Source organism: Lotus japonicus, chromosome 5 (assembly GCF_012489685.1).
Source record: "Lotus japonicus ecotype B-129 chromosome 5, LjGifu_v1.2".
NCBI classification, from domain to species: domain Eukaryota; kingdom Viridiplantae; phylum Streptophyta; class Magnoliopsida; order Fabales; family Fabaceae; genus Lotus; species Lotus japonicus.
Window position 1 is genome coordinate 50,382,292 of NC_080045.1, and position 72,089 is coordinate 50,454,380.

At 34.5% G+C, this 72,089-nt stretch overlaps 4 protein-coding genes across 7 annotated transcripts; 3 read left to right on the top strand and 1 right to left on the bottom strand.

The window, feature by feature from the left end:
• Window positions 1-10,454: 10,454 nt before the first annotated feature.
• Window positions 10,455-16,185, top strand: LOC130720778 (zinc finger CCCH domain-containing protein ZFN-like). 2 transcript variants are annotated; one of them, XM_057571473.1, is made up of 7 exons: window positions 10,455-10,599; window positions 11,765-11,922; window positions 12,449-12,511; window positions 13,261-13,380; window positions 13,667-13,954; window positions 14,203-14,511; window positions 15,561-16,185. In XM_057571473.1, the coding sequence occupies exons 1-7, from the start codon at window positions 10,551-10,553 to the stop codon at window positions 15,840-15,842; spliced, it is 1,269 nt and encodes a 422-aa protein (XP_057427456.1). In that variant the 5' UTR covers window positions 10,455-10,550; the 3' UTR covers window positions 15,843-16,185. The 2 variants fall into 2 exon arrangements, with proteins under 2 accessions (XP_057427456.1, XP_057427457.1); XM_057571474.1 differs by lacking the exon at window positions 10,455-10,599 and adding an exon at window positions 11,203-11,431.
• A 3,339-nt stretch (window positions 16,186-19,524) lies between these two features.
• On the bottom strand, window positions 19,525-30,332 carry LOC130718886 (uncharacterized). Of its 2 annotated transcripts, none has more exons than XM_057569516.1 (14): window positions 30,139-30,332; window positions 29,701-29,823; window positions 29,411-29,467; window positions 29,186-29,308; window positions 28,748-28,831; window positions 28,529-28,653; window positions 28,328-28,429; window positions 27,974-28,090; window positions 21,999-22,067; window positions 21,838-21,904; window positions 21,683-21,736; window positions 21,310-21,408; window positions 21,138-21,170; window positions 19,525-20,031 (listed from the first exon to the last, which is right to left on the bottom strand). In XM_057569516.1, exons 1-14 carry the CDS (start codon window positions 30,166-30,168, stop codon window positions 19,936-19,938), a joined length of 1,179 nt encoding a protein of 392 aa, XP_057425499.1. In that variant the 5' UTR covers window positions 30,169-30,332; the 3' UTR covers window positions 19,525-19,935. The 2 variants fall into 2 exon arrangements, with proteins under 2 accessions (XP_057425499.1, XP_057425501.1); XM_057569518.1 differs by having other exon boundaries at window positions 21,319-21,408; window positions 30,139-30,329.
• A 17,165-nt stretch (window positions 30,333-47,497) lies between these two features.
• LOC130718514 (ubiquitin carboxyl-terminal hydrolase 2-like) lies at window positions 47,498-50,693 on the top strand. 2 transcript variants are annotated; one of them, XM_057569114.1, is made up of 6 exons: window positions 47,498-47,657; window positions 47,854-47,923; window positions 48,071-48,117; window positions 49,341-49,387; window positions 49,503-49,605; window positions 49,688-50,693. In XM_057569114.1, exons 2-6 carry the CDS (start codon window positions 47,893-47,895, stop codon window positions 50,459-50,461), a joined length of 1,002 nt encoding a protein of 333 aa, XP_057425097.1. In that variant the 5' UTR covers window positions 47,498-47,657; window positions 47,854-47,892; the 3' UTR covers window positions 50,462-50,693. The 2 variants fall into 2 exon arrangements, with proteins under 2 accessions (XP_057425097.1, XP_057425096.1); XM_057569113.1 differs by having other exon boundaries at window positions 47,870-47,923.
• Window positions 50,694-52,636: 1,943 nt separating this feature from the next.
• Window positions 52,637-66,794, top strand: LOC130717401 (uncharacterized). Its single transcript, XM_057567621.1, has 21 exons — window positions 52,637-53,006; window positions 53,174-53,272; window positions 53,372-53,523; window positions 53,736-53,808; window positions 53,892-54,014; window positions 54,454-54,562; window positions 56,054-56,133; window positions 56,290-56,371; window positions 57,148-57,287; window positions 57,378-57,488; window positions 57,597-57,713; window positions 57,843-57,932; window positions 59,936-59,989; window positions 60,280-60,354; window positions 60,464-60,539; window positions 60,640-60,739; window positions 61,118-61,187; window positions 62,602-62,675; window positions 63,140-63,249; window positions 65,521-65,784; window positions 66,111-66,794. The coding sequence occupies exons 1-21, from the start codon at window positions 52,881-52,883 to the stop codon at window positions 66,377-66,379; spliced, it is 2,394 nt and encodes a 797-aa protein (XP_057423604.1). The 5' UTR covers window positions 52,637-52,880; the 3' UTR covers window positions 66,380-66,794.
• Window positions 66,795-72,089: the final 5,295 nt, after the last annotated feature.

The window sequence follows — 72,089 nt, forward strand, 5'->3', positions numbered from 1 at the left end:
TATAGTTATCTTAGTTCCTTTAAGATGTAATAAGTCAAATGTTGAAAACACATGTGTCTTTTATAGTTCCATAAAAAATCATATTGACACCTTAATTTCACACATCTAGAGAAAGATAAGAGAAGAGAGAGAAATGAGAGGTGTGATCAATGATTTAATAGAAAAAGAAAAAAGAGATAGCAAAATGAATGGATCTGAATGAAAGAGAAAATAACATATGCATGTATTGCAACCTTGAGTCTTGTAACCACACCAATCTGAATTGGTTTTTTCTCCTACAAATTTGGAAGTTCGTGATATGAAGGAATTTTCAAGAATCTATCTATAGACACCAAAACCAACAAGAGAAAGATGAGGGGTTGAACGAGGATTCACATCTTTGAAGTGAAATTAAATGAGTAAGAGATTAATATGAAGAAAAAAACAAGAGACGTGAGAAGTGTAATAAATGATGGAATTAGTAAATAAGGGAGATGTATATAACTAAAATGTGAGAGTTAAATGGTAGGTATGAAAATGTATTTGGATGCGATTTAAATCTATATAATTAACAAAGAAGAAAAATTATCAACTCATGCTCATTCAATCTCCACCTTTATGAGAGAGGTAGTAATTATATAATAAAAAAGAGAGAAGTGTGAGAGATGTTTTTTTGGGTACAATAATGCAGAAATAAAAAGAAAAAATGGGTGAAAATGTGATGGAAAATAATGTAAGTGGGAACTAGAGGAGGACAGTCCAATTCAGTTTGGATCTTGATGGGCCGTGTGCAGCGATGGCTTTCATAGAACGTCAAAGGTTTAGGTGCAGGAGAGAAACGACGATCAAGTCGAAAGGCTATCACAAAAGAAAAAGTGGAGTTATGCTTCCTACAGGAGTCTAAGTTAGGGATGGAGAAAGACAATTTAGGAGAAGATTGATTCAGGCTCTTAATTTTGCGCGTGAGCTTGTTCCAGCAGTTGGATCCTCAGGTGGGTTAATTTCATGTTGGGACCCTTCGGCTATCTGTGTAGAAGAGGTGATTAAAGAATAAAGAGTTTAATTATATTCTTATAAGCACTAGAATCCCGCCATTAAACTGTCTTGTTGTTTTGGTAAATATTTATTATCCTAACTCTGAAAGTGAAAGGAAAACTCTGTTGGAAGGTCTATCTGTGGTTCTGTTATCGAGAGGTGGTGCATTTTGTGTAGGGGGGGGGGGGGGGATTTAACGGAACCTTAAATTTGGGTGAAAGAAAAGGGGGAGTTGATGAAACAGATACAAACCTGTGCAATTTTATCGAAAGTCTGAATCTCATTGATTTCCCGTTGGCTAATAGGGAATTCATTTGGTTTAGTTCAAGGGGGGGGGGGGGTATGTACAGCAGATTTGATTGTCCCTTAAGAGAAGATTTGGTTCATGAAGTTGAAGGAGTAAATCATAGCACTACTCACTGGGGCTTATCGGATCATAGGCAAATACCGAAGCGGATGCATTGGAAAAGGGGGGGCTCTATTAAACTTAGACCTCTTTATTATTTGAGTAGCTCTGCTGGTGTCTATTAAGTGTGCTGTGCTGCCCCCTTTGATTTGTTCTCGTGTGATGACAGTGTCAGTGACTTTTTGACAATGAGAATAAGGTACAGGGATTTTTTGGTTCACTTGGAGGAGAACCTCTGGTGGCTTTATGTCAAAGTGATGGTCTCATTATTTCAGATTGTCAATTGGTGGTTAAAGAAAGACTCTACCCGGTGGCTGTCTTATTATGTTGGTTTTTGTACATGTTTGTTCACTTATTCTACTTTTGTTCTGATTGTAGTCTAATTGCGTTGGGAGGTCTTTGGTCTAGCCTTGGTATTATGGATCTTTTGGTTGGGGCTTTTGCTGAGTACTCTTTTTTCCCTCAAGGGGTTTTTCCACTGGGTTTTAAATTGAGGGGTTTTAATGAGGCTCTGCATTAGCTTTCTGGTTTTAATGAGGCTCTTCAATGTGGGTTGTTTCTAATCTTGTACTGTTCGTTTCTTTTTATCCTCATGAGAGGATTGTTCTCATGGCTTTTCCTATTAATATAATCCTTTAGTTCTCAAAAAAAAAAATTGAAACAATTCAAAAACCCAGGATTTGAATTGATGTCATTTCATCGAATCCTCCTAATTTGCATTGATTTATCAGAAAGAAGCTACAACACTTAAATTTTGCACCTATTGTGCATGCAATAAATCTAAACACATAATGAATAAATCAATTAAGGATTCCACATAACTACAACTAAATTTTCCATTTAAGAAGGGAAATAGAAACCATGAAGAAGAAATTTAAAATACCGGCAAGAAATGTGAAGAAATATATAGAGATTGAAAACTCATAACCATATATAGTTTGAAATTTTAGTCAGAACTGAAAATAATAATAATTAACAGTACAACACTCCTTGAAGAAACTATTAAATGAAAGTCAATAGAATTTTTAAATAAAAAGTAGCAAAGATAAATTTGCATGCTCAGTTTATAAATGAAAGGTAATAATGTTGATGGTGGTGGAGCACTGAGTGAAGCAATTGCATCATATGCACTCATACACATACCCCATTCATCATATATCATTGCCATCCTCCTTCAAGTTGATAAATGGAATTTGGCTTGTGGTTGAAGACCCAACATTCATATGATCATTACTGAATTTTTGACCCAAAGTTAGTCTCAGAAAATCATTGTCGTCTTTGGGATTTGCTTCAAGGCTTGGAATATTGGCATTCCTAGGTATGGCAATAGTCTCCAACGAATTACCAGCTTCGAGAAATTCATCAGCATCAAGCGAGAAATCTACATGTTTTCCCAAGGGCACCTCATGATTATGTTTGCCCTCGTAACTAGTGACCACATATTTCAAATTGTGTCGATCCCTTTCAACTTTTTTCATAACAGGACACCCAACATTTGTGCACCTATAGTAGCACCTGGAGTAGACCCATGAAAATATGTTCAAAATGTATGGAATGAGTGATTTCAATATCATACTCTACAAGCTAATCAGCCCTAATGTGACAACTTTAATGGACAATATACATAAGGTATAATAGTATGAAGAATGAATTGACCATGAATGAATGAATGTACTCAAAACAAAGATAAAAGAAATCAAGAGAACCTAAATGGATTTCAATAATTAGATTGAATGTTATCAAACTATATTTTAATCCTAAAATCAATAACAAAGACATATTTTGGAAAATAAATTTCAAGTTAATAATAATTATAGAAGTCTAATAGCTTACAACTTTAGAGTTTGATAAATCGATAATTAAAATTTCACACATTCAGAAAAACAAAAAGATTCATTATAAAAACAACAAAAAAAGTCCATAAGAATTTTGAAAACACCCAACTCAAGTAGATCAAAATGCATACAATAAAATAGGAAAAAAGATGGCTTCTTGCATTATATAACAAATTATAAATAAATATTACTACTACAACTGCACTTTGCTAAACTAAATCTGCAAAGTAATTTTGTTCCATGTATAATATGTATAGCAGTCATACACTTAACCTATGGGCTAAGCATGTCTATCCTGGTCAACATATTTAAATAACAATTTTCATAGCCAAATCACAACATTATTGACCCACTCAAAAGCTAAAGATGAATAACTTTAGATGCTAATTTTACACATTATTACCATTTTCTACAATTAATCCACTAAGTAATATAATTTTTGTGATTGATCATTTCAGCTTGATTGAAAAAATCATGTCGCCATAATACTGTATATCATAATGCATCTGCACAAATCATTGTTTAAAAAAATGGAAATTAAGATGAGTACCTAGGCTTTAGATTCCCTTTGATAGATTTCTGTCCATACTTACGCCAACGATAACCATCATCAAGCACGTCTGCTACACTCTCAACTTGGACCACTGCTTTTGGTAGCATACGGTTCCTACTCGTAAACCGTTTTTTGTAATAATCAAAATCCAAATCAAAAATCAACCTGCAGCAATAGAAAATATATAAATGAACAACAAAAATATAACTTTTACTTTATTTTATTGTATTTTGACTACTAGTCACGGTGGTCGATTCGAGAGCTACATGCTTAATTTCGGCTAAGCAAATCTTGTATATAAAAAAAGCAGACACTGAGAGAGTTGACCCCCACAAAATGTGGATAGTTTTGAATTGAACAATATAGCCTCCTATGGAAGATATTTGATTAAAAAACATATCAATCTATTAAAGTATACACTAACAAAAGCAACCTTTTTGAATTAGATTTTAAAGCTGAACCAGCAACAGTCACTTCAGAAGGTGAGATGCTTCCTTGAGTGGATCCATTTCCGTTTTGTTTACCTCCTAACTGAATATATTCAGTGATTGGCCAGCCTTCATCAACTTTTGCACCGTCTTCCTCATAACAATACATTGGCATTTTGCCTTTGTTAGTATCATGAGTTACCAAGTTAGCTTGCTTCCCATCATTGTGTTGTTCATGACTATCTTTTGTAGCATATCCTCCAGGAGGAGCTAATGGTGTTTGAATTAGATCCTCACCCATTGAAATGTTTCTATCAGCAGCAGAAACCTAATAAATTAAAAGTTTAATAAATTAATTAGCACATGCTTTCTTGGTGAATAATAAGTTGGATCGAAAGATTTCACACATTAGTTGAACGATATCTGAGAAAAATATACATTTATAGATCCAAATGAGATAACTAATGCAAGTTCAGTAGAAGCCTAATTGGGCATTTGTTTAAATTTAACATCATTTTAAGTTGTAACCATCCATATTCGTTACAATAACAACTACATATTCCAATGAGTAATTGATTAAATAGGGGCTTTTGAATCCTCTACTACTTTTACAGTAAATAAAATAAATTAATATTTAAAATATTTTGAAAAAAAATATGTTTAAGAAATCTTAGCCTCTGAAAATGAAAAATGACAACCAGGATTTTTCAGGATAAAACTTGACTGGAGAAAATCTATTTTAAGTAAAAGTCTTTTGTTAATTCTTCAGAGTTTGTATTGATCAATTGTTGCAAAGTAGGTAGCAAAGTTGAGATTTATCAAAAAGTATTACCTTTGACACCTAAGTTTCAATCCGCACAGAGAAAAATTTAAAAATAAAACAGATACATATGATGGGTGGTGTGATACGTATGAAAAGGAGTGAGGGGCGGAAAAATGTTAAAGTAAATATTTTAAAACTGGATTTTATCACTAGTATAGAATATAAGGGTTTTGATACATTCACACACACTTTTTCTTTTGTCTTATTATATTTTACATCTCTCTTCTTTTAATGCCACATCATCTTTCATATATTGAATTCTCTCTGTGTATTTTATCTCCATAGTTATTAAACTAAACTGATTGACCAACTTTGTTGAGGTATAAAGTCAATGGGTCAGTTAGTGATTGAACCTCATTTGGTTAAATAAGATATATTGAATAAAATAAATAGTATTATACATAAAAAGTAAATAATATAATATAATTTACTTAATATATAAATATTAAAATTTATTGTCAAAAACAATTATTAACATTTACATATACTAATTTATAGTAGAAAATAAAATAACGTATAAAGTAGTTATAGGTCTTAATATATTACAAATTTATAATTTGACAATCTAGGTAATATATTTATTTATTTATATTTAAATATAAAAATATATTTATACACATTAATAAATTTCAAAATTTATAAAAAAATTCACATATTTTATTTAAAAGTATTTATTAAAATATTTAAGAAAAACTTAAAAAAAAAATCACAATTCCATTTTAGAATTAACGCTTATTTATTACTAATAACTATAATACTTTTTTTTTTGTCAAAAATGTTTTGTTGTTTAAAATAATAAATGTCCACACTACGTATATTTTGGGCTTTTGGCCCATGTGATTATGAAACCCTAATTTAATATTCTACATTGCACTACCCTAGGAATTAGTAAACATTGTGCCGCACGAGCTTCTCCTCACATCAGGTTGTACTTTCTTTTTCTTTGAAAGATAAACTTGTTTTTCTTGTTTGTTTTTGTAACTCTCTTCCATTTGTTTTTTTTTTTCTTTGTTATCATCGATCAATGGATGTGGGGTACTGATAAATGGTCACTAGAGAAAAAGAGATTCGTATGGAGCGGCTAGCTAAGACATATCGTCGGCGTGTACACCGAGTTTCAATAAATCGACTAGTTTATCTATTCTCACTAGTTTACATATGGTTCCATGATCTAATATCAGATAAAACTTGCATACACATCCTTTATAAAAGACAAGATCAGTCATATGTCTGGGTTTTGGTTTGGTAGGCCGATCCAATCTAAGTTCGATAACACTACTTATCTCTCGCTAGATTTTGGTTGAATTGGGTTAAATTTTTTCTTTTACACTCAATTTCACCCACATCCAAAAAAAGATCATAATTGAAGAGAGATAAATGAAACATATGATAGATTATGTGATAAGAAAAAAAAGATAAAGTGAGTGAGATATATCAAAATCTATAGCATAAAGAGTAAATTTGAAACATGAAGAGAAATCAGTACCTGAGAATTAAAAGGCAATCCATTTATCAGAGAAGCATGAGGGTCTTCATTTAGGTCAAAATCCCTTCTCTCACCTTCATCCTCAGAATTTGAAATTAAGATGTATTTGTTAATATCCTCCCTGACGCTAGACATTGGCAGGTTCTTCGGCGAGGTGAAACCAACAAAGCTTCCACTCTAGGTTTAATTCAGAATGAGAGAGGAAATGATTATGAACCTCATCTCACCCCGGTCTCATTTAAAAGGAATAACACAACTATTGGCAATCGTAGTATAGCTACCAAAAGGGTAAAAAAGGAAAAATGAGTCATACTTATGCAAGTTGTCACTAGGCCTGTCCAGATTTTTTTGGGCCGACCGAACCCGTCCGGCCCGCTGCCAAAAAAGGGCCTCGCGGGTGGGCCGGTTCGGGTCGCGGGTTCGCGGGTGAAAAAAACCGGTCTCTAATGGTTTGGTTCGGTCGAGTTCGGTTTAACCTCTGAGCCGACCGAACCGACCGAACCAACTCTTTTAAAAAATAAAAAACTTTTCAGCCCAGCCCAATCCCACTAACCCTAACCCTATTGACAAAAAAAAAACCTAACCTTAGCCATATAAATATGCTCTCACTTCTGATTCACTCATCACTCTCTCACTCCAGCCGCCGCCACCTCTCTCACCTCTCTCACTCCAACAGCCACCACCTCACAAGCCTCAACCCTCAGCCGCCACCACCACCTCTCAAGCTTCAACCCTCAACCGCCACCTTCTCTTCCTCTCCAGCCGCCACCACCTCACAAGCTTCAACCCTCAACCGCCGCCACCTCTCAAGCCTCAACCCTAGCCTCCAACGATCGTGTTCCATTAGCCACAATCCGCACCTCCTCCTTTTCTGCGGTGGAGAAAGCGATCTCCGGTGAAGACCTTCGACGTCGACGGTGAAGATTGCTAGAGCGAGGACATGCAGCACCACCACGATGAAGATCTTCATCGATTTCTTATTTCTTCATAAATTGTCTCTGAAGATTGTATATTTTTATGTATTTTTTGAGGTATATATTGTTCATTTGTCATGGAAGTAAAATTTTATGTTTCTGGTGGATGTTATATTCTCTAAATTTCCTGGAACTCCTCCTCTCTTTTTTGTGATTTTTTTTTCTGGATCTGCAACCGTGAAAACCGACTGAGGTAACCGACTACCCGACGAAACCGAACCCGACAAATCCGATGCTGCTCGGCGGTCGGCGACGGGCTAGATTTTGGTGTAATTTCACCCGTCCAAAACTGGGGTTCGGGCCCAAACCCGCCCGAACCCGTCCGGTGGACACCCCTAGTTGTCACCTCGTGTAGCAAAATCAGTAGTATAAAGAATGTAGGTTAATGATAATCAATACCAAAAAAGTCATATAAATTTAAGGTTCCATATTGTATTATTATTTATAATAAAAAATCACACAAAATGTACACTAGAGCTAATAAAAAAATATAGACAAAGGATATTTTTTAGTTTTTCAAGGTTATTCTCATGTTAAAGTATAAAGTAGTTTATATTTTTTATAATATTTTATTTTAAATATATCATCCTAGTTAAAGTACAATATATTCAATAACAGTTTAGCTTATAATTTTCAAATATTTATTGTTAAATATATCATCCCAGTTAAAGTAAAATATATTAAATAATAGTTTAGCTTATAATTTTCAAATATTTATTGTTAAATATATCATCCCAATACTCATACCATTAATGATGGCTTTGTTTGCATGCATCCTGCATTACCTCAGGAAATGGCTAAATTCGATTGTCTCCTTCCCTCAGTTCATTTTTTTAATTTCAGAATATCCAGCGTAATTAATTTTAAAATAAAAAATAATATTATAATTAAATAATGAAAATTATTTAGATACAATGTAATATGTAAGTTTATGTAATTTTGACTACACGCAATAAATCTCTTTTTTTTCTCCTTTGAAAAACAACAATAAAGTAAAAAGAAACTAAGCAACACCAAGGGAGAGTCTCTCAACAGGTGGAAAGAGCTGTCAATATGGGTTCCAACCCGCGGGCCAGCTCGACGGGTTGGGTTGGTTAAATTTCAGGTCGGAAAGAACCTGGGTTAGTGTAACCCGGCTCGTTTAACCCGCGGGTTAGACGGGCCAACCCGCGGGTCAAGCGAGCCAACCCGTTGGGTTAGAGTCATCTTTTATTTAAAAATTGTTTTATTTGTCTTTAATTTCAGGTTTGTTTTATGGATTATTTTTAGATAGAAAAATAGAAATTTTCATTTCTTTAAATTTGAGTCGATTTTTTGTGTTTTATTTATTGTTATTCTATTATTTATCTCATTTTAAATGTGACAGTAAAATAATTGTGTTCTCAAAACCTGTAAACTAATTTTTTTTCTATAATTCAAATGTGAGATAAAAATAATTGCGTTAAAAAACCCCTTTCTTATGAGTTGGTACCAATTTCTGTAAGTATTTTTTTGAAATTATTTTTTTATAACATTTTAAACATTTTCTAATCAAATTTCTCTATTTTTTTTATTTCACTCAACCCGCGAGCTAGCCCGGCAACCCGCGAGCTCGTAGCGAGCCGGGTTGGGTTCATATTTTCCTGACTCGTTAAGACCCCGGGTTGACACAACTCAACTCATTTTTAACCCAACCCATACAGGCTGACCCATATGGGCCGGACTGGCCCATATTGACAGCTCCATGGAACTTCCAAAATGGTAGTTCGTAAACAGAAAAGCGAATACTCAAACGCGCAAGCCAACCCATATCTGAATTGCGTTCACAATGAATCATATTCTGCCCAATATTTATGAATTAGCTACTTTATTTTATTTAAAAAATGTAGAAGTCTAAACGGATAGAATTGTTAAAAATGAAAAAATAATAATTAAAATCTAAACATGAATGGGAAAATAATTAAAATAAAAAATGATAAAAAGACATTAAAAAGTAACATTCCATAATCTCACACAAGGATATTTATTCTCGTTTTCTTTTTCCTTTTAGAAATCTAGCGTCAAAAGATAGTTGTAAAGATTTATTTACACTATTTTTCCTTTCACCTCATTTCTAATAACTTGATCTTCATATTTTTACATTAATTTTTTATTACATCATCTATCATATCAGTTATTTATCTCTTTTATTTTTTTATTTCATTTTTATGTAAGTAGAGATTAAATGTGAATTATTCATTGCTCTACCCATGCAAGAGGCCTCATAGCTTGTGGTTTGAGTTTGGCGGCAGCATTGATGATTGAACACCACTGGTAAAATAAAAGTAGCGCGTGTGCGTGTGGGACTGAGAGAGAGCATAGAAAGAAAGCACATTCTATTTTTTTTCTCTAAAAGCTTCAAAAATAAAGAATAGAATATTGGTTTAATAATTAAAAATTGGTGACAGAAGGGAGGAAACAGAGAAGTCAAAAAAACAAATAAAAAAAATGTTGGTAAGTCTCTTTTAATACTTCTCAATTTTCAACGCGCTCTCATTTATTAGTTCAAACTCATACTTAATCTACTTAAAAAATATATCCCCTTCAAATTTAATGAACTCAGATTGAATTTTAAGTAATCAACCGACACTTTTTTATTGATTTGTTGGAACTCATGCATGCTGAGTCCACTAAAAAATGTATAACAATGGAACTTAGATGAATTTCAAACGATCAATAATATTCTTTCATTTATTAGTTGAAATTCATGCATGCAAAGTCCCACTAAAAATTGTATTAAATTTAAAGGAACTCATATAAATTTTAACCGACCAATAATAAGGGAGTGTTTGAAAGATAGTGCTAAAGTGAGCGTGAGTATCACTTCTCAAAAAATAATAAGAGATTTTGGAAAGAAAGAAAAAAGAAAAATAAAAGAAAAGAGAAAGTGTGGGCGTACGTACGTACGTGTGGAAAGGTTAAAGGTAAGAGGATGGTTGGTTTGTGGAGAGGAGAAGTTTGTGTGTGAAATTCTCATGAATGGAGCACATCTTCCCTGCTTCTTCTTCTTCTCATGGATTTCGATGCCGCTCTTCCAATCTCCCATGCGGCCCTCACTCCAGGTTCTTCATCTTCTTCCTTTTCCTTCATCCATCACAATCTCTTCCTTTCTTTTATGCCAAGCTTCCATCAATCAACTCATTTATTCATTCATTTATAATCATCATAATCATTGTCCTTGTTTTCCAAATATGCATTGATTCAACTGTTGCTTGCCTTATGGGACCAGAAATTATTCAATGACCATACATACACCTAAGAACCAGGACATGTGACTTTTCAATTCTGCTATTTCATACAAAAAACCATTATTTTGGATCAAAAAATAATTTTTTTCGTTCTTGTTATTCCTGCATCCTGAGATAGATACTATTTTTTAATAAAAAAATTGTTTTTTCCCCATAATTTAAGCTCACATTATTTTCTTAATTATAGGTGTAGAATTTTAGTTACTTTCATGTGTATCTGGATAAACTTTTATTGAACAACATTAATCAATGTGTTCTTCATGGCAATATTAATCAGTTGTTCTTAGAAATCTGGCTAGGCTTAATCCAAAAGCTTGCTCAGGGACAAGATGGCTCGACAAACTTATTTGATCATATTTATAGTCAATGTGGGACCTCTCAACACACGCTCACACTGATGCTCGGCATATGGAGTAGGAAGTTTGAAGGACTTGAAAATGTGACCCAACAAATGGATCTAGTATTGTTAGAGTTATGTCTAACTCTGACCAAAAAAACTAGCTCCAATGTGGGAACTATGAACAACATTTTGATACTTCATCCTTAGCTTCCAGTTTTCCAAAGCACCAGCTGCAAACCACACAAGATTTTTCTTCTGAGAAGTCGTAGGGCCATTGCATTCAGATAGAACAGAAACATTAACTAGGTTCTCTCAATAATCCTGGCGAAAAAATTTACATTCAAGAAACTCAGAATTTTCACTAGGTTCTCTCAAGGTCCTGCTAACTACGATCATAATTTTCTGCGCATGCTTGACTTGGAGCAGTCTATTCTTCCATTTATCAGATGCACATTCATGAACCAATGTCTGTATTGCCTTGAGGGGGAAATAAACCACAAATTGAATCACAGATTTTGTATATTTTGATGATATTATTGAACTTGTGTTACTCCGTTCACTCATTTCTGAGTCTATATTATACTGGTTTGGATTGTGCGACTTTTGAAAACTTGGCTGACTCATGTGATGTTATTTCAGATTCACTTTGGATGATGAAATTGAGGTCAAGTGAAGCAATGGAATCTGGGCCTTATCCGCAGCGTCCCGGGGAGCCAGATTGTTCATATTACATCAGAACAGGCCTTTGCAGATTTGGTGCTACATGTCGGTTTAATCATCCCCCTAACAGGAAGCTGGTATAAGCTGTGATGCATTTGTATAAATTGTGTTCATAAATTTATAATGAATCTTCAAATTAGATATTGTTGACAGTACACTTGATCCACAATTCTCCTTGTTCTTAGATGGATTCATTTTGAAGCATTACTGTGTTAGCAATGCAAGTCGAAACTATTTGCTATTGTCTTAATGTCTTCTAATATTCTCCATCCAACAAATGTCCTTTGTTAGTTTGTTGACTGTGTTCCTATTCAAAAACAAGCATTTCTATTCATTCTACTGGATCTTGACAGTATTTTAGTACACAAAGAAAGATGTGCATATACACCAGGGAATATATCACTTTTTTCCTCCATGATGCATCACTCATAATTAGCTTTGAGTGCACAACATTTTTTTTTCCTTTCTGTTAGCAGGTGTATAGCACATATTCTATGCATGCTCTTTTCACATGAGTAAATTGGATGTAGATGACTTTTATGTTATCACTCTATTACGTGGAAAATATAAATACCTGATAAGTTTTACTGTGAATACCATCAGGTTATTGCCACTGCAAGGATGATGGGCGAGTTCCCAGAAAGAATAGGGCAACCAGAATGTCAGGCATGTACTAGTTTCTATATGCATGCATAAGGTGCACATTGCTTATTTATGCATATGATCTGGGAATCTACTCTTTTTAAGGTGGTGTTTAACAATTTCTCAAAATTGCAGTTGTCTTTGTAGGGATAATTACTGGTGTTTAACAGCTTCTTGCGTTTTGATGACCTAGTTATTTAGAAAGTCTAAAATGTTAGTAAAATTGGATGTTTTAAACATAGTGATGAGGGGACATAAGGGGGAAGGGACAAACTGTCTCCTTGTGTTGCAAACCATCTGTTTTATATCCTCGTGTATGTGGAATTGTTGATTTGGATCTTAAAAGTGATTTATTTTAGGTAGAAAGTTATAGAATCTATGTTGAATTATATAATATAATTGACTTGGCCTCAACTTTGAGGCAGTTGGTTTTCTATCAGACTAAAAACCAGTTAAACAATTTACAAGTTAAGGTGGATTAAAAATAAAATCTTGTCCTTATTTGTCTTAAGAGCTGACTTTCTACATATTTATTGTTGTAATTCTTGATTTAAGCATTGATTTCATCATGAACTCTAGGCTACAAAAGAACAGGAAATGACTTCATGCCAAATTATAAATGCTTGTTTTGGTTGTAATTTGTGATCTTTTAATTAACATAGACGTTAACAATCAACCTAATACTGTCAAGTACTAACTTATATCTAGACTTCAAATCTATGTAATCTATATTTTAAACATTAACCATAACAATTTTTTTTTCTGCTTTCCAGTACTATCTGAAGACAGGAACTTGCAAATTTGGAGCAACATGCAAATTTCATCATCCTAGAGACCAAGCTGGGATTGCTGGAAGAGTTGCCTTAAATATTTTAGGCTATCCTCTCCGCCCTGTTAGTTTTTAGCAGTCCCTTCTCTTTTATTTATAAGTAGCTAGGTACAAGTAAGATAGGAGTTTCTCTTGAATTTGTGGCTCATTAATATATCATTGCTTATTTGGTACCACATGAGACCTGAAATAAGTTCATAGATTGCTCCTGTACCAAAATTTGGCATTCTTGCATTATATCTAACACTGACACCTGAACCTTTTATAGACATTTTGTTTGATTTCAGGTATTGTTGATATTAATAGTCTTATGACTTACTATGTATTTTCATTGTTTCCTGCTTCTGCAGAACGAATCAGAATGCACATATTATTTGAGAACAGGACAATGCAAATTCGGGAACACTTGCAAATTCAACCATCCCCAACCAAGTAATATGATGCTTTCATTACGAGGTTCTCCAGTTTATTCTGCAGTCCATTCTCCTACTACACTTGGTCAGCAGTCATATACAGGAGGAATTACAAATTGGCCGAGGGCATCTTATGTTCATAGTCCACGCTGGCAAGGCCCTTCAAGTTATACACCTTTAATTCTACCTCAGGGGATGGTTTCAGTGCCTGGATGGTCCTACAGTGTAAGCTCATCCATTCTTTCTGTCTTTCTTAGAGATCATAAACAGGAAATAGGAAGACTGTGTTATTCTATCATTGTGGCTGATTATTAGGTACACTATCATCATATTTGTTTTTTAACAGAATACATTGGTGATCAATCCTTTAACTTTCAGTAATAATGCAACATAGCATGTTAGAACCCGCCTGTTTTGCTAAAACCTTCCATTGTGAGATGTGTCGACGTCCTGATGGAATATTTATTCTTCAGGGTCATATGGGATCAATCTCTACTTCAGACAGTCCACAGCAATCAATGGGAAATGATCAAGGTGAACTAGAAAATGCCGGATCTCATGGAGCATATTCTCAATTCCGTGCTGGAACTATTCCTGTAGGGTATTATGCGTTGCAGAGGGAGAGCATATTTCCTGAGAGACCTGGTCAGCCTGAATGTCAATTCTATATGAAGACAGGAGATTGCAAGTTTGGTGCAGTCTGTCGGTTCCACCACCCACGTGATAGACAAATTCCAGCTCCTGATTGTATCTTGAGTCCCCTAGGCCTTCCTTTACGTCCTGTGAGTTCTTGCTTATGGAGTTCTATTAACCAAGTTGGATTTTCACAGGCTTAGATTTATTATGCCTGAATTTTTACTAATTATAGTTCTATAGGTTTTGAGTTTGGTAAGGATTAGAACAAGAACTAGTTTTCTTAATTTTTTCTTTGATTTATTTGATTTGTCACTCTAGTATTCTTTCATTGTCTCTTATTTGTATCCTCTCCCCTTTTCTGCTAACATAGCCTTGTCATTTTCAAAGAGACAGACACAACAGAGCAGAGGAACTGCATAAATGTTGGTCCCTGAGTTTAGGCTGTTGTGTCTATCTCTCCTAATGACATAATCATGTTAAGAGCTAACATTAGAAACAATATTTACACTTCAAGTAACTATGCTAGTAATATGCTATTGTAACCTGAACTTTTTTCCGGTGTTGAATGTTGATGATCTTTTTCTTCCCCACTTTTCTAGAGTTGGGATAATAGCGCATTTTAGAAGTTTTCATCAGTCACCACAGAATAACTAGGTACTATCAAGTCAAGAATATGTAACTAGCAACTATGAATTAGTGTGATTATTCACATTTCTTTAGTGACGTGGTGTGGAAGTAAAACTCCGTAAACTGAGTATCCAAATCACTCTATTTGGGATTAAATTTTATCAGGAAGTAGCATGTCCTAGTTCCAAGATGCATTCTTGAAATGGATTAATCATAGTACATAGTGAAAAATGAATTGTGCATAAGTGATTACACTGATGCTTGAATCCCTAATATGTCTACACAGAAGAATTGTACTTTTTAAGTGTAACCATAAATTGAAGCCAACTTACATTGGAATAGTTTGAGGCAGGTATGAAATTTAGACATTAGAGATGATGAAGATAACGTAATCAGTTTCAGTTTTTTTAGAACTTCCCTTGTTATATAATCTAAATCAAATTATGTTATGCGTATCTAGTAACTGGAGAAAATATGAAAATATCTGTGCTGTTACTCTATTCATGATTGTTTTGTCTTGTAATGGACTTAGTACAAGCTGATGGAGGCAGTGTTCTATTTTCTGCAGGGAGAGCCTTTGTGTGTCTTTTATTCACGCTATGGCATATGCAAATTTGGCCCAAGTTGCAAATTTGACCACCCAATGGGAGTATTCACGTATAATATATCTGCACCGCCTTCAGCGGATGCTCCTGGCAGGCGTCTGTTAGGATCTTCATCGGGAACGGCTGCATTAAATTTATCATCAGGAGGACTTGTTGAGTCAAGCTCAGCAAAGCCAAGGAGGCTTTCAGTATCAGAGGCTAGACAGATTCCTTCTGATGATGATGACATTGATGATGATAGATGATTTCTCTATGAAAGGGTCTTTTGCCTTTCACAATTTTATTTTTTTGAGGGGAGAAATGAGTAATCTGTAAATTGATTTTCCCATTGCTGGAGATGTACAGAGGTCATGTCAGGTTGATTCTGTCAGTGTGAAATTAAATGCAGTTGACAGATTCAATTGTTCTGGATTTCATGTTTCCAGAGTATTGTATAATTTAAGGAAATATTGTTACATTTGGTCAAACACAATGTGAACAATCTCTCTTTCCTTCCTGCCTTCCTGCCTTTCGAATTAACTCTTCCCATTGTGTAAAATATCTCTTTTTTGGAAATGAGCAATAACCAAATTCTACTTCCTTTGTGAATATTTATGCTATCTCTGCATATGTATTATCAATTTTTTTTTACTTTAATGCTCTTATCCATTCTAACCACAATTTAATAGAAGTCCCATGAAGCCAACCGTGATTTTGTACATCTGTATAAAGAAACAATTGCTTGGATCAGTTGATGTAATTTTGATCTGTATTTGCTGTTTTCTCCTGATTTATGCATGGTGTCTTAGCAATTTTCCTTAATAGAGTTTGTTTTGCAGAAGTTGATGGGTAGAAAGTATTGTGAATGTTGGAGGAAGTGGAAGCAGGATCATTTTGATGCACCTCTTTACAGTTGTCAAAGTTCAATGCAAATGAGACTTTTGTTCTGCAGAGAGTGGTCTATGGTTCAGGCTACAAATTGCATAGTCCAATTAAAACTGTGTGGTGGGCTTTTCTGCTTGGAATTCAATTCACATGCAACAAATTACAGTCTGAAATTTAATCTTTAATGGAGGCTATAGGAAAGCATTTCTGTCACTGAAAATAAGATGCATTGTTCATCTTATGAGAAACTTGGGCAGGTACTGATTAGATTCTTTCTTTCATAGTTTTCTGATTGATAGATAACTAATAACATTCTATTGAGAGTTGATTGTGCTAGCTTGTAGTGTATTGAAAAGCAGAATTTGTCATCCTTGATAGAGTTACGGTTGCTTCAGAATAGTTGTATTTTGCACTTGGTCAGTCATGCCAGGTGGGTAGAGGAAGGAGTGGCTTCATTAGTTTCAGCATGTCTTTACTTTAATGCCTCTATTTTGTGGTTGTGGGGCAATCATATCTGAATCAATTTTGCAGTTGAGTAGTTTTTGTAAAGTAAACCATCATTTTGATCTAGGAAAGTGAAAGATGTCAAATTGGTCTATCCCTGGAAAATGGAAATGAAAGTGTCCCTCAAAGATTAAGAAAGCAATCAATTTAGTCCTTTTCATATACTAAATTGATGTTGTTAAAGAACATTGATTCTTTTTTTCATCTCCCGGGATGAAAAATATGATATACATATTTCAAGAACTGCAGTGACCGACTCGATATCTTTCATATCAAAATGGTGTTGAACTCAAATTTTGAACGGATTGTGTCGAGAGTCGAGACATAAGTAATCAAAGTTCAAGAGAATATAAAAATAACTTCAGTATGAGTTTTGATGTCTTTCTAATTATGATTTTTATGTTCCTTGAAGTATTGATTCTGTCTTATATACATTATATTCACCAAAGAATTGCTAAGTAGTTGCTGAATTAATAAGTGGTTGTAGGTCAGATGTGACTTGAGTGCTTGACGTGAAATGTACAAATGCGACCTCAGAGATGTTTCCAAGCAAGTACTGACAAAGACACACAAGTGGATGAAGTTGTGGTGAAAGAACCAGGTTAAGATGATAGAAACTTCTGTATAGCCGACAATCTATGTGGCAAACAATGGCCGTTACTAGTCAAAATGAAAGTGAAAGCAAATCTAAACTAAAACTATCCACACACACACACACACAAAAAGATTGTATGATAAAGTAAAGAGAAAAGTGAAAGAGAGAAAAACGCAATCGTGATATCTATTTGTTTTTTTATATATTACCTATGTAATTAACATCATTTGATCATATTATCAAATGTTCACTAAGTGAATGTTCATAAAGTGAACCTAAGAGAAAATTCAAAATCTAGTCTTTTTGGTATTAAAGTGAACATAACCTTTCCTGCTGCAGTTTGCCCCTGTATACATTGGTAACCTTAGACTATTGCATAACAGCCCAAACCACGTGGTTGCAGGTGTCGGGTATTGGGGAAGTGTGCTTTGACCTATTCAATATTACAAAATATTTAAACTACAACCGCCCTTTAGCAGCCGACGTGATTAGGTCATCTATGTTGGAGCATATCATCCATGAAGAAGAGGTTGCCCATAATGAGGTTTGGTCCCATGTGGTGAAGAGGTTGTCTGTGATGAGGAGGTCATGAGTTGTGAAGAGGTTGTCCCTGATGACGGAGGTTGCCCATGATGACACAGGTCTCACATTACAGTTCACAAGCCCCTCAAGACACCAAACCCTAAGCATTGAAACGAAGTGTGTCTTTTTGAGCTGCATCAACCTACGTTTCTCTGGCATCGCCTGATCAGTCCATCAAACATACTTTGTTTTTAGAAAGTAAAATGATGTATTATTCACAACTTTGAAAACAAAGCTAAAAAGGAGACATAATAGGCAATGGTGATTAGTAGCAACAAAAAGCTAATCACCCACAGTGAAGGACGGTCCCCAAAGAAAAGAAAAAACCCATAAACCTAAACACCATACACGAAACCCACAACCAACCAGAAACAAGGGAATCTACCTAAGTGTCACTTTAATTTGTATGTTTCTTTACCATTCCAATTTTAATATGAATGGTTTATTTATCTTTTTAATCATGGTTCTTCAGTTATCCAAATAAGTGAGCATGTTATTCATTTTTACTTGTTGACTTAAATAATGAGTACTACTGAATGTACCACCGGTAGCTCCTGAGCCTAATGGGTTACCGACCCTTTTCTTTCAGAAGTTCTGGTCTGTTATTGGGGATGACATATCTAGGGTGGTACTTGGTGTGTTGAATAAGGGAGAAGACTCGCAGAGACTTAATGAAACTTTTATGTCTTATTTCTAAAGTGGAAAAGGCCTAAGCATATGAGTTTCAACCTTGTGTAATGTTATTTTCAAAATCATCACAAAAACAGTGGACAAAAGATTTGAAGCTTTTCTTACCTATTATTGTGAGGCTTTTTCAAATGTTTTTGTTCCTGAAAGGCCTTTTTAAAGTGTTTTTGCTACACAACTAAAATGAAAAGGCCTACAAAAGTACTGTAGAGTGATGGAATCACTTTGTAGAGAGGGTATACCCCCACAATTACTGATTTTATTCTCACAATTACTAATTTTATTCTTGACATTCCTATTCTCGGTGATTCTCTGTCTACTTTTTATTTTCCACTTGAACACCTAAAAACACTTTCATTACAATTCATTGAAACATGAATTTCCGGTGAAAGTGATTTTCACCTCTCTAATGGAAATCCAAATACACAAAATCTGTATAATTAGTTTTCCTACTAGTAAGCCTTCTGCGTCGTCATAAATAATTATATTAATAAAATCTTTATTAAGTGAAATAATTAGAGGGCATATACAATTCTTGAGTTATGATCCCTCACATGGAGAAACAAGTTTTATTGAATAATGTCAATGCATATTTGGCTAGGCAACATAAATTATGGTAGGAAGTAAGCTCAACATGTGGATTAGGGAAGGATAATGTGGAAGCAAGTAATCATGCAGATAGAAACATGAGCTGATTGAATAAACAATCGATGAGGCAATGAAATCAATAATCATTTTCAAATGCACTTGAGTGCTTGACATCAATTGCTTTTCTCATATCAAAATATGATGTCTCTACTCAAGAAAAACAACCAAAAGGGTCTAACTTCTAACTTTCTGACTACTCTCTTGTCATACCTAGCCACATTCAAACTTTATTTAGCTTGAGAGTTTTGGTTGAATAAAACTATAGAAGGAAAAAATCCATTATATACACCCTGCTTAATTAAGATAGAACTTTATCCTAAGATGCCCTTCCCATAAGATCCTCTAAGCTTTTTTCTGTAGCAACTAGTTGCATTTGTTTCTCTTTACAAGAATGATGTGTTTTTCTTTCTTTTTTTCCAATGAAATTTACAAATCTGAAACTCCAATTCCTGCATTTACTATTGAAATGGATCAACCCAACACTCATCCTCCTCAACTGCCTTTTCCCATCGTTTTCTAAAAATATCTAATTCCCTGTAAGAAAGTCTCCTCACCTGCATGATTCCAAAATAATATTTTAGTAATAGAATCAAAATTATTTAGATAAAATTAATAATAATGGCAAGAGAATAAAATAACAAATCTCAAATAGATTATTCCATGGAGACTGTCCTTTAATTATCATATCGACCTAATTGGCAAGCAATTAGTCATTGTCATTGAAAGAGACAAATGCTTATGTATGAAATTTGAAAGATTGGAGCGAATATACTAACCCACTGTTCCAAAAATTTGTTGTTAAAGGTTATGTACAAAGAGTGAGATGCTGATATAAAATTTGACTGAAATTCCTTCATTTATATTCACCTAATAGCATTTATTTTCAAAACTAATACTAATTAATGCACACTCAATAGTAAATAAATAAGAATGGTGGCTGGTCAAGACAACTGTGATAGGTGAGAAAAAAAAGTAGATGAGGATATAAATGGAAAAAGGGGAGTAAAATGTCTTCAATTTCTAAAACAACTATTTTGGGAAAGAGTTTAATTTCTATGCACTAACGGTGTAAAGTTTTTTTACACCGTTAATCAATCAGATTTCAAGGATATGAGAAAATCTCTATTTTTATTTAATTTCATTAATTGACATGACACATCCTTAAAATCTGATTGGTTGACGGTGTAAAAAAACTTTACACCGTCGGTGCATCATCCTTTTTCTCTTTGGGAAAAATGGAAAAAAAAGGCTAAAACAACAAACATTCCAGGTAGTAGTTGTTTTCAAAATCTATATGTTTGGATACTCGTTGTCACCGGTGCAAACGGACGTTAGCATTCACTTTAAGATAAAAACCAAATTGAAGTCTTATTAAATGAGATGAAAGTTTTTTAACATTGTCACTCAACAAGTATCCAAGCATAAGAAATTTGAATTGTGTTACTAGAAGGTTAAAAAAATGTTTTTCTTTCATATCAAACAAATAGAACCTAACCACTACCCTATCTAAAAGATCAAGTTATTCAAAAAGAATATAAACTGACAGTAACCAGATTATGATTATGAACTGGATGAGTAATTTTGGAACACAAAAACAAAACAAGTCTTTTAACAAATGTACATTTAGACATTAACTTTAATTGAAAATATAGTAACTTACATCAACTCTATGATCCGTTTTGTGAGATGTAACCTGCAAGTCACATACAAGTCTCAGTTTCAAAGCATACAGAATGAGAGACACACATTCAAGATAAGCAAGCTGTAGAATAATCAATAATAATAATAACTTAAGATCTGCATAGTTAAACTCTCATATAAAAATGCCACACATTTTGTACCAATGTATTGTCTATGCCTCCAAGGGTGGGACGATTGTAATGGATGATATATTCAGCATCTACAACACCAACGTTTTTGGTTCGATCACCCTAATCCATAAGAAAATAAGGTAAGATGGGACTAGAAAGCAAAAAATTAAAAAAGGTAGATGACAAAATTCTCTTAGAAGATTATTCATTGGACAAAACTTAGATACACTCATATTGTTTTGTTGTCCAATTACGAATAGTGCTATAGTGTACTGAGTTTTTCACTAATCGACAGCAAGAACAGTGCATATAGTGTATTTAAGTTTTATCCTAATTCAAAATGTAGAAAAATAGGAAATCATGATTGAACCAAGAGATAATGAGGTTAACTTGCCTGAGAGCAGTAACCAAGCTGCATGTCCAGACCCCAAGCATGAATCAAGTCATTCTGTGAAATAAACCACACAGATGGTGAATAAATATGTAACCATTATAGAGAAATGCTTAAGTAATGCTCCACAGAAACATTAATAGAACAGAGTTATGCACCTGGATCATATACCAAACACAACGCCACGCAGATTTTGAGAAAACCGGAGCCATCATTTCTATCCACCTGAAACAAATTAGTTTATCCTTCTTCATCAGCATAAGGTAAAGGGAAATTCACATTAAATTTGTTGTTACTTGTTACTACAATAAATGTTTACCCGGTGCAAGGAGGAGCAGTGCTGTTTTTATCACAGCCTTTACCACCATTACTAGCTTTATACGTTCTCCTGCAAGCAAAAGAATGTGATATATGAGTAAAACATTTCTAGGTGGAAAATTTAAGTAGCTTGTCTTCTCTCCAATTTTTTTAGCTTTTTCAACAAATGTTCATTACCACACAGACTGAAGGGATTCAAGCTCAGAATCCCCCTATCAGATTAGGAGTACTATAGGGTTACTACTTAGAAACTATCATATCTTAAAAAACACAAACCAAAGTTGCTATCAGAAACAGTCAAGGGGAGATGAAGTTCCTTGAAAGTGAATCAATGGTTCTACTGTATATATTTCAGCAAAACTTGAGTGGATTTAATCCATATTCTTGAACTGGGATTAGGCTAACTCTGCCACAAAAGTTAGCTTAAAGTGAGGGTTGTTCTACCCTTTATAATGACTTATATCCCTAGTTAATGCGGGACCTTAACACACTCCTTCATGCCCAGGGTCGAACATCTAGAGTTGAAATTTGCAGGAATGAGCATTTGCGGAGAGCCCAATAAACGGATATCGGATAGACTCTAATGCCATCTTGAATTCGAGTTCGATCTAACTATACGTCAAAAGCTAGGTTAGAGGTGAGCGTTGTCTAGTGTCTACCATTTATAATGACTAATTTGGTTATATCTCTAGTCAATATGGGACCTTAACACAAGATAAAAGATGGTGAAGTCTTACCTTATATGGTTTGGGTACATATGGAGAAAGCCAGTGGAGACAAAAATAAAGAGGGTGGGATGGATCAGATGGAGGATAGCTCAATTGTAAAAGTTAGGAGAAGATCAATGAAAAATACTGATCAAACTATTAATAAGGATTTGAATTTGAATGATTTTCTCTTAAGACATGATTCATGATAGGATTTATAGCACCGTTTTATCCATGTAGTCAAACATGTTATGTTATGTAGTCTATTTGTAGTCCCACATCGCTTATGTAGTCTATTTGTAAGTCCCACATCGCTTAGAATAAGGAGGAGGTTGACTTACTCCTACTATATATAAGCACCTCATTGTAAGCATTATATACACCAAAAGAAATATTACTACCTAGTGTAGCCGTGGACGTAGGTACACACATTGTGTTCCGAACCACGTTAAAAACTCCTGTGCGATATTTCTTTCTCTCTTCTCTCTTTTCTATTATTGCTCCCAACAACTGGTATCAAGAGCTTTAGGTTCGTGGGATAGATCCTCAATTTAGAGGAAGAAGTGGGAGCAATGGCTCTAGAAGAAGGGAAGGTGAAGATCGAGAGGTTCGATGGCAGAGACTTCGGGTTTTGGAAGATGCAGATGGAGGACTATCTGTACCAAAAGAAGTTGTATCAACCCTTGACAGGGAAGAAGCCAAACGACATGAAGCAGGAAGACTGGGATCTGTTAGATCGACAGGCCCTTGGTGTGATCAGATTGACGCTATCCAAAAATGTTGCCTTCAACATTGTGAATGAGAAGACTACTGCAGATCTGATGAAGGCATTATCAAATATGTACGAGAAGCCATCTGCCGCCAATAAAGTACATCTGATACGACGTCTATTCAATCTCAGAATGGGAGAAGGTAACTCTGTAACTGAACACATTAATAGCTTTAATACAATTATTTCGCAGCTATCGTCAGTGAAGATTACCTTTGACGACGAATTGATGGCCTTGAGTCTGTTACAATCCTTACCGGATAGTTGGGCTGCAACTGTCACTGCGGTTAGTAACTCCGCAAGGGATAACAAGCTGAAGTTTGATGACATCAGAGACCTGATCTTAAGCGAAGATATTCGCAGGAAAGATTCAGGAGAGTCTTCAAACACTTCCGGTTCAGCATTGAATACTGAAAGTAGAGGAAAAGGTAGCCAGAAGAGTCACAATCAAAGCCAAGGCCGAGGCAGATCAAAATCAAGAGGCAGAAGTCAGACAAGAGTCAGGAATGACATCACTTGCTGGAATTGTGACAGAAAAGGTCACTTCACCAATCAATGCAAAGCCCTAAGGAAGAAGAAAAATTACCAAAAGAGGCAAGATGATGATGAATCTGCTAATGCAGCAACTGAGGAAGTAGCAGACGCATTAATTTGCAGCTTGGATAGTCCTGTTGATTCATGGGTTATAGATTCAGGTGCATCTTTTCATACTATTCCTTCAAAAGAATTATTATCTAACTATATCTGTGGAAAGTTTGGAAAGGTTTATCTTGCAGATGGAAAACCACTTGATATTGCGGGAAGAGGTGATATTGATATCAGATCCTCTAATGGAACTCTATGGACATTGCATAATGTCAGACATGTCCCTGGAATAAAGAGAAATTTGATCTCTATAGGCCAGTTGGATGATGAGGGTTATCACACCACTTTTGGGGGTGGAGCTCGGAAGGTAACGAAAGGCAATCTGGTTGTAGCTCGAGGAAAGAAACGAGGTTCCCTTTATATGGTTGCAGAGGAGGACATGATAGCAGTAACTGAAGCTGTCAATAGCTCATCTATATGGCATCAAAGACTTGGACACATGAGTGAAAAAGGAATGAAGATCATGGCATCAAAGGGTAAGGTGTCAAATTTGAAGCATGTTGATCTTGGTGTTTGTGAGCATTGCATTTTAGGGAAACAGAGAAAGGTTAGCTTCTCAAAAGCAGGCAGGAAATCAAAATCAGAAAAGCTCGAACTGGTGCATACAGATGTGTGGGGTCCAGCCCCAGTGAAATCTCTTGGAGGCTTACGCTATTATGTCACCTTCATAGACGACTCAACAAGAAAGGTATGGGTTTATTTTCTCAAAAGTAAATCTGATGTGTTTTCTGTGTTTAAAAGGTGGAAAACAGAAGTTGAAAATCAGACAGGCTTGAAGATTAAGAGTCTGAAATCTGATAATGGCGGGGAGTATGACAGCCAGGAGTTCAAAAAATTTTGTTCAGAAAATGGGATCAGAATGATCAAGACAATACCAGGTACACCTGAGCAAAATGGTGTAGCGGAAAGAATGAACAGGACCTTGAACGAAAGGGCTAGATGTATGCGAATCCAGTCCGGGTTGCCAAAAATGTTTTGGCCAGATGCCATTAATACAGCACCTTACCTGATAAATCGAGGACCATCTGTTCCCTTGGATTATCAGTTGCCTGAAGAGGTATGGTCTGGAAAGGAGGTAAGTCTTTCACATTTGAAAGTCTTCGGTTGTGTCTCTTATGTTCTTATAGACTCCGATAGGAGAGACAAATTGGACCCCAAGGCCATAAAATGTTTCTTTATTGGTTATGGGTCTGATATGTATGGCTACAGGTTTTGGGATGAACAAAACAGGAAAATCATTAGAAGCAAAAATGTTACTTTTAATGAAAGTGTGCTTCATAAAGACAGGTCTTCTGCAGAATCTATGAGTTCAAGTAAACAGTTGGAACTTTCTGAAAGAGTGGCATTGGAAGAAATTTCAGAAAGTGATGTAGCCAAAAGAAACCAGATTAATCCTGAGAACGAGGATGATGAGGTAGAAGTTGAGCTGGAACAAGAGCCAACAGCAGTAATTGAAACTCCTATAACTCAAGTGAGGAGATCTACAAGAACGCCGAAAGCACCACAAAGGTATTCTCCTTCGTTGAATTATCTGTTGTTAACTGATGCTGGAGAGCCAGAATATTTTGGTGAAGCCATGCAGGGGAATGACTCTATCAAGTGGGAGCTAGCAATGAAAGACGAGATGACGTCCCTTCAGAAGAATGGAACATGGTCTTTGACCAAGTTACCAGAAGGAAAGAAAGCTCTACATAATAGATGGGTCTATAGACTGAAGGAAGAATCTGATGGCAGCAGAAGGTACAAGGCAAGACTTGTAGTGAAAGGGTTTCAGCAGAAGCAAGGAATTGACTTCACAGAGATTTTTTCTCCAGTTGTCAAAATGACCACTATAAGAGTTATCCTGAGTATTGTAGCTGCAGAGAATCTTCACTTGGAGCAGTTAGATGTTAAAACTGCATTCCTACATGGTGATTTGGAAGAAGAGATTTATATGACACAACCTGAAGGTTTTGAAGTTCCAAGCACGAAGAATCTTGTATGCAAGCTTCACAAAAGCTTGTACGGTCTGAAACAGGCACCGAGACAGTGGTACAAGAAGTTTAATGAGTTTATGAGCAACTCAGGTTTTAATAGATGTGACATAGATCATTGTTGCTATGTTAAGAAATTTGCTGACAGTTATATTATTCTTGCTTTGTATGTTGATGACATGTTGATAGCAGGATCAAATATGACTGAAATTAACAAGTTGAAGCAACAGATGTCAGAAAACTTTGAGATGAAGGATCTTGGTCCAGCCAAACAAATTCTTGGTATGAGGATTTCCAGAAATAGATCAGAAGGTGTTCTGAAGTTGTCCCAAGAGAAATATGTTGAAAAATTACTGGACAGATTCAATGTTGGAGATGCCAATACCAGAAGCACCCCTTTGGGAAATCACTTAAAGTTTTCAAAGAAGCAGTCCCCACAAACAGATGAAGAAGAAAGTTACATGTCAACAGTTCCTTATGCATCTGCAGTAGGGAGCTTGATGTATGCTATGGTTTGTACAAGACCTGATATAGCACATGTTGTGGGAGTTGTCAGCAGATTCATGTCAAATCCTGGGAAGGAGCATTGGGAAGGTGTAAAGTGGATACTGAGATATCTGAAGGGTTCTTCAAGAATGTGTCTATGCTTTAGAAGAAATGATCTCACTTTACAGGGGTTTTCTGATGCAGATCTAGGAGGAGACTCAGATGGTGGAAAAAGCACCACAGGTTATATTTTCACCTTAGGAGGAACTGCTGTGAGTTGGAAGTCTAAACTTCAAAATAGAGTTGCTCTCTCAACCACTGAATCAGAATATGTTGCCATTTCAGAAGCAGCCAAGGAGATGATATGGCTGAAGAATTTTCTCAAAGAATTGGGAAAAGAACAAGATGTTCCTCCATTGTTTAGTGACAGTCAAAGTGCTATTTGCCTTGCAAAAAATCCTGTCTTTCACTCCAGATGCAAGCACATACAGATGAAGTATCACTTCATCAGAGAACTTATCAATGATGAAGAATTATCTCTGTTGAAGATCTTAGGATCAGAGAATCCAGCTGATATGTTGACCAAGACTGTTACAGCTGATAAGCTGAGGCTTTGCATTGCCTCAGCTGGCCTTCGAGGATAGTTGAAGACGAAGGCGCTACACTAGGTGGAGAGCAGATTAGCTTATTGCTTACAAAAAGTTACTACAATTAGACTCCAAGTGGGAGAATTGTTATGTTATGTAGTCTATTTGTAGTCCCACATCGCTTATATAGTCTATTTGTAAGTCCCACATCGCTTAGAATAAGGAGGAGGTTGACTTACTCCTACTATATATAAGCACCTCATTGTAAGCATTATATACACCAAAAGAAATATTACTACCTAGTGTAGCCGTGGACGTAGGTACACACATTGTGTTCCGAACCACGTTAAAAACTCCTATGCGATATTTATTTCTCTCTTCTCTCTTTTCTATTATTGCTCCCAACAAAACATACCTTGGGGGAAAGGATATGTTTTTTATTGCTGTTATTGTATAACAGCAGAGTCTATTAGAGGCTAAAAAAGTACTTATTGTGGCATATTGCATAATGCAGGCTGTTAATGGTATAACTCATGGCTTAACTAAGTGTCATGTTGAACTCAATTTGTCAAAATTCTGCTTCTTTGATTTGCGTCAAACTTAAGGTGGCAAATTTTAGCTTCTCTGTTAATACTTAGACAGACGTTAAATCATGTTTGCGTTTGCACTAACTAATGATGCAACATCCCAGACAAAGGGGGAAGCTGTTAGTGTGCTATACTTGATTGTGTGATGACACCAACAACAACAAAAAAAAGAATGTTTCTTAAATTACAAAAATGGCAACATAAAAAGGGATCCGGGTATACCTGTGCACTTTTGATCTCCTTCCACGCGCAGTAATCTGATGGTGAACTTCTGATTTTTTTACATCCAGTGCTGGTTGTGATATCTCCAGCCCTTCACGTTTGATGATAGAAACATAACTACAAACCATTTTAGAAGTGATATCAAACACTAATCCTTAAGACCATGTACTACAAATGTAAGAGTCACCAAAAAGAAAATGACAAGTTATCTCCCTTAAATGTACAATCTTAGTATGATGGTAAAGGTGAAAACCACAAGAGAGAGGATATAAAAACCTATAATTGCTCATTTGAATTAAAATCTAGGTGCATCAAACTTTATAATTGAAGTTGACAATTAAAAAGGTATCATACTTATCAGGGTGGAAATATTCAACTCCTAAGTCCTCATCCCAAAGGAAAATGTAATCATATTCCGCAACTATGTCGGGGTGCAAGAAACGCTTGGCAAACCACCTAGTCATTGAAAACATGTCCAGGACAAACACACATGTTAGATAACTGAGATTATTCCAAATATGGATGGGAATGAAATGTTTTCACCTAGACACCTACCATTTGCTTTGATTCATAGCCGAAACATGAATGACACGGTCACTGCCACTCCATTCACAGTTGTTCCATTGATCAACAATACCATCATAATGGAAGAGCATCACCATGAAATTACTTGCAAGAAACTGCAATTTAGTGTAGAAATAGGGTCATGAGTCATTAGTCATGGATAAAATCAAAGCTGGTGATTAGCAATCCGCACAAAACTCATTAAAGTACCTTTGTAACCATTTTGTTAACAAGATCTTTCTGCTTAATTCCAACTGTCATTGCAAACAAGTTGGTTGATGCATTTGCCTTAACCTGTTCAATTGTAGGCATGTTAGTGCATATGAGAAGTAATTAAGATAACTAGGACTATTGAACACAGGTGGTGATATGACTCATGAGTTGTATGTCAATGGTGTCAATTGAAGAGGCTACACACACCAATGACTTCAAAAATAAAATAAAATAAGTTATCTAGAACTAGCAAGATTTCATTGATGAACAACCAGGGTTTTAAATTGTGGTCCGCAACCGTGGCTGCAATGTAAAGGTTTTGGAGTCCTTGGCATCGTGACCGCAATTGCGGCACATGAACCCGCATTTCTCCACAATTTAAAACTCTGGGAACAACATATCACAACTAGCAAGATTTTCATGACTGAAACTTACATCCACTATATGATGACCCCTTCGAGGCCTTGGAGGATCCCACAAAGGCCGCATTTCAAGACTCGAAGTGCTGGAGACTATACCGGCCGGCAACGCCTCACTACCACTAGGCCTGCACTGGTTCTACTAAACAAGATAAACAAATATAAGCACCAAAGTCAATCATTTATAAAACAGTAAATGATGAAGACTCATTCAGAAAGCATGCACAGAGAGAATATTAACCTTGCATTTATCAATTGTCACATTCTGAACTATGTCAATTTTCAAGCTTGCCAGTTTCTGCAGTACAAGACCAAAAGGAGGGTTTTTAGATATTGAACAACAACATGAACCCTATACAGTCAAAGTCAACTTCATCAGCAATTGGGTTTAATCCAGGGTTTTAAACCGCGCGGTCCGAAGAGCATCGGTATCGCGACTGCAATTGCGGCTGCATCACCCTGCATTTGTCCGCGACACAGCGGCAACCACCGCAATTCAAAATCCTGGGCATCTTGAGATTAGGTATGTACCTCTTTGTAGCTTTGTGAGAAGCCTGAACTCATCAAGAATAGAACAACAGATACCAATAAAGCTGCTGGGAAGATGCCATAAAGACAGGATTTTCTACCCTTTGAATCAGCATGAAAAAGAGCCTAGTTCAACAGAACACAAGGTTTGAGAAATTGATACACAACAACAACAAGATCATAACAATGAAATTGAAGAAAGAGAAAGACTACTAAAACAAGTAATAACCAATTACTTCTGAAATTTAAACCAAAAAGACACCATTAATTAATTCTTCATAGAACAAAACAGGGCAAGAAAAAATTGAAATGAAAATCAAGAGAAAAATTGGCCTTTATAGTAAGAGAAAAATAGGAAAGAAAGAATCAAGGGAATAATGCAATTCATATATATATGAGAATTTAAGGAAAGAAAGAGTTAGTTTGTGTAATAATGCGTACCCGAGAAGGTGACTTCATCTGTTGTTGCATTGAGAAGCAGAGAGAACAGAGGATTATTGTTGTTGATCATGCATAATGAGAATGAAAATTCATGAGAAATAAATAAAGGAACAAAAGGAAATAATGGAGAAAAGGAAAAATTATTAATATTGGAGTGAAGGAGACGGTGGTGACGTTGTTGTTGATGATCATGGTCGTAGTTCAATTTTGCAAGGTTTGAATTAATTAATTAATTAAAATAAAATAAAAAAGATAGTAGTTTACCTTTGGTTGAGAGATTGGAGAGAGATAGTTGGTTGACGGAAGGAGCGGGAACGATTAACACGCGGTTACACAAACAAACAAACCAAATTTATAGAACATCATAAATTCATTCTTACTACGAACCTTAACCTTTGTTTTGAATTGAAAAGCATCAATCCTCCTTAATAATTACGCACGTTATTCCAAATCATCCTTTTGTCTTCCTCTGTTTTATGCCGGTCACTTATTAACTAGTCTATGTCTGTGGGAAATTTTTCCTCCCCCTAACATAGCTCAAGTGGTAGGAGTTGAGAGACATATGGGTTGGGTAGGGAAAGATTCAGAGGTCGATTCCTGGCGATGTAATTTATCTTTTTAATGTAAAAAAAAAGAAAATATGTGAGGATAAGATAAAAAATATATTATATGTTGGAAAGATAAATAACACTCACCGATCCTATGATTTGAGGATAAGATCTTCTTCTCAATTTATATGTCACTCAACTCTTTGGTAGCGTTTGGTAGACAGGTGGGAAGGAAACGGAACAGGACACATGGGTTCCGTTCTGTGTTTGTCATGTTTTTAAGATGGAACGGAACGGGACAAAAGACTCTAGGAATGAGACACTTTGGTTCCCTGAAAAATGGTGGAACGGAAGGGAACGGAACGGAACACTCTCTTAAAACTTTGATAAGTTCAAAAATACCCCTAATTTATATTTGAAATTTTATGTATCTAAACAGTTTAAAATCACTTCTAAATTGAAAGCACTTATTATATTTGTAGACAAAGTTAAATGAAAATATACTTTTTCAAAAAAATCACTTAAAATAAAATCAATTATTTTTTCAAAAGTAAAATCACTTTTTGTAAGCAATGATAAACAAGCCAATTAGAGTGCGTTTGATTCAACTTAATTCGGAAAAATCACTTTTTAATCAAAAAATCACTTCTTAATCAAAAAATCACTTTTAAAATCAAAAAATCACTTTTTTAATCAAAATATCACTTTTTGTGTTTGTTTCAGGTGAAGTTGAAAACAGATTATTTGACATAGTTACTTTAGCTTATCCTGAAAATCTATGATGATAGTTGAGAGGAGATAAAAAAGTGATTTTAATTAGAATAGTCTAACACGAATCAACTTAATTAAAATAAAATCAATTATTTTCTCAAAAGTAAAATCTGTTTTTGTAAGCAATGATAATTAAACGAGCCAATTAAAGTGCGTTTGATTCAATTTATTTTGGAAAAATCACTTTTTAATCAAAAAATCACTTTTTGTGTTTGTTTCAGTTGAAGCAGATTATTTGAAACAGTTACTTTAGCTTATAATGAAAATCTATGATGATAAATGAGAGGAGATAAAAAAAAGTGATTTTAATTAGAGTAGTCAAACACGAATCAACTTCTGCTTTTCTCAAAATCTCTTTAATTTTTTTTTTAAAGAAATAAGTGATTATTTCATGAAGTAAGCAATAACAAACAGTTTCTATGCAAAATGTTCAATTTGTTTTTCTCAATCAAATATTAAACATGCAGGGTTATATATGTAATTAAAATCATGGTTCCATTCTATTGACTTGGAGTTACCAAACACGACACACAGAACATTATTGTCCTGTGCCATCTTGTTCTGTCTCGTTCCATTCTGTTATGTCCTGTTCCGTTCCGTCACCAAACGCTACCTTAGCCTCTTACTGTTATTTTTTGGAGATTGACACATTGAAATTAAGAACAACTACATCGAATTCATAATTAAAAAACGTTATAGAGATTTATTAAATTTTAATTTGAAAAAAATAGAAGAAAAAAAAGCCAAAGGGATATCACTTAAAGTTTTTCTATTTTTTTTCTACATCGGAAAATAAAACTTAATTTTTCTATGAGATAATAAGTACTAATAAACTAGGAGATATTTGAATAGTAATAATAATATAATACATAATGAGATTATATCATTATACAGATAACAAATCAGATAACGTCATTATTCGTCCAATAAAATTCGTTAATTGTATTTGTATACCTCTTTTTTTTTAATGTACCTCATTTTTTTTGGTACATGAATGTACCTCATTAAAAATGAAGATTGTGTTTACTCAAAAAAAAAATGAAGATTTTGAGTTTAAAATAAAATAAAATAAAAATGAAGATTGTGAGTTTCAAAAAAAAAAATGAAGATTGAGTTTTTTTTTTTTTTTACTTTTTAGTGAGTGGATCAAAATTGGTGCCCATACAAATTTTCATAGATTTTAACCCCAAAAAAATTTATTTAAAAAATGGTCCTCAATGTTATGTGACATTTTTTTCCCGGTGAAGTAGATCGTTCATATGAACTTTTCATATCACTATTTAATCCCTCTAAATTTTCTTGCATCAGATTTAATCCTGTTATTTCTTCTATAACTTCTTCCCCTTCCTCCTCCGTCGACCATTCTCACCATTGTCCAGATATATCAAACACAAGAATCACAAGTGGGAGAGCAAGTACAGCACAATGAAAGTTATTGTTCTTTTCTGCGGATGGTTTCAGCAATCTACTACTCTATCCGTTTAATAAAGTTTGTTGTTTTGCACCATTTTTTAATATCCCAAAATGTTTGTTGTTTTAAAAAACCAATGCATTTTTTGTTAATTTTTTCCACCTATACCCTCATTTAATACATTTTCTCTCACTTATCACCTTTCATATTAACCAACCACAACTCTTCTCTATTAATTACATTCTTCTCTATCTAAGTATAATTTATTATTTGCACATCATACTAGTAAAATTAAATAAGGACAATCTTGTCAAATTGTACTATCAATAATTGCTTTCTTACGTGCCACAACCTTAAGGGCCCGTTTGGTGACCAGGACAGGATAGGATAAGACAGGATAATAATCATATCCTGTTGTTATTTGTTGTTTGTTGCGCCAGCAGGATATGATAACACTATCATGTCTCCTATCCTATCCTGTCAATCATGTGTAAAAGTTATCCTGAGGGGGGAGCTAGGATAGAGCAGGATAGGATACCAGTTATATATTTTCTTTCAGTATCCTAATTCCAAATTAATTTATTTTAATAATTTATAATTTATAATAATATTAATTAATAAATATAAAAATATTAATTTAACTAAAATAAAAATAAATAAAATTATTATTCATAAATAGTAAAATAGACTACTCACTTACAAATATTGATTTATTAATAATAATAGACTAATTTAATATTTTCATATCCTATTATCTAAAAATTATTTATCTACTTATATAATAATTTAAATATAAATTATTTTTGAAATAATAATATTTTTAATTTAATTAATTTTTATTGTTTATCACGTGTCACAACTAAGTGAAAAACATTTATTACAAATATAGATTAATTTTTTATTTTCATCTCCTATTATTTAAAACTACTTATCTACTTATATAATAATTTATAATTCAAATATAAAGTACTTTTGAAATAATAATATTCTTAATTTAGTTAACTTTTATTGTTAATTATCACGTGTCACAACTAAGTGAAAACCAATCGGTTAACTGCATATTTTTATTTAACATATATGACATCTTCAAAACAATAAAATAGGCTAATTAATAAAATTTAAATTAATTTTATTTATTTTAAAATATAGACTCATTCATGAAAATATAAAGAAATTAAATTTAATAGAATTATCAATTTTAAATGTATTTTTTATTCAAATATAAATCTGATACATTTTTCCTTATCATATCCTGTTCTTATCATGTGCACCTCAAACACTGGATATGATAAGAGTCTATCCTGCTCTTATCCTATCCTGTTGATATCCTGTTCACATATCATATCCTATCCTGACCACCAAACAGGCCCTAAACTACAAACTTTTTGGAACGAAGGGAGTAGTCTATGAATTTTCTATATCTCCCTTTTTCTCCATTAGGTAAAGTAATTGCTTCTGTGGTTAAGAAAAGGCTAGTTTGGATTGCTTTGGTGTTGTTGACTTGTGTTTTGGCTGTAGCTGATAGCTTGACTTGGTCTCAATCCTTTTGTTAATTTGGGATTGATTAATTTCCTTTTTTTATGGTGGAAGAAGGAGATTGATTTTGAGGATCCTTTGTTGTGTTAATAAGGATTTAGAGGTGAATAAGATGAGTTCTAGCGTCACTAGAAGCGTGGTCCATCAGAGCCCGCTGCTGATTGCTTGGATATTTCAAGGTTCAAAAAGAATTACTTTGTTTTGTAAATTAACTTACTTTTTTTTTAGGTGCGGTGGTTAACCGTGGTTGTGGGGTGAGTCGGTCACGGTTGCTCGCCGGAAACAATGCTAAGAAGAAGGGGTGATGGTAGGAGGAGGAAGAGGAAGAAGTTGGGAAAGGGGAGAGGACCAAATCTAGTGAAAGAAATTTTGTGGGGACTACAAATGCTAATGTGAAAAGTTCATGTACAAGCCTACGTCTAACTAGAATTGCCACGTGAGCGGTGATTGGGTAAAAACTTCTGTTTGTTTGCAGTTTCCAAGACAATTTTCAGTTGTTTGATACGACCTGTTTTAAAACCGTTTTTAAAAACAGTTCTCATTTTCATTTTTTTAAACTAGCTAAAAAACCAAAACAGCTAAAAGATGTTTTCGTTTTCAGATATTAGTTTTCTAAATGTTGGAAAACATGTCATTTAAATTGTTTTCTTCTTCTGAAAACTGTTTTAAAAATTATTTCTGAATTTAAAAAAAAAAAGCTGAAAACTAAAACTGCAATCAAACAGGCGTTATGATGTCATGGGTCATTATTGTATATTATATTAAAAAAATAGTAGGACCAAAAGCTATGAAATTAAAATTCAAGGTTCAATTTAGATTCACTTCATAAGGCAAAAGACTAAAACATATTTAACCCTACATAAATTTTAAATACAACCCACATACTAATATTTTTTCAACATTTTTTTCCTGGAGGAAGTTGTATGTTTCTCTTTCTCATAATTATGTGTACACATTCTTTGTTTGCTTCATCGGAAAATTACTAGAAAGCGCAGCAAACTACGACACTATAGACGAGATTCCCAAGGAGTCCTGTAGGATCCAGGCCTCTAAATCATGGAAAGGATTAACCAAAATCTTTAAGCCTTGCTCATTGCTCCTAGACGCAAGTCGTGCTATGCAGTCAGCAACTACGTTGCAATCGCGATGGATCTGTCTATAAATTAATGTGTTTAATTTATTTAATTAATATCTAATTTTTTATTAATTAAAAGTAAATAAATTAATTAATTTATAAATTATTATTAAGTTGATCATCTATTAATTAATTCATCATTTATTAATTAGAGTACTTTCTAAAAGTAATAAATTTCAAATATTATATTTTAAATTAATTTAATTTAAAAAATACAGTTACATTGTACGGGAGAAATGAGAATAATAGCAAATATAGTAATTGTTAGAAGTCTCACATTGGCTAGAGATAGAGCATAGATAGCCTTTATAAGGGTAGTGCAAACCTTAACTCTAGAGCTAGCTTTTGTGGTTGAGTATAGGCCTCCCAATTTCTAATAGTAATTTTATCACGTTGTATAATTAATTTTGTTGGACTTACCTTCAAAAAATAAAATTTGTTGGACTTGCAGTATCATGTGCTCAAAATGCAGGTAATTGGCTACAAATGGTATAACCAATAGTTTATTGCAGTTCCCTAAAAAAATCAAAGTGGCCAATATTATTTGTTTTTCTCTTCATATGGTTATTCACTTATTTTGTGCTGTGCAGTAGTAAATGCTTTCTAATATGCCCCACTATATATGAGCCACGCCATATATAGCAAACTTGCCTTTTCAACCTTTGATAATTACAGTACAGTAAAATTTAGAAACAATTCATGAGATTGTGATGTGTACCAAGAAAAAGAATAATAAGTAAGTCAACCGTCAATATCAAGAGGCACTAGCTAGCTCAAGCAATTACTTGTATCAGTATCATCTAATCTAATTATATTCCATGTAGTATAGAGTATAGACAGTATACTGATTAGTTCATTTAAACAACACTGTCAACACATCAGCAAATATTGTATTTTCTAAGAAAACAATGGCTGCAGGCTGTCCCATGCACTATTCTTTGGTCAACGGGAATCATAATTCGCCAAACGATTACGATTCACGAGTACAGCCAATATATACTAGTAGCAGTATTTCTTAAGTTAGCTAGGGGCTGCTTATACGTTACAGTATTATATACCTCGTCTCAGTTTAATTTATACTGTAAGTTATATTTATCTAATTATCTATGATTAAGAAAATTAATTATTAATAATAAATTGTAGAAAATTTTATTGACTTTTCTACTTATTTATGAATTTTTCTCTCTAAGTTAAAATATTTTTGAAATCACATTATCTCTTTCATATTACATGTGAGAGTAAATATGAACAAAAATGCTTCATAGATAATGGAAAGTAACTTATATTTTGGGACAATTTTATTTTGAAAAAATGTGACTTATAATATGGGACAGAGAATAATATAAAGTCTAATGATATAAAATCATAAGCAATGATATACACGGAGAAAAGAGTCAATGAGTCTTTAAAAATATTAAGGGCGTTCGTTGGATTTTTGCCTTCAATGACCTATTGTTTGTAGGAGGAAAATATTTGAAATAAGTTTAACTAGATATAAAACCTGTGCGTTGCACGAGTGTTTTACAATTTTATAAACATTATATAAAATTTATTATAGTTTAAATAAAAATATTAAATATGTATTAAATATTATTTACTTATAAATTATAATAAAGTAAAAATAATTGTGTAAAACATTTCATTATGAGTATTAGAGTTTTCTTTGTGTAAATAATTAATACTATTCAAATTTAATAATTAGCAAGATATGATTATTACGGGGAATGGGCTCAAAAATGAGTGGGCTAGTCCGGTTGAGGGTTATCAAATGGGCTCTGTAAAAAAATTACCCTCCTCTCTTAGGAAAGTAAAAGAGCTTCCACGATCTCCAGTTGGGAAACAGATGTTTTTGGGTGGATGGTGTGGATGGGTCGAATCCTGGGTTGTTGGGGGATGATGATGATTTTCTAGAGGACCAAATTCTCAGTCGGGTAAACCGTAGAAGAGGCTGTAAGAAGGTGATTCAAGCTGCAGAAAAACGCAAGGGGGATTTGGGTGAGAGAACGATGGTGAAGAGGGGCAGGCCGAAGGGAAGCCGTAACAAAACAACCATTGCTGCGCGCCTACCTTCACGAACACAGGAGGGCATTGGGATCGAAAGTTCAGTGGCTTGGGCTCAACAGGCGTGGTCCCTAGGCAAACAGTTGGGTGTAGTTTTTGATGGAGATGATGATGAGATGGTAAAGAAGCTTGCGGTCCAGGTAAGGAAAAATCACCCAAATTTTCGGTAGTGCTGTGGTTTGGTGGGTTCTGGGGTTATGGGTAATCCTTGGATAATCTGGAATGTGAGGGCTGTGGGTCGGTGTTGAAAGGATTTTTACCGAACCACTTTCGAATCCCTCAAAATTCGATTGTAGTACAGCAAGGGTTTTTATCGTCCTCAGGGAATTGAAAATACAACGTCGTTCTCTAGTTGAGTTACTTGAACAATGGATTAAAGGTTGATTGTGTGTTGTTTTGATTACCGATCAATATGGAAAAACACAACAAACAATAGTAAAAGGGATTGTAAAATGGTTGAGAAAATGGTTGGGATCGGGTTTCATCAATCAACTTCGCTGTATTCTATGATTTCATATACAAACCATGATTTATGATTGATTTCATCACACCATTTCTTAACTTTATCATAGTTCCCTAATGACAAAGATTATCAAATCACTTCCAAACCATCAATTCCTTGAATAAATTAGAAAGCAATAAGCATTAAAATTAGGTGTTTTTTGACTCTTGAACTAACTCTATTCCTAGTACTTAGATTCAAGAGATGGGTTTATCTATTTCAGATTCAAGAACAAAGTTTCCAATAAGCAATCAAATCAATTATCAAGCTCTAGTTGATCAATCTAAAACTAGCATTAAGAGCAAGATAACCCATTGAAATCATCACATAAAACATGAATTCATATATGAGAATCAAGATGAATACATAGAAATCAAAAGATTACATCCAATCCCAACACAAAAAGGGTTTAGCTATCCATTTCCATGGAAGCTTTCACGCTTACAAGAGTTAAAGAGAAGAAATGGATGATCCGCGCCGTCATCGGAGTGTTCCCAGCTCGACGGAAGGTAACAAAGCTCCCAATCTCTCTATCCCTCTTCCTTTTCTCGAGTTTTTTATCCTCTTTTTCGTTCTCCCCTGTTTCTGTGCTGAACTTTGTGTTTTATAGCATTGCAGATCTGTTACAGGGTGCTTAGCACTCCACTTTTGGTGCTTAGCGCCTTGTTTTTTCATTATGAAGGATTCTCCACCACCAGATGATGCTAAGCACTCCACTTTAAACGCTTAGCATCCTGTTACTTCATGATGAAGGAGTCTCCATTGCCAGATGATGCCTAGCACCCTGGAACACATGCTAAGCATGATTGGAACAACAAGCTTGATTTTCTTGTGGTTTTTCAAAGTTCTTAGTGGGATTCTTCAAGGCTAAGTGGATTTCTTCATTTACAAGCTTTCTTTCATCCAAATCATGCACTTTCTCAAATACTCTTCAACCTACAACTGAAATTGAGATTGAAATCATTTTCTACATAATCAACTTAAAAGAGAGTTACGTATAAGAAATTTCTCATTATTACCATAGATAAGTGCCTAAAACATAATGTAAAACATGGTGAATATGACACTTATCAGTCGGGGTAATCCTTATGATCGAAAGCCTGCTGATTGCTTTTGCTGGCTCTGTGTGTGGTGGACGTGGGGTTCTATGGCAGTGGTGAGATTTTATGGTGTATGGGGAGTACTGTGATGGCTTTGGATATAGGGTCCTCTATTTGATGCTGGGTCGGATGGTATTTGGCAGTACATGGTGGAATGGTCTGATATGGCAAGTTTTGATTCTCTCCAGAAGATGTGAATATATTGGCTTATCAGGTCTGCATTATGAAGATAAAATGTGTTGGTTTTATTGAGCTTGGCGGCAGGTCTTGGTATAACAATTTTTGGGTTGATGATGCATTGATTGGGATAAGGTATTGGGATTTGTTATGTTTTGTTGCAAGGTATTTTGTGGATATGCTGTGTGTGGGGTGCGTCTTTGTTTCTTTCTTGATTTCAGGCTTCATAGTTGGTGTGTTGGTATTGGGTTTTTTAAATGGAGGTGTTGTGTTTTACTACTTTTGGTCATGGGTGTTTTCTACTGCAAATTGGTGGGTGTTTTCTTTTTCTTGGCAAGGGCAAAGGCATTGTTGGACTGAGAGATTTATTTGGTTTCATGGTGGAAGGCATGGTGGGCATTGGGTATTGTCAAGTCTTTGTGCACAAGGATAATTATTGGTTGGTTCCTTAGCTGCTTGTATTCCTCGGTTAATAATGCCTTGTTTTGGCAGGTTTGATCTTTGTAATGACTATGTTGAGGGGGGATAATGTAGGGATCATTTTTGTTTTATGGGAGGTGGTTTGGGCTCTTGGGAGGTGGTGTACTCTTTTTCCTTCATTAGGTTTTTATTCCAAATGGGTTTTTCCTAGTAAGGTTTTAATGAGGCATCTATCCCAAGCTTTGTTTTTTGCCTAATTTTGTGCCCTTTTAACATGGGAGGGATTGCTTTCACTAATAAAGTTTCTTTTGTTATAAAAATAATAATAATAATAATTAGCATTGAAATAATTTTAATAATTTAAAAATGTATTTATTTAAACATGCAATAAATTATAAAGTGCATTTCAAATATTTTAAATCAATTAATAAGTTTTAATATCACCAAACAAGTTATATCAACATTTTCTTATACTTTTTATCAACAATTAATTAACTTTAACTTTGATAATTGCAATAAATTTTGATTTTTATATTCTAAAATATTATTGAATAAATTAATTATTTTTTAATTTTAGCCTTAATTATTTTTCTCTGTTATACTTCTTTAAGTTGATCTTTTTTACTAATATATAATAGATCAAAATTTATAATTGAATAAATTTATGAAAAAAAATACACACACATCATACTTTTTTTTACATCCACGTCATACTTAATAATGTTAATTTTAAAAATATTTTTATCAATTATTTATTAATAATTATTGAGGCACTTTTTATTTTTAAAACTATTTGCTATTTTTAACTATTAAAATTATTTAATTTTAATTATAAATAATGTTTCCATATAAAAATATTATTTAATAAAAAATTTATTCTAAATATCATCTTGTGTATACTCTATACATTTTTTAATGTATATAAAAAGATTATTCAAAAAGACTTAATAATTATAATATATTAATTTTTATGTATGTAAAATTATTTTATTAAATAACACAAAACAACATTATAATCTATATTAAACAACACATGTAACTATTAAAAAAAATCTAAGTATATCTTTCGAAAAAGGATTTACTCATTGACTATTTCTGATATTTCATATATTTATTTTATATAAAATATATTACTCTATATAAATTTAATTTTTTTCTCAACTTGAGGTCAATAATTAATATTTTAACTACATATGTTTAAATCTTTTTTATCACATTATATTTTGCTTTTACTTAAATGTATAGGAAATTTTATAATTAATATATAAATAATTATAAAAATGAAGATAAATAAGTTTATAAATATATTATTTAATGTTGGTAGTTGAATAGTTTTTAACATTACAATTTATTCAGTTTTAATTTTATTATTTAATATATTTATTGCAAATGAAATTCTTTATTTTTAATGTATTTTAATGTAGAGGTAGGAATTACTTGATGTATTTAATGCAAAAAACTCAAGTCTCCTTTATATATATATATATATATATATATATATATATATATATATATATATATATATATATAGATAGATAGTATCAAACGTTTGATTATGCATTGTATTACTTATTATATCATCAAATTAATACAATTTTATGTTTCATAAAGTATTGGATAATCATGATAGATAGTATATAAATTAATGTTTTAAAAAAGTTCTCTTTAATTAAAAAAACATTACTTTTGAGGTAGAGTGTGTAGTAGCAGCGATAGTGTTGTATGTAGGCGGTGGTGACAACAATGCGGTAGTGGTGGGGAGTGTGGTGGTGGCAATGTTGTAGGACAGTGGTGATGATGGTGGCTCTAGTGGGGGTGGAAGTGGTGGAGGGTGGACGTCGTGATGATAGTGGTGGCATTGGTGATGGCGGTGAGTCAGCAACTGTGGTGGTTGTCGTGGTGGAGGGCGGTGGAGGTGGTGGTAGTGGTGTCGACTGCGAAGGTAATGGCAGTGATTGTGACAGTCGTCTAAGATCTCAGATGATTTTATTCTTCACGTGTTTTTTCAAATTACGTCTCATTTTATTCATGATTCATGAGCAAGATTCAAATCTAGAGTGGCTAAAACTTCAATTTTTCAAAGTTTTAGAATATATTTGAATTATTTATCAAATTAAAGGGAAAATAAACTTTAAACACTATTCGATCGTGACAAAGTCAAATTCTAAGGGCTTGTTGGGTGTACATGATAAGCAAACAAGATATGATAGTGTAATCCTATAATGCTTTAATATGTTATTTGTTGTGCGAACATGATAGAATATATAACGCAATCATGTCTCTTATCCTATCATATTCATCATGTGTAAAAGTTATCACGAGGGGGAAGCTCGGATAGAATTATTCAGACAGGATAAGATAACAGTTTTCTATTCACTTTTTTTACCATAACCCTAAATTCAATTATTTCAGATTCAATATTTATAATAATATGAATATATATATATGTACATAAATATTAATTTTCATAATATACTAATTTTATTATTTATCAACAACTAATTGTTACTACGCGCTAAATTAAAATTATTTGGTTACTCACAAATTTAATTTAAAAATGAACTAATTTATTATTGAAATTAATAATACTAAGTAATTAAGTTATCATTATCACTTGCTACTACTTAGTTAACATTATTTTTCATTCATATTATAATAAAAATAATAATATTCACTAACAACAAAATAGACTTCGATCCTCACTTATTATAAATATTAATCTATTAATAGCAAATATACAATAATTTTCTATTATAATTTTATATTACTTAAAAGTATTTCTATACTTATATAATAATTGATAATTTAAATATAATGTACATATGAAAAATTAATAATTCTAATAATATTTTTTAAATTAATTGATCTTTTATTGTTTATCACTTGCCACTACTATGTTAAAAGAATTTTTTATCGTGAAGTTAAAAGCAATTATTTAACCATATAGTTTTAATTAAAATGGCCTCCTTTAAAAAAAGGATAATTAATAAAAATTAATTTAATTTTAAACCATACGCTCGCTTATTTAATTAATACATTTTGATTGTTTATATCATTATCTGGTCCACCTTAAACACATGATATGATAAGAGTTTATTATATTGTTTGTATCCAAGTTTTTATCCTATCTTCCTCTTATCCTATCGTGACCACTAACGAACCCTAAGTTTGGTTCGTCTTTTTCCATTTTAAAATTATGAATTTACTACATGATCGTTGTTCTTTTGCAAGTTGTAGCTATCACGTGTGAAATTTAATTTTAGTTTTTTTGTGCATTCTCTAGAATTTTTTTTGAACGCTATTCTCTAGAATTTGAACCAAGGGAAAATGGAAAATTAATTTTTTTTGAAAGAGGACCAAAAAGAAAATTCTGAGAAGTTTAGGGACTATTTTGCAATTTCATAAAACCAAAAGGTCAAAAATAGGAAATTAAAAATAAAACCCATAGACATTTCAGTAAGATTTGCTTTCAAAAAAAAAAAGAGGAGCCTCATATTAAAAAAAAAGAATTAGAAAAGCATGTCTTGACTCATTTGTAGCATATTTGCACTTGTGTGTTTTAGCTACTTTCTTCTATTTGCATCACTTTTAACTTCTTTGTGTCATCTATGCATTGGGTATTAGGGTAAATGGTCACATTGGTCCCTGGATGTTTGCACCGACTTCAGAATCGTCCCTGGATGAATTTTATTAGGCTCGCGGTCCCCAGATGTGGCAAAAAATAGTCATATTAGTCCTAACGTTAAAATCCCCTAACGTCCGTTAACACAATTAATAAAAGTCAACATTATCTTTCTAATTTTCTTTCATTTTGGTCCCTTTCTTCTTTCTTCCACCCTCTTCACCCCCTGCTTCCATCATTTTCACCAAAACCCACCCCCATCATGCTTCAGAAACCCAGAACGTAAACCCACAATCTTCACCTCCTTCAATGTTGAAAGAGGGGATGGAAGATTATGATTTTTTTTAAGAGAGAGGAAGCATATGAAGAATTTTTTATTTGATTCAGATGAGAGATGAATATGGGTTTGGTTTTGATGAAGTTGGAGATGATTTAGGGAAATTCCTAACATAGAAATTAATTTCAACTTCTTCCTCATCTTCCTCCTTAATCTCCTTCCACAGAGCAAATCATACCTACCTGCAACCCACCAAAATCAGTACCGGAATCCCCTTCTCAGCCTCCAAATCTAGCATCAAGAACATATTTGGGGTGAGGTCGACATTGGTGCTTCCAGATCTAGCATCAAGCACAGATTTGGCGTTTTTTAACAAATCAATGCCCAGACTGAGGATGAAGAAGAACATGGTTTTGATTGAAGCTTTTGTTTCCTGTTTTGCTGAGAAAGAACACGGTTTTGGTTTCTCAAGACCAGATGGGACTCCCTCAACATCCTCCTCGTCGTACTCGCCATCTTGTGCGGCGTCTTCGCCAGGCGAAACGACGACGAACCCTCCCCGCAAAACGACGTCGTGCCGGATCAAAATGGAGCGTTACCCGGCTGAGACGGAGCAGCAACTCTTACCCAGATCTGCGACAGTGGTATACCGGCGACAAGCGTTAGCAGTTTCGCTTCTTCGAAATCGACAACACGCTATGCATATTCCATTTTTCTGCAACTTAGGCCCGGACCCATTCTCTCTTTGTATCTCAACTCAAGTAGTGGCTTCGATACCCATAAATGGTGGGAGAGGTGGTGTGTTCTGGGTTTAATTTCTAGGCAAAGATACCCAGAAATTCATTTGTTTAGGCTTTATTTGCATTACCTGTTAATTTGTTGGCATAATCATGGTCTGATTTCACTTTCCCTGCTTTTCTCCCACTAAAATGTACAGATTTTTTTATAACTGCGGTTAGATAATGGTTTAGGGTGATTACAAGGTTGCCAGCAAATCGTTTTTGTTGTATTCTCTTCTTTTTCAATAGCAAAATTGCAAGAGTGCTGACGGCAACCTAGCACGCCCTTTACTGTTTGTGAAATTGATGAATTCTTACATCTATGAATTTTGTGGATTTATGGGTTTGATGTGGTAAATGACGATGAAGATGAACATGGTTTGGTTTTGATGAAGATGATGATGACCAATGGGTTTGGTTTTGAAGCAGGGTAGAGGAAGCATATGAAGCATGATGGGGGTGGGTTTTGGTGAAAATGATGGAAGCAGGGGGTGAAGAGGGTGGAAGAAAGAAGAAAGGGACCAAAATGAAAGAAAATTAGAAAGATAATGTTGACTTTTATTAATTGTGTTAACGGACGTTAGGGAATTTTAACGTCAGGGACTAATATGACTATTTTTTGCCACATCTGGGGACCGCGAGCCTAATAAAATTCATCCAGGGACGATTCTGAAGTCGGTGCAAACATCCAGGGACCAATGTGACCATTTACCCTCTATGCATTGTTGTCTAGAGGTGTTTCTTTTACTTTTGGGTGTTTTATTTTCTTGCTTGTCTTTTTTTTTGGGTATCCTATTTGTTTTTGTCACATATATGCTCATTTTGGTATCCTACCATATACATAACACAACTCGGAGACAACATAGTTAGAGAAACTAAAGACGTGGCCACCCCAGAAGTAGGACTGTTATTATCAACAGAAACAAAAAGCTCACAACACAAGAGTTTGGGGACACCAAATGATGCATTTGGGAGAGATTGCAGAATAGCCAAGAATCAATCCCTCTAAATTAGATGATCATGCCGCACTAAAAGTAAAACCAACTAAGGATGAGGATTGAGGAGCGTAGACTCAAGGACGAGAGATGATGAAACTCACGTGAGACACCTTGAACACCAAAGTGTCTCCAAATGAAAGATGGAGGAATAACTTTCAAAAGTTTAAAGATGTCAAAATCCTAAACCAGAAACATATTTTGTCTACCTTCAAAACCCAAAAATGGTTCAGGAAGCCCAAGACCTCTAAAGTTCTCGAGCCCCTTCTTATATAGTAATATCCGCGCACTAATTATTTATACTAATATATATATATATATATATATATATATATAATCAAATTTGATATAAATTGTAATATTGTCTCAATTTTATAAAAAAATATAAATTAATAAATTAAGGGTTTGGTAATTAACTAATTATATACTCCCTCTGTTTCAAACCTATTGTAGTTAAGGGCCCGTTCAGGGTGGTTGCCAGTTTTCAGTTTTTGGTTTTCAAATGCAATTTTGAAAACAAAACGTGTTCGGCAAAAATGGAGCTGAAGGGAGTTTATATTGATTTTCAAAACCGTTTTAGCCTGTTTTTAAAAATCACAAAATATGTTTTTTGCGATTATGGTTTTTAGTTTCAATAACATGTAACTTCATCACCATCACCACCCACCGCCATCACCACCACAACCACCTTCATCGCCACCACCACCACCACCACCACCTCCGCCGCCACCACCATTATCACAACCACCATCTCTGCCACCACATGCATTCTCCACCCGTGTTACCATCCCACCACCATCACCCTCCAACACAACCACTTCCACTTCCACCATCGCTGTCGACTCCACTCCAACCACCACCACAATCGCCACCGTCACAACCACCATGTCGCTGCCACCACCATCATTATCACGAACACCAGGTAACACCCCCTCCACCACCACACCTTCATTGCCAGTTTGCCACTACAATCACCTCCACCATCACCATCACCGCCTTCGACGTTGGTACCACCACCTGCAGTCCTACACTACTACTTCCACTAGCATCACCATCCCCAACACGATCACTACCCCCACCCCCACCACCATTGTCGCTTCTACCACCACCACTCTCCACCACCATAACCACTATCGTCGACGTTGTTAGGTAACATCAAAACTCTACCACCGCTGCTATCCGGTCCATCTATTATTGTGCCGCCACTACCACCCATTATCGCGAATTCACAAAGTTGATAATTATTGTGACTATTGTGGATTTACAAAGTTAACACCAATTTTTTAAAACCTCAAAACCACAAAAAAAAACAGTATTTATAAAACTGAAAACTAGTTCTGGTTTTTAAAAGTTTCAAAACATAAAATAAAAAACCACCCGAATGGGGCCTTATTTTTTTGTTTTGTTTTGTTTCAAAATCATTATTGTTTTACATATCAAAAACACTTTATCTCATTCTCTTCCATACACACCCTCATTTAATATTGTATCTCCCAAGTATCACATCTTATTTCCACCAATCACAATTCTCACCAATTAGTTGACCAATGATGTATATTATCTCACTTTCATATAACTCATATTAAATAAAGGTGCTTTAGTAAATTATAACATCAATTAATGAACTCTTAAACTTTGTGCATAACTTTAAACTACAATACTTTTGGAACGAAGAGAGTACTAGTACTACATTAGTCTCCGAATGATAGCTCAATTGGTAAGAATTAAATGACATTTGAGTTGGGTGAGGAGATCCAAAGATCAATTCTTGGAAGATATAATTTATCTTTCCGATGTACCAAATAAAATATACTACAATATCAATGGATTTTTTTTATATAACATCCAATCAAAATTCACTATTCTTGTCTCATCATCATAAGTAAATTAAAATACAAAATTGAAAAACATTGCAAAATTTGATTATATAATTGTTTAAAATTCACAAATAAAATCATATAATAATATATATATAATATATAATATATGATATAAAAATGATACTCCTATGTAAAGCCGCACGAGTACCCGTTTATCGAGATAATCAACATATCTCAAGTGGTGTTGTATAGTATAAACCCTTGATAGTGAAGCTTGGAAGAAACCAAATTCAGAATCACACTGCAGAACCAAAACCAAAACCAAAACCCTACCATTCTTCTCCCACAGAGAGAAAGAGACTAAGGTATTGCTTTCTTCCTTCCTTCACATCGTTTCATCACGAACCAGTTTCATTCATAGCGTCGTTTTGGGTTCTAATCAGTGAAATTTTCCGGTCACCGGAGAGTAAATTAGGAACTAGATTCGTTTTTCATGGCCGCAACCCATGAATTTATTTTCTAAATAAATTGAAATTTTGTGTGTGGCTTAGCGTGAATCAGTGTTCCACTTTTGCAGTTTGCTTCGTACAGTTTGGAATCATGTCTTGGTGCACCATTGAGTCCGATCCAGGTACGTTAGGTTAATGGGTTTTTGTCTCTGACATGATTATTCATGGTTAAATTTGTGCCCTAGGGTTCATTGAGCATCTTATTTGATATGGGTTTTGATTTGTACATTGCTAATTGCTTTAAATTTTACTGGTTTTTTTCTACCCAGGTGTGTTTACTGAGCTTATTCAGCAAATGCAAGTGAAAGGAGTACAGGTATTTTTTGTTGGGTGTATATGGTCATGGTGTTGTTTTTTTCCTCAGTTTTTAGCTTGTTTGTGGTGGGTTGTTTGATTTTTTTGTTTCTTCTTTAGGCGGGGAAATTAGAGTGTATCATTCCTGTTTTTATCTCATTGGCATGCTCATTGAGAACTTTTAGCATCAACGTTGCTGGGATATTTAACTGTCGAATTTGTATATATGTCGGCATTTTTAGTTTGTGATTTGAGCAGTGTTTTGTCAGGTGAAGTCTTGACACATTGATGCATAATTACATTCAGGAAAAGTAAATATCCTGTTAGAGAGAAGAGAGGAAAATACTACTTGGCGGAGTATAAAGTATCATATAAGTTAAAAAAAGAGAGGATACAATAAGGAACAAGTTCAAAGGCTGCCAATTCGGTTTTCAGATGGTTAGCTCCCTTGAAACAGCTAGGTGCAGAAAACTAAAAAAGAACACTATATCATGCCATCATGGGGAGAAAAAGTGATTTCTGATAGCAATGCTAGTGAGTGGGGGGGGGGGGTCCTCTTCGATTAAGAAAGCATGAACCATAGATAGAAACTGAAAATCGAAGCCAGTTTGATTTAGTGTTTTCATGAAAATATAGCTATTTTTTTTTAAATAAAAATCACTTTTGTTAATTTTTCATGTGTTTGTGTAAGCTTCTGGGGAAAACTGAAATCTGGTAAAATAAAAGTTATTTCCAGGAAGCTACTTTAGCTTCTGCAAACAAATTGTAATTGCAACTACTTTTTTAAATAAAAATTACTTCTTACGATTTTATCTAGACCCTAATGTGGAAGGAACTCTCGAATAGCATTTCTAAAAAGTACTTTTTTCTACACAATCTTGAAACCTTTTTTGAAGCTCAATAATAATCCCTAATGTGGAAGGGAAAATGGCTTGTCTTTCCCTCACATCCTGTCTGGAATTGCTGGTACTTTGTGCAAAGGAGTTCTTGAGAATGAGTTAAGCATATTGTTGATTGCTGTTTCTTTCTGATCTAGGCTCTTTAGATCCAATCTGGGACTGTCCCAACCAGACTGGAAAACTATTAGAAATTGACTAATCTGCCTATTTTCACTCTAATGACCCCAAAAGCATTTCAATTTCGTGTTCCAGAATAAACTGTTGAACTCCAGGGCTTGGCGAAATCAATTTTTCTTCCAGTACAATTTTTATGTATGCTATCCTCATGCTAGATATGTCTTGGCAGGTTGAGGAGCTGTATTCATTGGACATTGACTCTCTCGACAGCCTTAGGTTGGTGTACTATCTCAGCTAGTTTTGAACTTGTAATGACAGTCAGTGGTTATTATAATTAATTAGTAAACATTTGCCTTCTCTCTTTTTATGTGGATTCTGCCCTCAATTACAGGCCTGTATATGGGTTGGTTTTTCTTTTCAAATGGCGTCCAGGAGAGAAGGATGATCGTGTTGTAATAAAAGATCCCAATCCTAATTTGTTTTTTGCTAGCCAGGTTTTTTTTCAATAACTTAAAAACCAATATCATAACTGATTTGTCATTTTATGGTTTACTAAGCTAAGTGGTCTTTTTGTAGGTAATCAACAATGCTTGTGCAACCCAGGCGATCTTGTCTATTCTTTTGAATTCACCAGATGTTGACATTGGTCCAGAGTTGACAAAATTGAAAGAATTCACCAAGAACTTTCCACCTGAACTCAAAGGTTTGGCTATCAATAATAGTGATGCCATACGTTCTGCCCATAATAGCTTTGCAAGGCCTGAACCTTTTGTCCCTGAAGAGCAAAAGACTGCTGGCAAAGATGATGATGTTTACCATTTTATAAGCTATATACCTGTTGATGGAGTACTATACGAGCTTGATGGGTTAAAGGAAGGTCCTATCAGCCTTGGTCAGTGTTCTGGTGGGCAAGGTGATTTGGAATGGCTGAAGCTGGTGCAACCTGTGATCCAGGAACGCATTGAGCGGTATTCCCAAAGTGAGATAAGATTTAATCTCCTGGCAATCATCAAGAACAGGAAAGAGATGTATACTGCCGAGCTAAAGGAACTTCAGAAGAGGAGGGAGCGCATTTTGCAGCAGCTGGCTGCATCAAAGTCTGAGAGACCCGTGGACAATAGTTCTGAGGAACTGAACAGTTCTCTCTCTGTAGTGAATGCTGGGATTGAAGCTGCTACTGAAAAGATTTTAATGGAGGAAGAAAAATTCAAAAAATGGAGAACAGAAAATATTCGCAGGAAACACAACTACATACCCTTTTTATTTAACTTTCTAAAGCTTCTTGCTGAGAAGAAGCAGTTGAAGCCCCTCATTGAGAAGGCCAAGCAGAAGACAAGCAACAGCCAGTGAAGAATGTTGTTAGTTTATACAACTTTCTGTGAATTTTCCCCCCAGATATGAGCATGCCTATATGTATCATGTTGCACTTTAATTATATTTTTTTGGGAAGTCTGTTGAGCACTGATACACAAACTTTTTCTGATCCAAGGTTACTCTACCCTGTTTAGTATAGATTCTGTGTGTTCTCCTTGCTAGTGAATTATTCACCTGGATTTAATAACACATTTTATTAGGAGATGAATTTACCTCTTCATTCATATAACTCATGACAGAAAATAGTGATGTTATGAACTTCTATGCAATTGTGTTCACATCCTATAACCAAGTGAATATGTACTCTGAAATGAGTCTCTGATAGTTTGAAAGATATATGTGGAAAATTTGATGACTTCTACGCTTGTGTTCACATCCTATAACCAAGTGGATGATGAAGAGAGAATTCTAGAATCTTGCACGCTGGAGAAAGGAATTTGAATGTTCAGTCGCGCGGATTCGAAATAGTTTACTAAGGACGTGTGGATGATGGATTGGTTAATCTCTCCTCATAACACCTATTATCCATTTAAGGACTTCATAAGATGTAATGTTGTTTAAATAGTGCTATTATTGATTTTGTAATTTCAATCAAAGCATTCCTTAAGGGAATGGATCCTCTCATGTCACATAACCTTGGACTATCACGTGATTTTTTTAAACATTTTGTTTGTCATTTTTTATAAATGTTCACAAATTTTAATAGTGCAAGACCTTTTTTAGTGTGCAATAATCATAATGAAGTTAAAATTCATGAAGTCATATGAACTACCCAAGCATTTAGTTCACTAGTTTCACATCGTAGATTAGAGTCTACCTATTTGATATATACATGTTAAAATTTCAATATGACAATCATGTGGAATTTCAAGATTAATTGATATATTCAAAGTCTTAGAGTGTGAAGATTGGAAATTAACTACTATGATAATAAAACTTAGAAAAACAATAGTTTCTCATAAGAGAAGAGACAATAAGAGTTTAATTTTTCAAAATAAAACAAATTCTTCCAGAATCAACTCTGGGAATTAGGTCGATTGAGAACACAAAAGAATTGGTATTGTATTGAGTAAAAAAATGAGTATATATTGTACAACAAGAACCCCCTTTATACACGGGGGAGTTCTCAACCCTAAGTAAACATATTCTGAGATACCAGATGCTAACCTAATAGGCCAAGTTACATGAAGTGTGGAGATGATCACGATATTCGTTAAACTAATTGTGGGGGGGGGGGGGTGTTCATTTGGATGACTGATCTTCTTGCTGGTTAAGTGATCATCGGTTTGGTCTAATGTATCAATTGAACCATGACATATGAACTTGGTCCGTCCTAGATATCTCACTTCCCTGACGTGGTCCGCCCTATACTATTAGAATTTATCATTTGTGGGCGTTGATAAGATCCTTCTTCCATCTAGCAACACCTTATGACGACATAACGTTCAAGTATCGGGACAGACGTAGCCAAGTGGATCGAAACAGTGGATTGTGAATCCACTATGCGTAGGTTCAATTCACGTTGTCCATTCATAAATATAAATGACAAAAGTAAACAATACAATCAATCAAAAAAATTTAGTTAATTACTCTTTTTTTATATCTCTCGCCTGCCCATGGATTCAATAGTAGTTCGAAAGGTTGACCTATTCGGAAATTTCTGGATCTATGTTTATTTTCAACTCCTCAATGCATTGTGTCACTAACTACACCCCTCCTTGTTTCTAGGTGTCTACTGTCTAGGTATCCACCACAAGCCTTCGGTTTGGATCCTTTTATAACTGCTTCAGATCCACACCAGTACACAACACAATAAAAGGAATTATGCATCAACAAAAGAGAGCAACACAATCCAACATAATTAATAGATAACCGTCATACATCAAAGTAAAAATCCTTCATAATCATGTTTTTTTTCTTCATATATAGACAAAACCAAAGACCACATGCTTAAGAGACTCGAGACCTCTGCCACTCCAACTAACTTATTCTTTAACCTCATTCCTATTTTGGTATAAACCGATCCGCTATCCGATCACTCTTCGAATTTCAAAGATAAAATCATAAAAATATGTCTTAACCAAAATCATTCCTATTATAATTATTATTATTTATTTGATAAAAATAAAATAAAAACGATAAAGCAAACATTTCTTTTTGTGTAAAGGCGACACACGAAGGTGGGTGATCTTTCCCTCCTCTGCTTACCAGTTGCTCGGTTCCTCGACGAGGGAAGGAAAATCCAATCCCTCCTCGTGAGATTCGCGTTCGTGAACGAAACCAGATCGCAACCAGTTCCAGTTCCAACAGCTATAGCCATAGCTTCAATCTTCTCCTCAATCACCACTCATCACAGATCAGAATTTCAGAATTGTGAATTCGGATCCAATCAACAATGTTCAAATTCCTGAAAGAAGTGGTCGGTGGATCTGGAACCGGCGTCAAGGATCTCCCTTACACCATTGGCGAACCTTACCCTTCTGCTTGGGGCTCTTGGCTTCATCACCGTGGCACCTCCAAGGTAACAACAACAACCACCATTCTTCAATTTCTACTGTAATTCTTCCCAAATTCCCATGTTGCCATGTGTTAGTTTTGTTCAATTTCAATACTTATTATTGCCAATTGATTCAATATGGAGATTAAGAAATTGGGGTTCGCTCATTTGGGCTTGATTTTTGGTTTCAGGATGATGGGTCACCGGTGTCGATTTTTTCTCTATCTGGGAGCAATGCTCAGGATGGGCATTTAGCTGCGGGTCGTAACGGTGTTAAGCGTCTGCGAACTGTAAGCTGAGCTTGTGATTCACCTCACCTGATTGTTGCTGCTTTTGTTTTGTAGTGGCGAAAATTCGGTACCTTTTTTTGAGTGGTGCTCTTTTTTCAGGTTAGGCATCCGAATATTTTGTCATTTCTTCATAGTACCGAGATTGAGACTCACGATGGTGGTTCTTTGAAGGTCACGATTTATATTGTGACTGAGCCTGTGATGCCGCTGTCTGATAAGATTAAGGAGTTAGGTCTTGAAGGGACTCAAAGGTATTGATAGATTGATGCTGCTGAACTCAATTACTTCCTTTTATTGCATATAATTTGATGTTTAGTGGGTTTGTTTCCTATGAGGCTAAGGTTGTAACTTGTGAGCAATATTATAAGTAAATCGCAGTGCACGAGTGCATGGATTTTTATTTACGGTTTGGAGTTGGGTTAGTTATGTTCACTCGTTATTTTATTCTTTATTGGGATTGTAGGGATGAATATTATGCTTGGGGACTGCATCAAATCGCGAAAGCTGTGAGCTTCTTAAACAATGATTGTAAACTTGTGAGTATTCGTGAGCCAAATATGGTTTTTTCTGCACGTAAGTTGCTTTTTCGGTTTTGTTTGACAAGCTTTGTCTGTTGCAGGTTCACGGTAATGTTTGCTTGGATAGTGTTGTCGTCACGCAAACTTTGGACTGGAAGCTCCATGCGTTTGATGTTCTGTCAGAGTTTGATGGGAGTAATGATGGTTCCGCTGGGCAGATGCTGGTAATTTAGTGTTTGGTTGCGATACCTAGTTTTGTTGTTAGCTTTAGCATTTCACTTTGAAATTTAAATTTTCCTTTTTCTTGAAGTTCAGATATTAACAACTCATAGTAGTGAAATAATGTCTCCACATAGGGTGAAAGTTTCAGTTCATGAGTTTCACCAGGCTTAAATGTGATTTTAACACTTGTTATCAAGTTTCAGGCTTTCCGCCATGTATTACTTGACTATACTGTCTATTCTAGCACTTGAGTATCTTTCTTTATAACATTTATGGCATTATTGATTGACATCATGGATGCTCCCTTAAAAGGAGTTATTTTTGGGGGGCCAACATGAAAGGATTTGATCTGGTCTTAATTTTTATTTTTCGAAAATAAAATTGTATCAATTAGTGAAACCTATTATCTATTCCTCACATGTTTTTATGTTTTCCATTCAGCAATATGCATGGCTCATTGGATCACAGTACAAATCAATGGAGCTGGCAAAATCTGACTGGGCTGCAATTAAGAAGTCTCCTCCATGGTCCATTGATTCTTGGGGCATGGGTATGTTATGTTCCGTCTCTTTTAATTACAGTGAATTATAATGGGAATTTGGAATATTAGGTGGAATGTAACAAAATAAAATTAGGCTATTGTTCCATTTTTACTTGCTTGCTGATGGTGACATTTCACATCCTCTTATTGACCAGCTTAGTCAGAATGGTTGTATCACAAGACCACAACTTATGCTGTGGATTTTGTTCTCATTTAGAACTCGCTGCTTCCATAAAGAATAACAAATAAATTTATAGTTTGTTAAATAATTCTATGAAGCTCAAACACTTTTTCCTTTGGATGTCAGAGTATTGGTCAAGTTTTCGATACCAACCCATGTACGACAGTCCTCATCAGATGTCCTATTACAAATTGATTTTGTATGGGCTAGGACACTTAGCCGACATGCCTTAGACACTTAGCTGACATTAAAATAATGCTTGACATTTGAAGGACCCAAATCTCATCGTTTTTAGATAAAGTATTGATAAAGGTCTCAGGACGCTCCATTTGGGAACACTACTTCTGTTCATTCTTGTACTTGTCAGACAGACACACACACACTCATGTAGCGGGATCATGTGAGAATTTGCGAAGTGAAAGGAGTTAATCCCTATTATACAACCTTACATTACATTGATGGTCAAAATTATCTCTTCTCATGCTCTCAACTAATACGCTTCCCCTAACCCCTAACATGCACACATACACATACATATGTAGACATCCATAGTTGTCTTGGTGTTTTATATTTTAGAGATTGTATGTGTCGGTGCGTCAAAGACATGTGTCTGGTGTCCTTGCTTCATAGGTGACATTACTTTAATTTTCTTGCTCTCAGAGATATAAGGACTAATCTTTAACCTTCATCTAACGTTTTATAGGAGTGTTGGGCTGTTAGCGCTCAATATGTTATTGGTATTTCTATTACAAAATCAGGAATTTTCTCCTCTCCCCCTCCTCCCAATTTCTTCTAATTAAAGTTGAGTTACAACAGTGGTCGAGTGAGTGAGCTTGTACATTCTCTACACTTCATGCACAATTTTGTTTGGGGGTATGTTAGGGATATAAAAACAGATCTTGAAACATCACCTAACAGCCTAAGGTTTTGAGAGAGTTGATCCTTTACCCTTGCTTACATAATGAAGTGCAATTAGTGAAACTCCCTGGCTCACTTACTCTTGGGGCCTGGGTATGTTTTACTTGCTCTGCTGTTAAGAATGGATCGTGATCAATTTGGTTTTTATAGAAGGAAATAATTATGGATAAAACATCTTATTCTTAGTTCGGTATTGGCATAATATTACTCTGAATGGCCAGTCCCCTTCTATCCAAATCCAGTAAATTGTATGTATTTTGGAATTTAATGTTTACATATTTTGTTTGACTTTGACCTTTTCTCTCACATAAATCTTCTTTAGGAATAACATCTTGACTGTCTTTTTAATTTTTTCTTTCCTATTAGACCTCTCTAAATCGCTGAAAGTTCTATTTTTATAGGTTGTCTAATCTATGAGCTATTCTCTGGCGTGAAGTTGAGCAAAACAGAGGAGTTACGCAACACTGGCTCCATTCCTAAGGTCAGCCTGCTCAAGAATTCAATCTTCGCTTTTGCATTTGTTACTTAACATTATAGATTAAGGGAGGTTTTAGTCTGTTAGTTTCTTTTATATCTCATTTTAATAAAATATTAATTCTTCATCTCTGTGTCTTTTTTTCCCTTCTTTGTCTCACAGTCTCTGCTTCCAGATTACCAGCGGCTGCTGAGTTCCATGCCTTCTCGCCGATTAAATACATCAAAGCTTATAGAAAATAGTGGTGAGTGCTTCATGATAAATTTGTAGTTATCATTTTCTTGATTTTTTGTGTAACTTAGCATTGTTGTAGTTTTGCTGCTTTGTTTGAAGAACTCATCTGTTTTGTTGTTATGTGATAAGATATGTAGGATATATATATATATATGTGTGTGTGTGTGTGTGTGTGTGTGGGTATTATGCTACTTTATATTTTGACTTTTTATATCCAGATATTTGGGTTCATTGTAATTGGCTTTAGGATTGCAATGGACTGTAGCTGAGAATTGCATGGTATTACATGGGTTGTTGGCTACATTTTTACATATGCTTTCTCTTACAGATAAACATTTTTGAGATAGATTCTTAACATTAGTTTATGAAAAAATAGTTTCATGTTTTACTTCTTGTGTTGAAGTAAGGCTATAATTTATCAGAGCGCAATCAAGTCTGAAGTATGCTACATAACACTCCTTGACAAGAACGTGCACGAGAGAAGTTTGATAGCATTTCTTGAAAAAAGGATTGATCGCATTGAGAGAGTTCTATATATGTGTGCTTAGGGATATTGTTTTTATAGAAGAGTGATGTGATATTGTGAACACATTCTAATGTGAATTGATTTTAGCTTTTCCAAATTTTGGAGGGAATTTTGCTTCATTGAACCATGTATTCCAAGTTCTAAATGTTTGCCTTTCTTGTTTTGAACTTTTAATAGTTATCATTTTTTGTAGTCTTGATATAATCCTCAGCAACCCTTTATGTGTATTTAGTTTGAGTTTATCGGCTATGGATGTGCAGAGTATTTTCAAAATAAGTTGGTAGACACAATACATTTCATGGAAATTCTCAGTTTGAAAGATAGTGTTGAGAAGGATACCTTCTTCCGCAAGCTTCCAAATTTAGCAGAGCAGCTTCCTCGTCCGATTGTGTTGAAGAAGGTTTGTCTCTTTGGAAATTTTAATTTCAAACCTTTCATCTGATCAACGTCTTATTCAATTGATTATGTTGGTCATTTTTGGTTTTTACAGTTACTTCCTTTATTAGCTTCTGCCCTTGAATTTGGTTCAGCTGCTGCCCCCGCTTTGACTGCATTGTTGAAAATGGGCTCCTGGCTTTCAGCTGACGAGTTTCGTGTCAAGGTTGATAATAATTTCAGTCCCTTCATTCTCTCTCTGCATCTCTCTCACTCAGATGGATTCATCTCATTCTTATATTGGATTTCATTTTCATTATTTAATAATATATAGGTGCTTCCAACAATTATTAAACTCTTTGCCTCCAATGACCGAGCTATTCGAGTTAGCCTTCTTCAACATATTGATCAATTTGGAGAGTCATTGTCTGTCCAAGTTGTTGACGAGCAGGTACTTAGCCAGAATAAGATTGTTTATCTACCTTACTACTTTTTTCTTTCATTTTTGTAACAATATACAAAGATTCAGTGTTGTAACTTGTACGTTGTACATATAATTATTGTTCACATTTCTGGTCAGGTCTACCCTCATGTTGCTACTGGTTTCTCCGATACATCTGCTTTTCTGAGGGAACTTACTCTCAAGTCCATGTTAATTCTGGCTCCGAAGGTATGTCTATTTATATTCATACCATCCAAATTTTCTTTCATTTGGGACTTTGTGCTATTTGAAATGAGATTTTTGGTCCAATGAAAAATGAACGTAAATTATTTTTGACAGTCATATTGCTAGTACTGGTGTTTTGGTGTTGGTTTGTATGACCTTGTTATGGTGACATTTATGTTGAAGTGATCTCTATTCTATGTAAGCTTTTATGGAAGATATGATGCAGAGCTCATTTTTCAGTTATGTGAATTTAAGGTGGAATTAAATGAAACATTATTCGTGATCTAAATGATTTCGGGCAAGTTGTGGTTAGATCTAACATGATATTTTATGCCTTGGTATCTCAATGATCTTAATCTATTGTGTGAGAGAGGGAATGGTGCTTTGATGATTATCAGTGGTTGGTAATTTCTCTTTATAAGCATAGGTCTAGGTTGTGTGAGAGCTTGGGAGTTAGCATTAAGGAGCTGTTATCACTCTTAAAATTACTTGTTTTTTCAAATTTCTGATGAATGTTTCCTAAGATGCTCAGATTTGGTTATTGGGTTTGCATAATGAAGTTTAATCTAAATCAATGAGATCATATAAGATTCGCTTATGTTACACATTTTTAATACAAAACCAGCAAGTATTCTGTCCAATACACGGGTACTTTAGTGAGATATACACAGTTGAACTAAAAAAATTAAAATAGAAAATAATTATTTTTGTTTTATATTTTTAATATTAATCTAAATAATAGAGAATCAATTTAATAATAATTGAAGAAATTTAAGCATCAATTAGATAAGGAGATTGATTGTCTGTAAACTTAATATTTGACAGACTTTTATGGTGTAGGCTTATTCATGTAGCTTACCTTAACTAGTGATAAAAGACTTAGATGATGATGATTAAAGAAAATAAGGAAATTAATAATATAATTAGTATTTATACGGTTGATTAAAAAAAGGGCAGCCCAATTCATTAAAGCTCGTGCTATGCGTGGGGTCTGGGGAAGGGTCCGACCACATGATCTATTGTGCGCAGCCTTACCTTGTTTTTTTTTACACAAGAGGCTGTTTCCAGGACTTGAACCTGTAGCGTCAGTCACATAGCAGCTATTACTTTGATTGAGTCGCTATTTAATAAGGTAGTTCTGATTGATTCTAAAAGTAGTTTTTTAATATTGGATAAAATATCATTAAGATGAAGAGGAAAAATTACAAAGGAAATGGAGGGCAAGGGATCCTCCTAGACTGTGTTGCATGGATACAACATACAAGTACGGTATCGGGTGTGGATATGATATACAAGATTCAAGACATTTAGAACTTATACGCTATGAGTACACTAATATATATATATATATATATATAAAATTATATGAGCAAATTGCATAAAAGACTTACCATAAATCATATAATATATAACGTAAAAATATTGTATTTTCGACAAGGCAACAAAATATCTAATAATGAAAATATTAAATTATAAATATCCATTTTTGTCGAAAATAAGGAAGAACTTAAAAAAAGTGGAGATTTTTGTGCAAACCAAGAAAGAAAATGAGACTGGCAGGGTGTTAGGGTTTTATATATATGTGATGCAGGTAGTGGTTGATTCTTGTATACATAAAAGAAAGAAAACCTGACAAAAAGATGTAATTTTGGCTAGTATACCCAAGGAGTACCTGTTTCTTTTTTTTGAAAAAATATTTTGGTGTGTACTCACAAGTAGCCAATGAGTACCTATATGGCAGGAAAAATGAATACCCATGCTTCAGAGCTTGTAGACAAAACTATAAAAGATATGAAACAGAGAAGTACCAAGAAAATAAGAAATTAGTGGAGCAAAACTATCCAATCCCTTAATATATCATAGTGAAACCCGTTCAAAGGTCTATGTGCTAAAAAGCTTAGTTCCTTTTCTTTTTTTCCCTCTCCTAAATCTCCTCTTTAATTTGATAAATCTTTAGTTGTTATTTTCTATTATTTCTAAGAATGTTGTTTGTCTCGTAATTGCAGCTGTCTCAAAGGACCATTTCAGGATCATTACTAAAGCATCTGTCTAAGTTACAGGTACTGCTTCTACCATTAATATGTTTGGAATGGGAGGCTAATTGCTTATGCTGATTTAGGAAGTGAAGAATAGACAAGGCTTTCTTTTAGCTATTGGTTAACAGTTTCGGCTCTCTTTTTAACTCTTACAATTTACATATCACCTGGCTGCCAATTTCAAATTTCTGATTGAAGTGGAGGCACTTTAACTTGTTTTTTTAGGGGGGGGGGGATTTCAGGCTATAATGAAACAAATAATATTTTCCCCCTTTTTTTTGTGAAGTTTAAAAATTGGGCAATTTGTTTTGTAGGTTGATGAAGAAGCAGCAATAAGAACAAATACTACCATCTTATTAGGAAATATTGCAAGCCACTTAAATGAAGGGGTATGGTAAAATGATATCTTCATGTTCAAATATTTTGCTATGTTTTATTTCATGATGGTATTGGTAGCACATGTCATTGATGAACTAACTGTTCAGACTAAATTTGCAGACAAGAAAGAGAGTATTGATTAATGCATTTACAGTCCGTGCTCTGCGTGATACTTTTCCACCTGCTAGAGGAGCAGGTAATTAACACACGTACATCTATTACTCTTTTACTTCAGTTTTGCAGTTCGTAAATCCTTTAATCAAGAATTTCTCATCATTTGAATTTTGATTGTTCAGGGATTATGGCTTTATGTGCCACCAGTTCTTACTATGACATCACTGAAATTGCTACACGAATTCTTCCTAATGTTGTTGTACTCACAATTGATCCTGACAGGTTATATCCTGCTGATTATTTATTATTTTTCTGATGTCTCCTTTACTGTTCTTAGATGAGGAGTTCTGTAGTAAATTGGTTTATATCCTGCTGCTTTATGTTAATCCTATAATTAACATTTTTGGGCAGGTTAACTTTGTTTGTTTATATAAAAATAAATGACTTGTATTGCTTCTTAATTCCTAATTCCTTTTTCAATTTTAATATTAGAATATTGGAATCTTTATATTGTATGCTTTTGTAAGAGTGTATATATTTGTGCTACTTTGGTTTTTTTCAGATTCCAAATAGAGATCATTCTTAACATTATACTTTGGTTATTTCTCATTTTCCGAGGCAGGGGTTATATTATATGTTATTTCTTTATTGTTCAAACAGTGATGTTCGTTCTAAGGCATTTCAAGCTGTTGATCAGTTTCTGCAGATGGCGAAGCAATATTATGAAAAGGTATATTCTGGAATTCGTTTTTGGTGCATTTTGTGGTTCTTAAATCTTTTTGTATATCTTTTAATATGAAATTATGAATTAGATCTTGTTGAAAATGCTGAAATGTTTAACTGAATTTCATTGATTGTAAAACTGAAGAGTACAAGAGATGATCTCTCTCTATTTATAGAGTTTACAAAGCTTGCATAAGAAGCTAACTAATTCTGTTATGACAGCTAAGATAACTAACTTGACAGCTAGACTTAACCGCTAGGGTAACTAACTACATAACAGTAACTAACAGTTACTTAACAGAAACTATATCTGACTATATAGTATACTCTAATAGATCTAAGTTCAAAATTATTTCTTTTTTAAACCCAGTTTTTTGATTTCATATAAAACCATCCTTATATTTTTAATTGGACACATCTTCTTGAGTGTAACTTAATCTCTAGTCTAATCTCCCTTCAAGGATAATGTGTCATTTCTAACTTCTCTTCTTTTTATTGAGATCGCACATCGACTAGTCCAAATCAGGCCTAGTCACTTCTTTTGTCAATCCTCACCTTAAAAGTTAGCTTTTGAAGTAGAGTTAGGCCTAGTCCATATTTTAAGATTATGCCAAAGTAGGGCTTATATAGCCTTTGGTAATCCTCACCTTACGAGCTACCTTCTAGGGTTGAGTTAGGCCTAGCCAAATTCAAGATAATATCATAATCTATCCTAGATCAGTTTTGGGACACTCACCGCTGTTTAAAAATTTTCCTAGCCCCGTAGGTTTTTTAGTGCAATAAAAATTCATCCAATAATCTCCACGCTCTAGATGTCCAATCCTAGGTGTGAGGGGGTGTGTTGAGATCCCACATCAGTTAGAGATATGGCCAAAGCAGAGCCTGTAGAGCCTATAAAGGCTCTGACAATCCTCATGTTATGAGATAGCTCTTGGGGTTGAGTTAGGGCTAGTGCAAATTCAAAACTTATAAATTTTGAATTCAAATTCTTTATAGTCAATTACTTCGTTATATTTTTTAAACATTTTTTTAATCTACATTTTTTTAGATTTTGTGTAAATTAAGGGTGCACTCTCCACCATAATTTTATACATGTTTCTTCCTCAATTTTTTTTTTACTTATTTATGTGAATTCTAAAACATACTTGTCCAATCAGAAATGTTTGAATACGTGCTAGTTCCTATATTCTTTACATGATTTACAGAATACATGGTGGTTCCAGCATCGTTTACATGTCATCTCAAATTATTCATTTTACTAATGATATCCTTGTAAATGAGGCATCATGTGTGAAGAAAGCACAATTTTTGCTGGCTGAATCTTCAACTCTAAGTTTAAAAGAATTGTTTCTGATGGTGTTAGTTCCCCCTGGTGATTTGTTATACTGATGTTCATGTTCTTGTCTGTCTTTCTGTTACAGACAAATACAGCTGAGGCAACTGGGGGGGCAGGCATGGGAATGTCATCAATTCCAGGAAATGCAAGTTTACTTGGGTAAGGCAGTCCAAACTTTGTGTCTCCAGGCCGTTCACATGTTAAGCAATAAAGAGAAAGCAGGAGTGTTCAATATGAGTTTGATTTCATTTAAATATTTATGAAGTTTCCCTTTTCCATTTTTTAAATTAATATTACCTAAAAATACACAGAATAATTGCTAATTCTTGATTACTTGTCTATATCGGTCATAATAGTATTTAAACACTTGATTTAGTGGCCACATATAAATGCATTTGAATGCGGAGGATTGCTATTGGTTTCGCAGAATAATTGCTAGTTGTAGGTTACCTATTTATGTAACTAACAATAATTGCGAATAACTTGCTTAGTGTCTCGTCTTAAAAATCTTAGGGTGCCTCATTTTTTAGTTGATCTTGAGTTCTCTTTAACTGCACATGTGCTGCTGAGAATTTTCTCTACATTTAATGCATGGCTTCTGATGTAACTCTCATTCTATGCAGATGGGCTATGAGCTCCTTGACCCTGAAGGGTAAACCTTCTGATCATGCTGCTCCTGTTGCTTCTATGAGTTCTTCTGCTCTTACTCCAACATCTTCGAATGCCAGCTCAGGTATGCCAAATCATCAGTCTCTTACAAATAAATTTATGTTTTAGTGTCTTGAGTGAATGATTGTCTTGAATAATGAAACCACTAGAGGAGAAAAAGTTCTCTCTCTCTCTCTCTCTCTCTCTCTCTCTCTCTCTCTCTCTCCCCCTCTCTCTCGTTTTTTAAGAGGGTAGCAAAAAGTTGAGCAGTAGCTCCTATTATGAGATAAAGTCTGCAGTGCGGTGCCTCAACCTTGGGTTCTCATTCTCTTGTCCATTTTTTAGCTTCAGCTCCAGTGCGCCTTCTCCATGATTATAGAGAAAGTCTTTTCTTGTGGATGAATCAGTTTGTGGTCGTCAAAATCTATGCCTTCTGTGTTCTTTTTTATATGGCTTGTCTTATTGGGACGCCTAAAGATAAACTGATTATACCTAGGTGAGATTTCGTCTTAATTATTACAACAATAACAACGATCAAGTCTTTTCCCATTAGGTGGGGTCAGCTACAGGGATTGTGTAACGGCATAATACCTTATAATGTATTAAATCTAATGATAGACCATGTACCTCTAATAAATCTCTCTTGATTGTGTCTCATAGTTTTTGCTTGGTCTCTCTCTACCTCTTAACACTGATTATCCCCGAATCCCGATGTCTTCCATTTGGTCAACCACTCAACCCTCTTTTTCGATACTTTTGCAGACCTTCTCAAAACGTGCTGAAACCACCTAAGACAAGACTCTGCCATCTTTTTTACAATAGGAATTAACCCGACTTTTCTGTAATGATCGTTTCATAACATCAAACTAACATTTTCATCTCAGCAACACTGAGCTTGCTTTCTCATGGGCTCTAAAGCACCCAAAGTTCCATCTCATACAACATTGCAAGTCTTATAGTTGTGTGATAAAAGTTTACTTTAAGCTTGGGTGGTACTTTTCTATAGCAGATCGCACATGAAACATTTCTCCATGTCATCTACCTTGCTCAGTTTTTATGGTTGGCATCCCTCTCTATATCCATCATTTAGTGTGATAGACCTAACGTACTAAAAAATGTGAGATTTGTGATATTCTCCATTTTTTCACCTTCACTATCCGGTCTGGTCTACTTTTTAGTTAGGCAAAAACCATGTGTTTTGAAGACATTTCTCTGTATCTTTAACTTTCCTTTGATGTCTTCTTTTGACACTTTAACTGCATTATCCGCAAACAACATGTAAGGCACGGTCTTTTGGATGTGTCCAGGAAGCACATCTAGAACCATGATAAAAAGATAAGGCTGGACACTAACCCTTGGTGCACCCTTATAGTTATAGGGAAATTTTCATTATTCCCACTTTGTGTTCTTGATGAATGGATCAAGGTACCTTTCCTTCATTCCTGTATCCTCAGCATCCTCTTAACCTGATATTCTCGTTTAGCAAATTTGTAGGCCATCTTATATCTTTCTCACCTAACCCCTTTCATACCTCGATCATTATATTATGTGGTCCAACTACCTTTAGCCAATTTCTTTCATGCTTCTCTCACCTTAGATTCTCCAATTATTAGGTAGTAGGATTGATTTTGAGAATTTGATCCCCCCTATAGTGCCAAGTTTATTGGACTTGAGAGAAGACTTTAACGTTCATGGAAATAACACTGCCATCTTTCATTGATATCTTGTTCTTTGACCAATATTCCCCCCTCATCATCTTTAATGTATTTTACCTGATTCAAGTCTCTTGTTTTTCTTTCCTGACTTTTGGCAAGTTTATAAATTCTATCTTCCCTACTTTGGTATCTATGGATAACTGGATAAGTATAACCCATTAAATCCCCTCTCTCTAGCTTCACTACTGTATTTTTAGTTTCTTTCTTAGCTACCTTATGTTTAGTCTAATTTTTGTTGCCGGTCCTAAGGCCGGATAAAGGAGGAAGGTTGTGTTAGGCCTGCGTAGGCCATGTAAAACTGGCCATATCTTTACTATGGATCATATATCCACATAGTCAACCTCACTTACTGGGACAATGCTTATGTTATTGTTATTAGACAAAGATCATCATCATGTTTTATAATACTTCCTTTAATAAGTGAAGAAAATTTAGGGGCAGAAGACTGAGAAACCGTGAGTGAAAGGCACAACTGAAGATCTCATCCCTCATATTATTCGCCCTTTTGAGGCAAAGCTATTCATTTACTCCATCGTCTGATCTGTTGATGCTGCCTTAATTTGTTCGGCTTCATTTGGATGGTTTCCTTCTACGTGGAAAACTTTACAATTTAACTGTGTTTATTTCATCTCTTTTTCTAGGTATTCTAGCTGTAGAAACTCCTTCAACAGCACCCGTCCGTGTAAGCTCCGCAACTGATTTCGCTGAGCAACCTGTCCCTACGTCTCCTACGTCAACAGATGGCTGGGGGGAACTAGAGAATGGACTCGATGGGCCTGAGAATGACAAGGATGGGTGGGATGATCTGGAACCACTTGAAGAAACAAAGCCAGCTCCAGCTCTTGCGAACATTCAAGCAGCTCAAAGGCGGCCTGTATCTCAACCTGTTTCGCAGTCAAAACAAGGTACTAGGTATTCAACTATTTGTATTCTGCTAGGGATTTACTCATTTCCATGACTGCAAGTTACTAACTTGTGTTAATAATTTTCAATATATAAGATTTGTAGTTATTTATCTATTGTATTGAGTAAACAAATTCTTATATGCTTATCCCCATGACCAATGACAATTTCCTGAGGAAGTGATTGGTGTGAGTGTAGTTCAGGTTTGCACTCAATGATTGTAGTGTAGTAGTGTTTCGTGAATCAGTGATTAAAGCAGCTGCTTTGGTCACCTTTTACTAAGAAATGAGCTTTGAACTTTTACTAAGGTTTCGGGTTTTATGTTTAGCCTCAAGTTTGAAATCCAAAAACACGCCAAGGTTGAGCAAGGATGAAGATGATGATTTGTGGGGTGCCATAGCAGCTCCTGCTCCAAAAACATCTTTAAATTTGAAATCAACTACGACTGAGGATGATGATCCCTGGGCTTCCATTGCTGCTCCTGCACCCACTACCAGGGCCAAACCCTTATCAGCTGGCAGAGGGAGGGGAGCCAAACCTGCTGCTCCGAAATTAGGTGCTCAGCGGATAAACCGGACGTCGTCATCCGGAATGTAAACATAATTGCCACTTGCCTGGGAACCAAAGGAACAAGGAAATGTTGAATCTGTACGTTGCCGTTTTCTTCTGGTGGCCGGTGATCATGTTGAAATACAGGAGCTCATCTAGTGCAGAATTACTTTGGTGCTTTCTATTGGTATATTTGATTTGTAATATTCTTTTAAATGGGATTTTATTTCAAGGAAAATCTCAAGGGCAGCAATAGTTGAATTATTGTAAGGCAACAAGGTGTTGGAATTCGCTATTTCGTTTTGGGGGGCATGTTTTTTTTTATTTGGTGTCCAACATTTTAGATGAAATGTAATTAGTTTCATATTTTGTTGTAGGAAAGGTTTTGGTTACATTATTTACTTGATGTTTTCAATCCTGAATGGTTCCTATATTGTACACTTACATGGTATTTACTATTTAATAGTGTGCTATAACGATGCATATGCTCCTCAACTGAGCTTCTATCGATTTTATTTGTCGTACTCAAGTGAAAACCAATTTTTCAAAATTGGATCGGTAATTGAGGTGATCGAGACACCGGTTCAAGGTTTAATGGTCAACCCGTGATTGAACTGGTAGTCATTAAATATTAGTTTTTAGAAATCATATAATATTTAAAAGAACTATAAATCACTATAATAATTTTATATTTTATAAAGTATTAACACTATTAAGTTTTTGATTAAAAAATAATAATACTTTTATGACAATTAACAAAATTAATTACAATCTTTAATATGCGTGTTTCTTCTTTCTTTGGACAGTTAAATAGGGACAAAGGTAATATTTAATAGTGTGCTATAACAACGCATATGAGCTCAATTGATCGATTTTGTTTGTCATACTCAAGTGAAAATTATAGTTTTCAAAATTGGATCGATAGTTGAACCAATCGGAACCAGTTCAAGGTTTAATGGTCAAACCGTGGTTGAATTGGTAGCTATAAAATATTATTTTTTTAGAAATTGTATATAATATTTAAAAGAACTTCAAATCACTATAACATTTTTTATATACTTTTTAAAGTATTAACAATATTAAGTTTATGTTTTTTACACAAAAATAATGTTACAACCTTTTCTATTCAATGTTTTTTTCTTGGTCTTGACCAAAGCATCTCAATAGCTGTGAAATTAATTTCTCATCTCACCATCAACACACTAAGTAGTAGGACACGACTCATACATAGGCTTGAACCAATACCTACATAGAGTTTGAGCACAAAAAACTAATTTCTCGCCCCACAATCAACAGAACAAACAGTAAGGCACAACCCATACATAAACTTGAACCAATACATACATAGAGTTTAAGCACATGAGTTCAAGTTTTACGTACCTCTTTAGGAAAAGTTAACCCCATTTAAATGTGAATGTTTCGGCCTTGATTATATATGATTGCTTTCTTGGAAGATTATTTATCTTATTAAAAAAATCTCAATGTGTTAGTTATTGAAGTGAAAGTTGGTCACTCGACCATGACAGGAGTCAATTAAAATAGTCACATGTTGTGTTTCATTTGTTTTCCTCGAAAAATGTTTAATTATTTCGCACTTAGTAAATAAGCTAGTTTAATCATTCTTTAGCTGCATTATTTGATATTGTGCTTGCAAGTGATATGCCATTGCCCATTACTATTAGTCCATTACACAGAGCTAATGGCACCGTACCTGCTTCCTTGTCCAATCCTCTATTTTTTGGTTAGCACCACATAGAAGCACTAATTGCAATTATTAGTTAACTACTTCTTTTAGAATGTGATGTCAAGTGTAGGTTACAAAATTGACGTGACTGAAATTGTTTATCTGTAAAACCCAATAGGCTTTACAAAACGTAGCTTTCCTTCAATACTTTCCTATTTTTTAATGTAATAATCTATTTGGTTAATTTTGTCTTCTACTACTCACATCACTATCTCCATATCCTAGTGGAGTGGAATGCCAGGTCAATGGATTGCATCTATATTTCATTGGCTACATGACTAATAAACAATAACAACCGAGCATTTTCCCACTTACTAATAAACATAATTAATGGCTGTTACATATAATTAATATCATTTCCGATAAGTGAATTCTTGAACAATTTCACATTTAAATTTGTGACGGTTTTAAATCACCATAACTCATAAAATTATAGAAAAAAGAGTAAAATACAGTCACCCCCCTCAAGGTTTGCAAGAATGACACTCCACCCCATTCTTTTTTTAAATCTACACTCCACCCCATTTTTTATAAAGGCAAAATTTAGTGACGAAAACAAATTCGTCACTAATAAAAAATAATTACTAATTAGTTAAAATTTAAATAAGTTTAATGCATATACACTATCATACATTAATTTATGAAAATAATTTTACTGAATTAAATTTAAAAAAATAATCCACTCTGTCTGTTAAGTCCACGTCCCATCTGTTTCCAAATCATATTTCTCACCACAAACGGTCACCACCAAGCCTTTGCTCCCTTTAACACGACGACCACTGTCCCAGAATGTGAAACCCCATGGCACCACCATGCATCAAAGTTTTGTTGCGACCTGAACCACAGAACGTGAATCACACATTCCCAAAGCTACCTGTTCAACTACTTCTTGTGAACTTCACCCCCTTTAAGTTGCGAGCGAACGCTCTGTTGGTTTAAGATGTCGTTGGATTTTGTTAAAAGCGGTGCTCCACCGCATCGTTGGGTTCTAATAACCTCTGATCCACTTCATATTTCTTAATTTTGTTTCTCTATTTTCTTCACCCATTTGTCTTGCTTTTTGGGTCTACAATCCAATTTTCAAAATTTGAGGTATAAAGAGATTATTTTGATTAAAATTGAATTATTACCAAATATGAAAACACAAGCATGTTTCCCTATGTTCGAGATATGGTTTGTAAACTGGTCGGGTGTGCTATTGCAGAATTTGCATTGTAAATTTATGGAGGAAGACCGCGATTGAGAGAATGAGGAGGACTGTGATGTTTTCATTTTTAAATTTATTGAATTATATTGAAAATATTTTTTGAAATTATTGATTAACAATTTAAATAATAACTAATTATTAATGAAGAATATTTTTCGTCACTAAATTTGCATCTATATAAAATGGGGTGGGGTGTAGATTTTAGACAAGAATGGGGTGGAGTGTAATTCTAACAAACCTTGAGAAATGTGAGTGTACTTTACTCTAGAGAAAAAGGTAGAAACACACTTCCAAGATTTCAGTAGCGGTCCTAAACCCTAAAAATGTGCATGCTCAAATATCAAAGTATGTCGGCACTATGAAGTCCAATGTCATTTTCAAATCAACATACATTGAAGTGATTTGATACATTCTCTCTCTCGTTGGATTTGAGTATCTAATTTGCCAAATGTTCAATGCTTTTCTTGGCTAAAAAAGAATAAGAATAATTGTTTGCTCACAATTTAAATCCACCTCCACCTTAATGATAAATGAAGGAAGGAGAGAGAAAAGAATCATGATATGTGATGTGACAAGAAATGCAGAGAAAAATAAGAAGAAAAAATAGTAAAAATGAGATGTAAGGAAAATTGAAATGTGAATTAATCATTACTGACTTTCTCTACCAAGGGAATAAATCTTCACTCACGCACTTATTTTTATTTTCACACATAACATGTCCTCTAGAACATGCCCGACCATTGCTTTTTACACTTTCTGCTTAAGGTCCTTTCTGCTTATAAAGGTCCTTTCTGCTTATAAAAAAATGTTCCTTTCTAGAAGCTAAAAGATGATCTCGATATGCTCATTACATAGATAGCACAAACATTTTCCTAAATCAAACCAAATTTAGACTCCGTATGAGTGCGTTCGATAAATAATTTAATTAAGAGTCTATAATAATAAATGTCTATGACATAACAGCTAGTATTAAAGTTCAAAAAAAAAAACAGCTAGTATTTTTAAGCTATTTTTAGCAACTTAAGAAAACAATAGAAATGTTGAAATGGGTGGTAACTCATGAGGCAACATAACTAAATCCGGTTCACCGATGAATTGAGTTAGTAAAAATGTGAGTGAGAGAATGATGTCACTTTATTTTCTTCACCTTATCATGTGTTGGCCAAAGAAAAAATAAAGGTGGTTGTTGTGGTACCTTAAGCCAGATTAAGGCGTGATACCTAAAATGAGTTCGTTCGATAATAAAGACTCAATATACTGATTCAAAGTTTGATTTTATTCTACCGTATTAATGCAGCGTTGCATTCTTAGGGACGTGAGATTTACGAGTTATGTTTTCTGAGCTTTATTCATCCATCAACCATGGTCATTTTACGCGCATCTCCATCATCATCATTCGTTTCCACCACTCATTCATTTTTCATTAAAATATGAATTCCATAAGATAAAGTTAATTGATAAGTAAAGTAAAATCTAAAGATGCAGTATTTACCTTGAATAACATGATAATAATCTATTAAATGATTTAATATGGGTACCATACCCAAAAAAAATTATGGGTACCACAGAATTTACCAAAAATAAAATCTTACCATTCGAAGAATTTATGAAACAGAGATAGAGAGAGTGATGTCTCTTTCTGCCGAACTATTCCTAGTATTTTAAAAAGAAAACACAGTTCCTTCTCGTTCAGGGTAAAGATTACTGAATCTAAGTGAAGTTGACTTATGATTGTTTGGAAGACATGCTTCATTGGACCGCTTCTTCGTGGAAGAACTTTGTCATCTCACATCCAACGATCAGGTGGACATTTGAGGTGAGAATACCCGCAAGACATTTTACGTTCAAATCAGCAAAGCTTAGGAAGAAACAAGGATCTATGTTAGAAGATAGTGCATATCTGAGAAGCGTTCCCTTGTGTGTATTTATACACTTAGGGTGTAGCAAACTTGAAGGGAATCATGTGGAGATATTAAGATATAACAAATATTATCCAATAATAGTTGATACTACTTCAATTTAGGAATTGTTATTCTCATGTGTATGACAATGTCAATATTGGGGCAAAGTACATGAGCCTGTCATTTTATTCTATAACACTTGCCCCCAGTTTGAGTATCTAATGCATTATGATGTTCGAAATGCCAAAATTAGAAATAATCTATGGTATTGAAGCAATGAGATATCTGGCTTGTGCCATATACAGTATACTCATGATATGAGATGAGTTTAAAAGCTTGATGACATGTGTCAGGGATGATATAGGTTGAATTCATACTGCTATAAGGTTTTACTTTTATATTGGCGCCTTGTCTGATGTCCCCCATAATGGAAAAAGATGCATCTCGTCACAGGTGACGTAGACTTCTACACTTGCTTTTGGAAACTTTGTATACTTTTGCTAGACACGTGGAGCATTTCTCGCTAGGATCTTTAACTCTCTTCTAGTTTGGTAAGTACTTCAATCTTCCCACTAATTTCCTTTTTCGTTACATAGTGACATGCTAGGGCCTAGCGAAAGTTTGGAACCTTAAATTTTGCCTCATTGGCTATTTTTCCGTTGTGCTAGTGGCATGCGATTGTCATTTCCCCTTCCTTCCACCGCCATTATCTTATCTTGACGCATCAAACAAAATATTATACAATAGGATATGGTTGCTTATAAAAAAACAGTAAAATACGATTGTATTATCATATCATATCTCCTTATCTTGCTCACCAAATATATCCTAAGAGTAGATGTAGATTGGGCAGGCTAGAACAAGCCCGTAGACCCGCCCAGTGAGATTGTTCTCCTCTGGATAAAG

Bases quoted from the DNA above. Each gene is read 5' to 3' on its own strand.
- LOC130720778 (XM_057571473.1), top strand. From the start codon at position 10,551: ATGGATTTCGATGCCGCTCTTCCAATCTCCCATGCGGCCCTCACTCCA. The intron at 13,955-14,202 runs GTAAGCTCATCC...TTTATTCTTCAG, and splicing joins TGCCTGGATGGTCCTACAGT to GGTCATATGGGATCAATCTC. The intron at 14,512-15,560 runs GTGAGTTCTTGC...TATTTTCTGCAG, and splicing joins TAGGCCTTCCTTTACGTCCT to GGAGAGCCTTTGTGTGTCTT.
- LOC130718886 (XM_057569516.1), bottom strand. From the start codon at position 30,168: ATGCAACAACAGATGAAGTCACCTTCTCGG. The intron at 29,824-30,138 runs GTACGCATTATT...CTGTTGAACTAG, and splicing joins AGATGAAGTCACCTTCTCGG to GCTCTTTTTCATGCTGATTC. The intron at 29,309-29,410 runs GTTAATATTCTC...CTTGTTTAGTAG, and splicing joins TGACAATTGATAAATGCAAG to AACCAGTGCAGGCCTAGTGG.
- LOC130718514 (XM_057569114.1), top strand. From the start codon at position 47,893: ATGTCTTGGTGCACCATTGAGTCCGATCCAG. The intron at 48,118-49,340 runs GTATTTTTTGTT...ATGTCTTGGCAG, and splicing joins TGCAAGTGAAAGGAGTACAG to GTTGAGGAGCTGTATTCATT. The intron at 49,388-49,502 runs GTTGGTGTACTA...CCTCAATTACAG, and splicing joins GACTCTCTCGACAGCCTTAG to GCCTGTATATGGGTTGGTTT.
- LOC130717401 (XM_057567621.1), top strand. From the start codon at position 52,881: ATGTTCAAATTCCTGAAAGAAGTGGTCGGTGGATCTGGAACCGGCGTC. The intron at 60,355-60,463 runs GTATGGTAAAAT...CTAAATTTGCAG, and splicing joins CAAGCCACTTAAATGAAGGG to ACAAGAAAGAGAGTATTGAT. The intron at 61,188-62,601 runs GTATATTCTGGA...TTTCTGTTACAG, and splicing joins CGAAGCAATATTATGAAAAG to ACAAATACAGCTGAGGCAAC.